The sequence below is a fragment of the Apteryx mantelli genome, chromosome 9 (assembly GCF_036417845.1).
Source record: "Apteryx mantelli isolate bAptMan1 chromosome 9, bAptMan1.hap1, whole genome shotgun sequence".
Taxonomy (NCBI): domain Eukaryota; kingdom Metazoa; phylum Chordata; class Aves; order Apterygiformes; family Apterygidae; genus Apteryx; species Apteryx mantelli.
Window position 1 is genome coordinate 2015693 of NC_089986.1, and position 54001 is coordinate 2069693.

Consider the following 54001-nt stretch of genomic DNA (forward strand, 5'->3'; position numbering starts at 1 on the left):
CTCATGCCAATCATAAATAATATTTTTGTTGGAAATTAACATAATGGGAAAGTCCTCAAGACAATTCATGGAAAATCCCACTACATTTCAGCAGTCATCCTCACCAAAATGACCCTGGGCTGGTTAGTCACTGGTAGCGGAGGTGGAGACATCCACTGAAGTGCTTGTCACCTCCTAGCTATTAATGATTTTCACTGCTGTGGGCCACATACCTTAACACTGCAGTACTTACTGTGTATTTTCTAGATGAAAATTTACTATTTAAGTATTTAAAAAAAAAAAAATCTTCACGTGCAGCACATGGGTTTTGGCTTTATACATTTACCGAGTGAATTATTTTCCCAGTAACAAACTTGTTCCTTTTTTCACCTCTGGGGGTACAACTCAGTGTTCTCTTTTCCTCTTTCTCATCTATTTGGGAATCCAACAGTGTATTACTACAAACATTATATTAATCCCCCCCCCCTTTTTTTTTATTAAAAAGGAGAAGGCATTGTCTCAGAGAAAAAGCTAAAAGTCAGCTTGTTCTCAGACTCTGTCAGAGGACAACGGGATGCCAAGCATTAACCTAGCTTTAGGCTAACTTTCAGCATCTCACATATGAAACCGGGCACATCTGGTAGCGAGCATTGCGAAAATCACACTTTTTTGTGAAGAAGTCCACAGAATAGACTTGCGTTTTGTTTAAAAAAAAAAACAAAACACTTTTGTTTCAGGCTGTCAATTCTGCACCTCTTTTTCTCCAAAAAATTCTGGCACATAATATGCTTCAGGCCTTAGTAACTGTCAATACAAAAAAAAAAACCTAAGGTAAGATGAAAAGCTGTTAATAAAAGACTCAGTGAACTGACAGTAATCACAGAAGAAAGGGCTGCTTCAATTTACTTTTCTCTAGATGGAAGATTTCCTGAAAAATACCTGCAGCTAGTCTTCATCTCTACAAATACTGACAAGTAAAATGAGCATCAGCACTGTCTATTTGTGTGTGTGAATTTAACTACTGTATAGTTTTGGTAGAAGCTATGGGGGGAGAAAAACAAAACAAAACAAAACAACAATGACTAGCAAAACAGCAATCTTCAAGTCCAGTTGCTTACAGAATGGTGAACTTGGCATTATCTTTGATTATGAGTTTATAAAAGTATGTTAGAATTGTTTTATACATGCTAAATATTTATATTTAGTGTCATATTTAAGTTTATATGGTCCTGTATGCTACTGTCTAACTTCTGTAGTAATGAATTTTCTATTCAGGACTTTAAAATCCTAACAGCTGTTTAAAAAAAAATATATATATATATAAATATATCCTTTGTAATAAGTGACAGGTCAAGGGAAGTACAATTATGCAAGGCAAGCAGCAGTAATATGGAAAATATTCCTTTAATAACTAATAAGCAGGAACAATAAAGAAAAATCCACCTATATTGAGGGAGGAGACTCAGGATAAGTTGGAGAGTGTTAAATGACTGAACAGAAAACTAATTTTCACTGGCAGCTCTAAAGTGTACCAAAACCAATGGAATTTTCATGATGCAAACAAATCAACAGTATTACCTTTACAGGAAAGCAAATTACACAGTGGAATTGAAGATTGGAGGAAAAAAAAAAACCTTGATCCCAATAAGATGCTGAAGAGAGAAATATGTAATAGTCCACAGGCACTGGGTAATGTAGGTACTATTTTTTGACACTGTCATGGATTTGTCAGAATTAGCATGCTGCTGACTGTAGTTTAGGATTAACATCAAGAACAGTGGAAAATTCTTGATCAGGCTTTGGCAAATGCTGACAAATATGGGTGTTTTAATGCCTCAGGTAGGCATTGTTGTATTACTCTTCTGCCCTCAGCAATGGCTTAGTAAGAAAATTCTTTTTAACAGCGTTATCAAAACAGAACACCTCAAAAACAATATCAGAAATACAGTTCTTTGCCTTTCCTGCTGGGGTCACAAGATCATTTGAATCCGGCCCTCATCTGTGCCTCTCGCGTACTAGCCCTAGGACCCACCAGTGATACAAGTCAGACTAGGAAACTAATCAAGCTGAAAAGTTACCTGACTACCTAGAACAGTGAAACGTTATTTCAACTTGTTAGGGAAAGTTTACAAGCTCAGCATACTTGAAGCCAAGCCAGATACATTTCTAGGGCACTTTAAGACTGCAGCCTCTTGAATCTTTGTTTTTCTGTATTTTACCTGAAGATGAATCTTATTAGAGTATAAAGATTAGCATAGTAATTCTTACTTTAAATCTGATTATAGGCTCACTCTTTCTTTTTTAGGATACCAGATCTGTAATGGCAATATCAATAACTTTTATAATACAACTATATTAATACTAGTACAACTTATCATTTAACATGTGGATCATCTGCTTCACTGATAGCATGAAAAAAGCAAAAGGATTGTATGATAAACCTGCTTAAAAATAAAACAGCTAAAATGACTTGCCTATTAGTTAGGCTGTGCCAGGAAACCTGGCTGTTAAGACTTCAGAGATGAATGAAAAAAAAAGAGAAAGAAAAGAAAAAAAACTACTTTCAAACCAATTCCAAACCATTTTCCTAGGACACTTGTTTAGGTTCTGTCCATGGTCATAAGTTGCTTAAGAATGAGGAGTTGTTCCAGGAAAACTGTATATATGCTGACTTGAGGAGACTCTTCTCTTATGAGTTGACAAACCTACACACACAGCCTGCCCATGAAAATCCCCATTTTCAGAAATTCAGAATGGAAATACAAAGAATTAATTAACAGAAAAGCCTCCTTTTTATTAAAACTTTTCAAGTTACAATGATAAATGGTGGATTGTCACTTTTTAAGATCAGTGAGTTCGGCTCTTGTAACAGTCACCAAATTCTGTTAATGGTTTCGAGCACAGCTGTTCCGTGCCACCGTGTAGCACTCCGTTACGGTCTGCTGGGCTTGTCAGATAATCTGCAGTACCAGCACACCTATGAAGTGCTTCAGAAAAGTTATGTTCAGTAACTGCTCACATGCCATCTTCTTTCTTTGCTAATAACAAATTTGATTCATTCAATTATTGAACAATACCTTGTAAAGATACCAAAAGTAAATATAATTCACTCATTTTCTTTTCAAACCCTCTCCCCCAGAACCCTCAAGCAGTCACATTATAAAAAAAAGTAGTCCAATTCCACCCTTAAACTTTTGTAAGGAAATTTAACCCTCCCACAGAAATAAACTGTTTTTTTTTGTTTTTTTTGTCTACTTGGATCCTGTAGATAGCAGGGCAATCAGTCCTGACGAAGCGCTTATAGAAAGAATATAGTTTCTGTAGGGAAAAAGTTAAGGATATAAACTTTTAAGGTACCACAACCAACCTTCTTTTGGACAAAACATTTAGCAGAGGATGTTTGAACAAAAAAAGGGATTGAAACTATTTTCCTTTATATGAGTTTTAAAATAGGCATTGCAACACCATAGCCTTGATTCTAAGCTGTATTTCAGGCTATTAGCAAGATGCTGAATTTACAAGTGTACTTAACTTTACAATTAAGACACTTATGAAGTTTAGTCTGTGCATTTAAAAGAAGTTATAAATATTGTTAAATACAGCAGATTTTTCATTAATATATGCAGCACTTATTGGCAGTATTTATTTACTTAAGTAAAAGAAATTATTTTACTTGTGAACTTCCTGAAACTAAACAATTCTGTAATGTAACAGCATGTGGCAACTAACCCTAATGCAGTGTTTCTGCATGACTGTGAACTGCCTCCTTATTGCACAAACCATTACATTTGAAATGGCAGTGCCATAAGAATTTCTGTAGATCGTTCAGGTGATACCCTTAAAACATCTAGTGTCAGATGATAACAAATCGTTTATGTGAGTTGGAGATTTTTTTGGTATTCTCTATTTGTATGTTCAAATGTTTCCAAGTGGAGGCATTACAATGACCTGCGTATATCTAAAGAGTAATCTCACAACCCAGATCGCAAACACAGCTACAAATGACAACAAATAGGAATAGGATTTTAGTTGTTTCAAGTGCACTAATAAAGGATACACAGTTGGGTTGAAGTTCTTCAACACAAAGAATGAAGCAATGATGACCAAGACGAGAAAGAGGGTATTGTTGTAAAAGATGGAAAAAGTTGTTGCTTCATAATCTGCAACTTCATTTTTCTTCCACAGAATTCTGTGTACAAGTAGAGACATTATTTCACACATTTCTAACTTAATGTATAGGCTGACACACACAACATTATGAAGAGACTGACACCTAATATAATAAACTACTAGCTGCTGCTCTTGTCATAGCCAACTTCTAAAAGACAGAGCACAGCAACAACTAACAGTCAGCTCGTTAGTTAGAGATAAAACCTTATATACACTATGCACTTACATATTTAACTGTCTTGTGTTTGTTTTACCATTACGCATGTCAAACTTAGCCCTCTATAAATAACACTTCTTTTTGTGACTTCATATTTGTTAGATAGCCTGGCACTTAAAAGAGCTTTTTTTTCCAAACAGCTAACAGTTCAATTCTTAGTGTCTTGTACAGTCAAAAGGGGCATCTAATCTAATACTGAGTGCTTCCTGATATACTCATCAGGAATAACTTGGATATTAATATAAGAGCTATTAAACTGGAAGTTTGCATATGCAATTTTGCCAGTTATAACCATTCGGAGTGACAAGTACTACCTGGCAGAATATGGAAATGCTCTTGTGAAGGAACTGGCACTCCACTACACAAAATACATTGCAACCTTTGGAAACCCCTGAACTAGTCTGTCCTTAAAAAAAGGAACTTTTGTTATTTCTAAAGACAGCTATGATGCTTACTCTTCAGACAGCTATAAGAAGGCCCGTATGAGAAGGTGTTTTGCTTTGCGGTTCAAGGACAGGGTTGTTGCCTTATGAGCCCTTATTGATAAAGGTTTCAAAGTCTGACCTTTCATTGATAACTCACCTCAAAAAAGCTTTATAGATGAACAAAGAGCTGATAGCACAGCTTCTTCTTACTGGAATATGTAGACAAAACAGACGAAGAGACAGTCTCTAAAATCCTATCTGCAGCTTGAAGATACTAGGTGGTATTACAAGCAAAAGAAGGAAAGAAGGAAACAAAGAGGATTACCTTTCATCCTTCTCCTTACGAGACATCTTCCTGTTGTCTGCCTCAGAAAGCTTGCGAGTAACTTCTTTGGAAACAGCATCTTCTCTTTTCTGTGCTACTCTGTAAGAAACACCATTTATGTTAAAGGTAAAAAAATGAAAAAAAATTTGGATTATAGTAAATTGTATTTATAATGAAGAATAAAATAGCCAAGATATTGAACAGATTTGCCAAAAGACGGTGAGTAATAGTCAAATTACTAAAAACATAGTCAAATGTAGTTTCTGGCAATAGCCACTGAAAATACAGGTGGTTTTGCTATTTCACCGTGCTCCTAATTGACAAGACCAGTTGATTCTGTAACTGCAAGAAAGATGACAGAAACCAATTATAAAAGAGATGCTGATAACAAACAGAAAAGTCTGTCAATTACTTGAACCAAATGCCCTCTCCCCTGCCCCGACTCCAAATTTAACAATCTCAAGGTAATAGGCAACAGTTTTAAGAAAAGCCAGTAATTGCTCTGTCCATACTGAGCACAAACACTTTCATATTGGCAGCCATTTATCTTGCTGAAGAGACTCTTTCAAAAGCAGGACATCTAATTTTTAATTGTGTTGCTTCTTAAACTGCTGTCAAGGTCTTTCAAGAGAAGTGCGCTCAAGAAGTAAAGCTGATCGTTTAACATTTGAGTTGTAACTTTCCCATTAAAGCAATTCAAGAACTAATACAATGGAATATCAAAACATCAAAACACAGCAAAATGCAGGATGAAGTAGCTTATCTCTTACAACTTCTATATAAAACAAAGTAGTTCTTCATTGTACTATTTCAGATATTTTTACTCATCAAAAAATCTTGTAAGTGCTTTTTTCATCAGTTTCTTTAATAGTTAAGTCATACTTCAAATAGTCAGCAAACTTACTTGTGTTTGAGAACAAACTTGACATTCTTATATGCAAAAGCTACTAGATAGGTACTGATGAGGGTCATTACACTATACAGGACTGCAGACTGAACAAGATCCATATGCCATATCCTCCAATAGAGCCCTTAAAAGAAGAAGAAGAAGAAAAAAAGGCATTAAGAGTGATTTCTCTCTTCAAGCAAAATGTCTCCCCAGGAGTCCTACGTAGCTTATTAGCTCTAATTCAGCACCAGCTCTGCTGGACCAAAGCCAGCTCCTGCAAAGTCACCTGCGTGTCTCCAAGCTGCATTACAAAATGCCTTCAGAAAGAAAAATCTGCAATACTTTTGGTTTATGTGGGCTTTATGAGACTATCTCAAATTCAACTCAGAAGCACCAAAACAGCACAGCATAAAATTGCCAGTTGACTGTACATAGGTTTGATGTTGGCACATCGATATTTAGCCTGCAGCCCATTCATCTTTGCACATCACAGAATAACCACCGAATCCCCTGCTCCAAGAAGTGCCAACTTCAAAGCTGAATCTAACACGGTACAGACACAGCCAACCTAATTCAGCATAGGTCCAGCTCAAGGCAAGGTCCAACAGCCTAGATGCCCTGGGCTGTGGTCGAGGCCTCTGCGCCGCTGTCCCGCCACGTCGCCAGGGTGCCTAGAGGGGCATCCGACCGCCAGCGATGTGCAAGGAGCCCGAGGGCGGCCTTTTTCTGGGCTGTGGGGGCCGCTGCTCTCCTCAGGGTCTCCCCAATTCTCTCGGGAGGGGGAGAGGGGAGCATCTCCCTGCTGCCCCTCGCAGGCTGTCACCCCCCGCTCCCCAAGGGCTCCCTCCTGCCCCCCCCTCAGCGCCTGTCGCTCCCCTCAGGGGCTCCCCCTCCCCCCCCCAGGGGCTGTCACCCCCCCCCAGGGGCTGTCCCCCCCTCAGGGGCTGTCGCTCCCCTCAGGGGCTGTCGCTCCCCTCAGGGGCTGTTCTCCCACCTCAGGGCCTGTCGCCCCCTCAGGAGCCGTCACCCCCCTCAGGCTTCCCCCTGCCACCCGCTGCCCCTCGGGCCCCCGCCGCTCACAGATGGGGATGGCGGAGACGATGAAGGCGTTGCCGAAGAAGAGCGCGGAGGACTTGGCCGAGAGGTTGCGGCTGAAGTCCTGCAGGAGCAGGTCCTCCTCGGACTGCTGCCGCCCGCCGGGGCCGCCCTTGGGAGCCATGGCGAGGCGAGGCGCCGTCAGCACTGCGCGATGGGGGGGAAGGAGGGGGGGAGGGAGGGGCCGCCGCGCACGAGTGCTTCCGGGGTCGCGCGCCCGCTGCCAGGCCCGGCCGCGGCGCTGAGCGCCGCTGCGGTGGGGGGGGGGGGAGGCCGCCGGGGAACACTTCCGGGTCGCGGCCGGCCGACGTGGAGCGCGCGGGGGAGGGGGCGGCGCGTGGCGGGAAGGCGCCGCCCACTCCGGCGCGCGCGCGGCCGTTGTGGCCGTTATGACCGTTAGGGTCGTTGCGCTCTTCCCCCCTCCCCCCACCTTCCCGCTGCGGCCCCGGCCCCGGCAGGGCGTCCCGGGTGCGCCGCGCCCCTCGCCCGCCCCGATGTGGCGCCGCGGAGCCCGCCCGCTCCCCAGCGGCCGCGGGCGTGTGGTGGCGGCCGCCCGCGGCGGGGTGGCGGGCCCGGGGCCGGGCCCGGGGCCGGGGAGGGGGCCGCCGCCGCCGCCCGGCGCCGTTTCTGTGCGGTTTCCGCCGTGAGCCAGCGCGCAGGAGTCAGCCGGCGTGCGGGACCGGGTGTCGCGGCTTGTGAGGCAAGTGAGTATCTGGGTCGCTCTCAGGGAGACCGGAGAACATATTCCCCGAGCAGCTTCTGCTTGCGAGTGCCGCCTTTCCGTGGCTAGAGCTGTAACGTATTTACAGTGTGTGCTTGTATGTAAGCAGCTGCCCAGGTTTGACTTGGGGAAGGAGTGAAAAGCGCTGTAGGAAATGCGTTTACTTCCCATTATGTTATTTGTTGCCTGGGGAAAAAAACTACAGTTCCCAGAGAACTGCTGCAGTTTTTGTCATGTATGTACATTGTTTTATTTTTTTAAACATTCAGGTCTACTTATTGTACTGTTTAAAAGCATTTCTTTATTATTTTAACTTTTGGGTCTTTTACCCACACCGAAGAGTAAGTATTCTGTGATCTCTACCCCCATACACACACCTTTGAGCTTGTAAAGCCATAGAGAGTCATCTGCAGTGCTTTTTTTAATGACCCGTCTATAGTTCAGTGAAAACTGTGTTGGTGGCCCACAAAAATTTGGGAGATTAATTGTACTCTCTTGGTTAAAAGCTTGTAGAGACTACTTACACGATGCAGCTTTAGGGATGTTTTCCTTATGGTCTAGAGTGTCTTTAGTGTGAGGGACCATAGTACTCCTTGTCCACTCGAACAGCTCTTTTTTCCTTGCTATTTTTATCTATAACATTCCTGAGGAAACTTTATTTAAGTTACAACTTAATAAAGTTATAGCTTTTAAAATTTTAATTAAACTAGTCCCTCCTGCTTAATTCCTCCAATTACTAATATTCTTCATGTGCAAGAGAAGATAGGAGGTGCACCACCATAATGGGGAGATGCTAGCTGGAAATGAAATTAAAGTTATATAATCAGAACTCACCATTCATTATGATTGAAGAGAAGTCTGTGAAGCATTTAAGTGCAGTAGAAGTCTGCTGAGCAACCTTTTGATAAATATCCAAGATAAAACTGAGGATGGATTTTTATGATTCAAAGAGTATTGAACATACTACACTAACAGAGTAACATTGCTAATGTCATGCTACCTACAGGCAACTGAGGAAGTGCTGCTTCTGCTAATGCGACTTTGCTTTTTGGCTTGGAATATGTCTACAGCAGGGTTTCCCAAACTGGGTTTGCTGACATATCAGCCAATTAGGTGACCTGTAGTAGCTCTGGGTACCAGCGGAAACAGCAAAGTGCACTGATCGCAGTAGTGGCTGCTGCCAGCTCTGTTCAGCCATGCTTATATACAGAGGGCATGACTGCAGCTCCATACTTCCCACAGCCTGGGAACCAACCCTATTCCTTCATCTATAACCTTTCTCTTCACCACATGGTTAGTGGTACCTGCCTACGTTCAGGCATTTACCTATCCGCTCGTGTCAGTGCAGGGGCAGTCAGGATCTCCTGGGGTAGGTCACATAGAAGTGAGTACATAGAAGGTATTCCGCTGTTTGGAAACATGTGGCCTATATAATTCATAATCAGCAAGTGGTGGTGTTTCTCCCTGTATCTGCATTTAACCAGTTTCTATAGCTTTCCTTTGTCTAGGTCTTAATTTTAGGCATTGTCCTCAGTAGATGCTTTTAATGCTGTTCAGTATTCATTTGTGATGTCTCCCACACCTAATCAGATTATAACATTTTCAAGCTGTATTTTCTCTATCTGTGGTTTCTAAATATTGCTGTGGTGGTCTATAAATGGAATAATTTTATGAAATTTGTTAAGAATAGGAATTTAGACTTTTTAAATGAAATCTTTTCCTTCTGCAGAAAGTATTGAGGTTATCAGAGATGTTTTAGTGGATTAATATTTCAAGGTCTATAAGTATCTAAAGATGTGCGTGTATACTTTGCTGCGCTTCTAAACATGCCTAACTTCTACTGATTTATTTCCTTTGGATGAATATCTGTTACGTGAAATGTCTGAGTACCTTTGAAAATCTTCCTTTTAATGTCCACCTTCTGTATGAACTGCATCTTTGGGTTATACTGAACTGTTTTGAAATAGCTTAAGCAGCAGTTTTTGAATTCCTCTGGCAGGCAAATGCTGTTTGTCCACTAGATGGCATTCTAAAACTTATATTGAGGATGCTACTCAAGCAAGAATGAACATAATTTCTTGTTTTCTTTGTGAAACTCATTAAAACTAAATATTTAGTGTGTAGTGTAGTTACTATTTACGTACTTGATCAATGTTACTAGTCATAAGAATTTTCTTATTAGAGAACATTTTTTGAATTGCCTAAAGTAGTTGAAGACTACTGGAAAAATGAAATATAAGATTGTTTTAAGATTCTGATACAAGCATGGACTGTGTTCTTAGATTTCTCCCTTTCACTTGTCTAGGTTAATTTGTGTTGTGGTGGAATGCAAGTAAGTCTAATTTTTTTATTCTTGGTTTGGGTTTACTTCGGAAGGATAGTATCATTTCAGAGCAAAAACTGCCTGTTGACCATACGTGTCTCAGTTGAGATAATGTATGGCATTGTTTCGAGCCATCAAATGATGAAAGATTTTCTTGACAAAACAAATGGTCATTTTGCTTTTTTAATAATCTTGGCACTGGCAAACTGTAGCTTTAAGCGGAACGTTTCATACAATGAAACTTGCTGAAGCTTCATATTAACTTTAAATATGTCATATTTGCTTCACAGGAAATAAATTGGAACACAGATTTCTGTCAAAACAGTTAAAGTTTTTGTTAAGTGCCTAAATCTGCATGGTGCTGACTGCATTTCGTCTGAATCTTCATTCAGAAGCCATTGGGAACATAAGGCACTCAGCTCATTGTGTTGCTTATGTGCACAAAAAATTAAGTGTTTAGAAGATTCTCATGTCTGCAAAAGTCTAGTCATCCAGAGCACATCCGCTGCTAAGAAACATGCAACTTCCTAGGATCTGCTTATCCTTTTCCAAATGTTTTTTGTTCGTTTTCTGATTGTACGTAAGTGTTAGGTTTAGAATTGGGCACTTTTGCACTGACTGGAAGAAACCAAAATCCTGTTTATAAGACACGGGTTAAAAATAATTCACTTTTGGGATTATTCCTAAAGTGAAATATTGTGTGTGCTTACTCTTCCATCTTGTGCTCTCTTCCTCAAAAACATGTTTGTGTTGGAAACTAACACCTTTTTTCCGTATGAAAAATTGTGATTTTAATTGTGATAAGTGACTTAAGACTCTTACCAGCAAGCATGTGACAGAAGTTTAATGTATTTATTTATGTAAAACTTACATGTATCTTCTTTCCATAATGCCAGCAAGCTGTAAAAAAACCTCCAGCCTCTTAAAGATAGGCAGACCTATAGTGTAAATGTATAATGCTTTGTCCCTCGGGCATATTTTCATCACAATCAGAAGAACAATGCCTTCTTGACCTGAGAGTAAAAATTCTTTTAATAATACAAACATTAATGCCGCTATCTTTGCTGTTTATGAAGTATGTTTCTTACTAAAACACAGGAAATGGTAAATATTCTGGAAATACATGGATTTTATTTACTGCTCTGACTCTTTCTCTAAATCTCTGAGCTGGACCTGTGAGACATAATGAGGGCTGTGGCATTTCCCAGTGGAATTTGTTTTGTCTATTCTATTGTTGCTGCTTATCTGTGTGAAGTGTAGACTAAAAGGCGTGTTTATGTTGAATTGGAAAATAGAAGCTCTGGGGCATGTGATTTACAGTAAATGTCTGCTCTTTAGTGAAGTTACATTTGTCATCTTCTGTGCTAATATGAATCTTCATGTCCCATGGTCTAGGAATGTTCGTCATTAACATGAGTGTCTTTTAAAAAAAAAAAAAAAATTAGGTATTTACTGGATTCTAATAGTGTGCATGCTTAGGTAGTATGAGAAAATAGGCATGGAGGCAGCAGCACTAATGAGTCCATAATTTATTATTAGGGTTTTGGGGTTTTTTTTGTTTGGTTAATTGGTGCCCTTTCTTCCTTTAGGTGTGGAGATCCTGAAAGAAGTAGAATAAATGATATTCTAGTGTGCAGAAGGGAAAGTTCTAGGGAGACAGCACAGAGAGGGTGCAACCTCAGGTGGGTCAAGAACAGAACCAAAAAGCTATTGTTGTGACTCTCTTCATCACCTTAACAGCTCTAGGAATTGGTGCCCTAGGACTGAAGAGCTGCCATAGTCCTGTAGCTCTGGTAGCAAATAACCATACAGTGATACGGAGTTGTTCCATGGCTACGTTAAGATTCCTTTTCCCTCTCATGTCTCCAACAGGCCAGTGCATAAACAACTAGGATATAACTGAGGTCTGGACTGTGTGGGGGGTAAAAGGATTTGAGCATTCATGTAGTGTACATCAGAGATCATTTAGCTGTGCTTATATAGCTAACATTCTTCAATGTTGTGTTTGCTCTTGGAATTTAAACTTTCTGAACGGCTGTCTTTAGAAAACCAGATAACCCAGTACAGATCTGAGCAATAGTCTTTGGGCCTATAACTAATATAAATGAAAGCAGATTTTTCAAAGTGTTATTTAAATTCTGTTTCTCAAAGGGAGATAAGTCTGCATTCTATCAAATTCATGTATTCTAGAATCTTGTATAACAGTCCTTTCAAACTACGTATGTTCTGTTTCTTCATATTGCACAAAGTGACCTTTCTGACAGTTTCAGATTACATTTGCCCTGCTATGCCTACCTAAACCCTTAGAAATGCACAGAGATTGTTTGTGAGTAACAGACTACTGTAAATATTACTTCTCAAGCATATTGAAAATTCTGTGTCATTTTGAGCCATGGTTCGTACTTGGCACAGCGCTTCTCAAAAGATTAAAAACTCTTACAGCTTGATAGTTCATACTGTCCTTTTAATCCAATTCTGGGGCTCTTGATACTGTTTTTTAGCTTGCAAAACCTGTGGAGAAAACTCCCTTGAATTTAATAAATTATGTATGAACAGACCAAATAGGACTGTTTTTGCTGTCATCTAGCAGTAATATTAGGATGTTCCAGTATTTCTTATTGTTCCGAGAATTGTTCTGTCTTTAATTACTGTGGTAGCTGACATCTTGTTTAACAGAAGAATTCTTAAAAACAGACAAAATATGTCTTCTTCGGGCTTATCACATTCCAACAATAGCAGTTGTATCAGAAAGAAATACTGCCTGGCAAACATCCTCTCTGAGTCCCACAGAAAATCATGTTTATGATTAAATGCATATCACCCCACTGGTGGTTATAGCTATCTCCATGAAGTTGTACAATTTATGTTCATAAAAGTAAAGTAGAACATTGTGAGCTGTGTGGAATTACAGTGCACACCCTTAAGATCTCTAACATAACAGATGTTCTCAACATGGACTTTGATAAACCCTTGCTGTTCTTTGCTTTTATAACATTAGGTTGTCAGAGTAAATCTTCAGAGATACATGTAAGAGATACCTGATATTTAAAAAATTATGTTTATTTCAGCCAGTTACAGATTGTAAGCCAGCAATGTGTCCAGCTGTCTTTTAGAACAGAATAGTCTAATTTCTTTGATGTTGTCTCCAAATGCTTGCACATGTTTATGCAATAGTATCAGTGTCATATTCTGTTACGCTCTGGGAGGGAAAAAGTGCATATTTTCTCTTTTTAAGTTAGTCTAAAAATCATACTGTGTCTTCAGCCTCGAGTCACTGTTTACCTTGGATTTGATGTTTTAATGTGGAGTTGATGCATTCGTGCAGTCTCCTGCATCTCTTTCAGCTCCTTATCTATATTCTAGTGCAATATGTGTTTTAGTTTAAATTGTACCAGAGCCAGAGGAATGATCTCATTCATATGAAAAAAACTTTCCTCCCACCTCCCGCATATACAACTGCTTCTGAACCTATATCCAAAGCTAAAGCATAAACCTGGCTAATCTTGCAGCCCTGAATTTTACTGCCTGGTTATCAGCCATTCTGTTTTGGTTTGCTTCTCTAAAAGGGATTTTCTTAGGCAAAGAAGCAATATTTCTTATTTGCTTTCGATAATCATTTCACTGCCAAGTGTTCCAGGGTGATCACTTCCTTTTTCCCTTCTTTAATTGTTTTAGCAAACCATTTCAGTGCTATGATGCTATGCAATTTTAATTTGCTGCTATGTATCTGCAAAGCTGTGTATCCTCTGTTGTTTTAATGTAACTAATTCACCAAAATTAAGAACATTTATTTGTAGTGTTGATACAGGCTAAAAGGTCTGTGATTAAGACTTAGTCTTTCAGCTGTTTATTGTAATTCTTGGGGAGAATCATGTATTTTCCTCATTCTGGCTAGAAGAAACGTGGATAAATTTTTCTGTGCTTCTTATCTGCCTCCTACTAACACTTCTGTTAATTGGGAGCTAACTTCTAAAGTCTTGAAAATTGCTAAATTTCACATCTACATCTAAATCTAAATTCAAACCAACTTTGTCAGTGTCATTCATTCCTGTGTCAATGGACTAGACTTTGTCCAGGAATGAGGTTATAGCAGAGCAAAAGCTTCACTATAGATAAGACTGAAAAAACTTTGTTTGAAATTAAACGCTTCTAATATTCTGAAATCTCCATGTTTATTTGGATTGTCCTGAAATTTGTCATGCAGTAAAGGATGTAAATGTGTTGTTTTGAATTTTGGATGAGCTGATTGGGGTTTGTTGAAATACAAAAGAAAAAGCTTCTTTGTATAAACATGCATAAAGCTCATAATCTGAACAGATTCTGCTATCCCTGTGTCAACTAGGTGGATGAGAAGCTTCTGAACTTTTATCTCTGTGTGCAATAATTCTTTGAAGCTTTCTGTGAGATCTAAGGTTTAAAATTGGAGATGTAGTTTGGTTGTATTATTTTTCAGCCAAATCTGTTCCTCAGTCTGGTTTAGAACGTGGCCTCATAAACAGCAGAACTGTCGCAACTGAAGGGGCGGACTGTAGGGAGGTAAGGAATGGTACTGTCTTAAAGCAGTGTGGTTTCCAGACAGTTTTAAGGTTGTAACTTTCTTATCACCTGGGTATGAATTTCAAAGGAATTAGACTCTGTAAGGGGAGGAGAGTGTGAAATGGGAAGACAGTTACAATAGTCATTGAGGTGAACAGAGTAGATGAAGTCAAACAGTGCTGCGCTCTTTTACCTTCTGAGAACATTGTATTGAGATGAATGGATCACTACACCCACCTTTACTCTAATTCCTAAAAACTGAAATTGGCTTAGCTGGATTTCTGTGGTACTTGTTGTATCTTAAGGGAACTTTGCTTAGCATACGTGACCCACTTTTGATGTCAGTTGAGAAAGGTGTTCTTGAAATGGTCTCATCTGCTCAAATTTCCTCCTTTAGCATTTTTAAAGTTTTGTTTGATATGTTCTTCTGTCTGTAGACCAAATGAATGAAATAACATCTGCAAATAGATTCTCAATGGGCTTACTTGCTCAGCATTTATCCCAGTTATTGACCACACCACTGGGAAACAATACCAAATGCAATATTTGGAAAATAACTAACCTCTACAGTTGAGAATGAATGTAATGTTCAAAATTTAGGGCATCTGTTACTCTAACATCACAGTCTGGTTCCCATGTGGCTTTGGGACCTGGATGTATCCTGCAGATAATCCAAATGAAAGCTTTGGATAACAGGAAATACAAAATTATGGTATTTCATTCCATCTGTTTGCATATCTTACAATTTTATTCTGGTCAAACATAAAATCCACTGTTTTGGGTCATATGGAGGTTTGTGCAGAATGACATAGCGCACGTATGTTTTTCAGCCAGAGGTGATCTTAGGAGGGGCCATTGGGGAGGTGTGACTTTTACCTGTTCAGAAGGACTCTTCTACACTTGCTAGGTGGCACACCCACAGCTTTGTGGTGTTGCTGTAACCTTTCTCAGGTTAGATCGGACTGACCTTTTATGACACGTTATGGGGCGAAAGTAAGTCTGGGAGCTGCATCATCAATGGAGAGATTGAGGAAGTAGAATGAATGAGCCTTTAATACAGGTAAACGTGACAAGCTGTGTTTTACGTATAGGAAGAGAATTGGTAGGCAGTAGGATAGCTAAATGAGCTAAGGGTGCGAGTGGGGCAGTGTTTGGTTAGAGGTGAAACACAGGCACAGGGTCCAGGCTTGCCATAGGCTACATAACAAAATCTGTAACCATCCATTTAATTGCTGCCTGTTATTACACATATGCACAGAGAATGCCAGGCAATCAGAGACAGTCCTGTTAAGTGCAAATAGTCATTTTTTGTCTCTTTAATAGCATGTAGATTGTGAGCAGTTCAAATGTAGTCCCTGCATTAGGGATATATCGAGTGATCTGCAGTGGGATTATGCTGGCCCAGTTCCACAGTCTGAACTCCTGTTAGTGGGAGGAAGTCAGCCAGATGGGATTTCTGAGTCTGAAATGTGTGTCATCCTGGCACCCACCCACATATTGCCGCTCTGTCCTTTAACAGTGTAGGAGGATCTCAAGGTGGCTGGTATCACCTTCCACCTCTCTGGGTGTTTCCCATTCTTTCAGCCCCCTGAGTTTGGCAAAAGTCTTTTGAATCTTATCCACAGGAAAATTTTAGCGTTATAATGTGTAGTCGGAAGAGCTGGCCACCCATGTGCTAATGGCTCTTAAAATGCTAGTATCTGAGGAAAGAAAGATGAACTAGAAACTAAAGGATTATGTGAAGAATGCTTGGATGAGGAGGGAATAAAAGGGGATATTTGACTACTTTATCTTTTGAATGGTTATTTGTAATTGTATATAACACAGACAAGGTGTATAATTTTTACTAGCCTTGTAATTCTCAAACATTTGAACTCATGTTAATACCTATGTCACTGTAACAGTCTATATAGAATGAAGAGAAGCGCATAGGAATCATATCCAGCCAACACACGACTTTAGATAACAGTTGAACTGAGGTGTAGTTAGTAAGATTTCCTATTATCTCTCTCCCTTTTTTTTTTTTTTTTTTTTGTATTTGATACTAATACTGAGATTTGGGGTGATCCTGTACAAGTCAGATGGGGTACAGCAGTGCTACGGGCATCCCTTTCTAGCTGGAACAGAATGCTACCCAGCCTGGCCCTTGTAGGACTCCTGTCACTGGGAAGGAAGATCAGGTATGGAGTGTCTGCAGATGTGCTCTACAGCAGCTGTTTTGGATCCAGGGAGTGTGCTGCTGAGCTAGACTTGAGGAATTCAGCAGGACCCAGGTGAACGACAAAGAGCCAGTCAGGAGTCTGCAGTGTTCTAGTTCTTCTCCACATTGGATCTACTGAGCTTAACATAAAATCTGTGTAATGGGAAGGTAATTCAAAACTTCTGTATGAGAGTTGTATGGAACTGATCCTAGCAGCAGTGTAGCTACATACTTGGGGTGATTTTGAGCTTGGTGCAGATCTGAGCTAGCTTTGAGTAGAATCAATTCAGGTTCATTTATTTCACAGCATATGCATATAGATTGGAGATTAATCCATTGACAGATTACTGAGTATTAGCTTTGTGTTTTCTAGCTAGTCAGTCATGTCTAGACTTAACCTGGATATATGTTAAAGGAAACTTCTCCAAGTTATGTTCTTTTCTAATTTAAAAGACCTTAGGAAATGTGTCAGAAAAAAGCTTCATGAACAGAATTGATATAGCAAGGCAGTATCCTGTACCCTTCTGGAATGCTGAATTCAGCAGCACTCAAGTTTCTGAATTCTAGAAAATGAAGTATTTATGGTGTACTCCCACACAATAGGTTCTTCCCTCAAGAAATATATCTTTCAAATGCATATTCTTATTCTAGAATGTACAGCACGGCATCTCTCCTACTCATAGTGACTTAAGTCTCTTTCAGACAAAGAGCATCTGCTGAATATAGCAATCCTTTTACCGTTTTCTGTATATTATCTCACACTGCTTTAATTTATGTACTCTGCAACTTGTCGACTGTATCCAGCTGCTCACAATATCCATGACAGTGAGGCTTCAGGATCCAAAACTGGGACAATCTATACCTTGCAGTACTGAGGAAAGATGTGCAAGATTTCAAAGCAATGTGTACACCCCTTCTGATTGGTGATTAGGGAAAAAGAAGGCCTCATCCCTTTTTCTTCCAGATGTTTTTATATTATTTATCAGCAGTAGAACTTTACCATGCTGCTACAGCTGATGAAACTACAGCTAGCACACTGGATGCATTTGGTATGCTTGTGAATAATTTCCATTGATTATTACCGTTTTCAGGAGGCCCAGTTAAGTCTGAGGGTTTGAATATTGACGATATATCCTGAGTTCAGATTCTGTGTTCTTCATGTACTGACTCTTAGAAGAAAAACGTTTTGCTGAATTTAGTGATGAATCTCTTTTGTTCATTTACTTCATTTTTAATTTAAGATTTGGATGCTGCTGTTTTCCTCCCTTCCCTTGGAATCACACAGAGCTTGGGAGGAGGAGTCAGATTTTTAATACCTCCCCATTTTATGTTGTAAGGCTTGACCCTTTTAAAGGGATGTGTGCAGAAGATCTTCATGCCCCTTCAACTTTTCAAGGTTGCTGCATGTCTTCCGTTACCCAATAAAGCATGGATTCTACAAAGCTCTAATAAAGGTTTGCTCCAGTGAGCAGGTGTTAGCAGTTTTTGTCAGATGTAAAATACTGTAATGCTGTTACCTTCCATGTGTCCCTTTAGAATTTTTTGGTGTTTATGTTTGAAGAATGGCCATTTTTTGCATGTGGATAGTAAACTACCTACATATTTTAGATGGAACCAGGTCTGTTAATTTTAGACCTGTTTTAGTGTTATTTGGCCAACACTGAATTATAAAGGAATGTTCCTCTCCTGTTTAAATAGGAGTCAGCCTAAAGGAGAAGAAACAAAGCACTGCCACTCATACATTAGTTCCTGCCTTGTGGCAGGACCCATCTGTTCCAGAATCGGCGTTTCAGAACCAACCTTCACAAAAACTCAAAAGTCAAAACCAGAGTATTGTATGAATCAGTTTGTATAAAGGCTTATGAAGCTAAAAATGTGTTGTAACGTAGCTTGGCCTTACCTAAATTGATATGTGGCATGCTTGCCACAAGATTGCCACAAGAGGGTGCACCAGTTCAGCAAAATCTTGTCAAAACCAAATGACTGTCCCCATTGCATGCATGTTTTTCTGTCAGTTTATGTAGTAATTCATGTATCTAATTCAACTTAAAATCGGATAGACACCTTTAGTCAGGTTAATGTGCAAGAGCGTCTGTCCAGTCCAGTAAACAGATGCGTGAATGGATACACGATACTTTGTGGGTAGGCAAGTCGTGGATGTTTCTACCGTGAACTAGAGGCAGTATTTCCAGGGGGCCTGTTCACACTGGTGAAAGACTGTCTTTAGACTCCAATCACAAAATGCTATTCAAATCTTTTTTTAAGCGTACTGAAGCCTGCTACTTGTTCCTTACGTATGTCTGCAAATGTTCAATACATGTAATTCAGGAATATGTATTTTTTTGTGTGTTCTGCTGTTTTGAAACATCATTAATTTGCCTCTCAAACTGGCGCAACTCTAACTGGTACAACAGCAGAAGAAAACTGCATCTAGAAAGGTAAGTTCTTAAATGATTGTTGACTTGAGTATGACTAATAGTATTTTTTCTTTTTTGTGATAAAATTATTACTTGTTTCATAATATAGTAAGGAACTGTTATTAAAGCTTAAGCATAAGTTGTGTAATGTTACTGTACTGATATGCTAAAAGCATTAGAATGTTTTGCAGGATGTATAGGCCAAAGTTCTAGGTCCATCACTCTAAGGCAGCAGTCCTAGAATAGTAAAATATCTGTGTATAAATGATTAACCATAACAGATTTTCCAGGAAAAGGGCCTGCTTTTGAATCATGCATTCCCAATACATGAATCATAAGTCACTTGGAGATAATCTTACATGACAGCAAACTGCTGATATTCATATATGCAATGTATGTTTTTTTTTTCCTGTGAAATGGTGGTTTCACTGAACTTTCAAGGCTTTATTAAATAATAGAAACAGAATGGTGATGTTCTAAGAACTTTTAATTATTAGCATGAGATATTAAAGGAAGGTGAATACGAGTTAAAGGAGAATATGACTTTTGATGTCACTAGCTGTAAATTTAGAAGTTGGGTCTGGATTCAAAGTTTCATGTACTGATCCTAATTGGAGTTATTCTGGTTTTGATGCTTCTTTGGAACTGTTTAGAAGAGAATAATGTTAAGCTTATATTGAAGAACAGCACCACACAGTGAATACGTGTCCTTTAATTTGCAAGAATAATTTACCTAGACTTTTATCTTAAAGCAAATAAAGTAGTCTTTTTTTCTTTCCATTTAGCAGTGCTAGATGGGTAAGCAGGTGAGGTTTTTTTTCTCATTTTTCACTTGCTTGTGGATAGTACCAGAAGAATAATCTGGGTTTATATTTTTTTCAGAACCACTGTGTCTGTAGATCATTGCTGTCCTCCAAAGAGCCAAATACATCTACCAGTCAGATATGCAATACTGTTTAGTTAGCTAAGATTTCTGGCTACATCTGTCAGCAACAGGGGACAAGAAGGAATAATAACTACGACTGTTATTTACTTAGTGATCACCTTGGTTCTAAGCTAATGGCATTTTCAGAAACAATTCTTCAGTGTGGCAACGTGTGGAAGTCAGCCAATTTAAAAACATGGGTACGCTACCCAGATACCCCCTCCCCAGGGTCCCGGCCTGCTCTGTGGGCTGTGACATGAAGTGTTTGCCACTACCAGGAGGTCCTTCTGACCTAAAGCCATGTGTGCCAGCAGAGCCAGTCTGGTCAATTTGCAGCATTTCTAGTGGGGGAAGACTTTAATTATTAGAAAATTTCACCTCATCATGTTTGGATCTTGCAATTTCTCCTCTCCCAACCTAAAACATAGATTAAAAGATTTATCCCACTAGATGTCACTGCAACAAAGGCTACCGAAATACATTTAATAAACCTTCATTGCCCTCCTCTCTGTAGATTTCATTTTTGAAAATGTCTTTTATTTTTCCCTTTCCTATGAACATGTTAAGCACTTTTTATTTCTTTAAAATAAAATGAAAAAGATTACTAGGCCTAGGATTAAGAGGGTAGATAGAAACATACTCAAAAAGTCAAAAGTATCAGTATTTTATTTATACAGCTTGTAAGGGGGGGGGAAGAAATCTCTATACATCAACAAACTCAACCTGTTATATTTATTATGATGACAAATGAACTATTGTAAAATTACACAATTCCTGCAAAATCTATTAAGTATAGAAGAGTCAGCACATCTCGAAAGCAGGTTGAACCGAAATATCAGAGATTCTCTTTTTCCAGCTCTCAACTTTTTTAAAATGCTTCCATCATTGACATTCCTTTTCCCTTGGTACTTATATAACCTGACTTGCTGGTACATTTTCATGTCAGAACAAGGGTATGGGGTTTTTTGTTTGTTTTTGTTTTGAAGGTGATATTAGTACTTGTCATCAAGCATTGGTATGGAAAAGGACCATCTCTGATCAATTTGTAAAGCATTACAATAAAAATTAGCTCCACATATAAATTATTGAGTTGCATATTGATTTGCATATTGGTTTCCATATAATAAGTTTGCATCTTTTGTTCAGTACTGTAGAACATTAACAGATTATGGTTGTTTTTATTGCTAAATTGATGTCAGAAGTTCAGTATTTTTACTACAATAAAGGAATTAGGACTTTGTAGTCTGTATTTCCTACTGCAGATAATGGTAATGATTGAGTAGTTCAATTAAGAACAAAAATTCTTTCATTCATTTTTCTTATTTTCAGCATTCATGCATGCTGCAACACAACAAAGAAAGAGGTATATACAATTGTATGCTGTCTTTTACTTTGAAGTGCTAGATGGTTGCTCCAGTGTATCGGGGCTGTAGTATGAGTCAAGAGACCTATGTCCTCTTCCCATTGTCAGTGACTTGGTTTTTGACCTTGGATAAGACTCACTTCGTATTTTTGTTTGACATTTACAGCAGACAATTACAATTATGTAATATAAATGGAAAAGACCTGAAATCATACATTTCAGTATTTTATAGTAAGTACTGATTTCTTCACCTGTATGTAGTGGAAAATCCAGTGCTGTAAAATTTTTTTTGTTTGTTTGTTTTTAATGTAAGATATTATGTAGTGATTAAATTGGAGAACTGACAGAGAAGTTCTTGGAGGAAACTTTGGTACCACTGAAGTCAACCTGATTATCTTTATCTGCTGTATAAAGTGAAGTAGGTTGCTTATACTCTGCATGCCTAAGATGCATTAGGGACAATAGTACTGAGATTACTCACAAGACTTGTATTTTTTTTATTATTTTTTAATACCTTGAAATCCATGGATAAAAGACACCACCTAAATGCAACTATATTACAAGTAATCTCAAAATTAGTTAACTTTATAAAATATAAATTTCTGTAGAATGAGTTTTGGTCATGTAAGTTCTGTGTTGAGTAGCAAAGATCATGGAATAACAGAAGTGGTTTTGTGAGGACTAAATTAGCATTGCATAAATGAAATTTATTTACAGTCTTGAAGTACTGACTGTTCTGCATGCTGATCTTGAATCACCTTTTCTGGAAAGGCTGTCTTAGATACTATAGAAAGGTATGTGCCACATAACACCCAGATTCAAAGCCTTTTCTTCTCAGAAGCTTCAAAGTTCACCTGTCCCATAATTGAGAAAATAAACTTAAACACCTTAAGAGTTTTGGATAGATGACCGAATTAGATACTGCAGTTGAGAAAGATATACAGAGTCTGTGAGATACGCTTGGGATTGAATAGCTTCAGAGGAAAGGAGAACAAACAGCCTGTCTTTTCTGTGCCTTGTTTCACAGTATCCTTCCAAGTTCCATCTACATTTGTTGACTTCATTTTGGTATAAAACATCAGAAAAGGAAAAATAACTTTTCTGTAGTGTGATGTGTCTTAAGAAATCAGTTTTCATTTTGCAAATATTCAGATACAAAAGGAAGTCTTGCTTTTATCACTAGGAAGAATGTGCTGGATCCTCAACACCTTTCTTTTTTGTTTTTTTTTCTAATGTGCACGTTTGAAGTTAAGCCCCTTCTTTCCTCACTGAATAAGTGAAGTGCACATACTGATTATTCCATTATTTGCAAGTCAGAATTGTAAATTACTGCATTCACTCTGATGCAGTTTACCATCTGAAAGAAATAATTAAAGCTCTTTCTCTAGCTTAAGATTTAAACAAGTATTTAAAAATGAGATCATGCTTTCCCGGTGGTCAGAATTTCTTTATATGTATGTGTGGGGTAGCCTCCAAAATTGCTGTATGATCTGATGGTGTGTCATGATGCATTTCCTTTAATTATACATTTGTTTTGAGAAAGATGGTTATTCTAGGCCTTGTTCTTTCCTCGGTTACATTCCCACAACCTCACTGAAGTGGGAGGTGTGCATATCTTGCTGGGTAGTTGAACCATATGTGTTACTTATTTATATCTCACACATGAAATAAGTCATTACAAACAGATCATTTCTATGCTGGCAATTTTAAAATAAATGCAAGTGTATATACAGTTCTTTCTCACTGAATGAGGATATGACAAGTTACCAGTCACTGTGCTTTGTAAAGCTCTTGTTCTCTTGAGTCAAGGTAGAGGGTGAGGTTGTGCCTGTCTGATGTTTCAGACACTCAAGAGTTCCGTTAACACTTATTGACCATTATGATGAAAATTTGTTTTCAGCTCCTCTAGATACGCGCTCCTTCTTTACTCAGCCTATATTGTGTCATTCCATATGAAGTCAGCTCCAACTGCATGAAGATAAACTTTGTACATTTTTTGTAGCAGTGGCATATTTTCTTTGCATTAGAAATCCAGCTGCACAACATTTTCAAAATGCACTTGTAAGGCTACTTATGTCATCTTAAAATGACAGTTTTGTTCCAGATGCCTGTATTCTCTGTATACCTAATTTCATAAAATCACTGAGCATTTATAGACGTACAGAATGAAATACTGACTTTTTTTTAAAAAAAAATAAAGCACACAACAATATAGCGAGTGTTCCATCAACATAAATTTTAGCTTTTGAAGTCCTTTACCTCCTTATAACTTATTTGGGGGAGTTAGTGATGCAGATGCATTTAATTCTGGTGTTGTCAAGCCCGTTTGAATTGATGGTCTCATTCTGTTGAGATTTACTACAGAAATATAAAGCATGTGATTCACCAGAGAAACATCCCAAGCAATCGCACTAGCAGCTGAACTAATGCATCATGTTCTCATACATGCACAGCATACAGCCAAAAGATGACAGCATGCTAATGGCTTTTGGACAAAAGCAAAGTTAAATATGTTCTTAACAAACTTCACCTATAAAAGTTATTGTTTGCATAAATAGTAACTTACTATAATCCATTAGAGTTACTGTACTTCATGCTTTCCTTTTCGGAGTGTCACAGGCATTAACTAGTTAATGCTATAGGCTAAAATCTGTCATCCCTGTGCAAGAAGGGGTCTGAGCTCATGCTGTGTAGATAGAGAAAATGAGTTACATTGAGTTTGTTCCAAGACAGGCTTCAATTCTGCTCTGATATAAATTATTTCTGAGTCATTAAGTAGTATTCTTTGAGTAATTTATAATGTGAAATTTAGTAACTTGGGAAGTTAAGGAGAACATTACCTTTGTCTTTAGGGAGGACTGTTTATTCCAGTATGCTCTGTGACTTAAGTTGAGAAGACTGACATAATGTTAAACTTGCCTGGTTCTCAGTGGCTCCCTCCCTCATGTGCAAGCACACGCATCTGAACACAATGTAATTGTCCTATAACTGGTTTTTGGCTGGGGAAGTTCTCCTTGCAGCCCCTTGTTGATAGGAGGTTGGGGCTTGCAAGGTTTATGGAATTGAAGCGAAATACTTAGTGGTAACAAATCAAATGCAAAGGAATCTCTGTCATCCCTTTACTGCTAGAAATTATCTAGTTACTAAGCTTTCAATATTCCTTTGCTTGTGTTACTTTAATAATTTTTAAATGCTGGTTCCATACAGGGACTTCAGAAACATAAAAGAACATAAATCGTTTTCGTGGATATTTAAAAAAACCCCTCATGCACTACATAAGGAAGGCAACCCAATAGCTTGAAAGATATTTATCTTCCCGCCGCTTCTTTCCAAAACGTGTAACGCGGAACGCTGTGCGGAGCAGCTCCGCCGGCGCTCGCTGCAGCGCGCGTAAATGGGGCCGGTGGTGCGGCAGCTCCGCGCTGCCCGCGCCCGCTGTGCCGGGCCGGAGCGGAGCGGAGCGGAGCGGCCGCTGGGGGCCGCGGGCGGGCTGCCGGGCTGAAGCTGCGAGCGGGCGGGCTCCCGCAGCGCGGCGGGGGCGGGCCGCCCTTCCCGGCACGGGCGGCGCGCAGCAGATGCGCCGCCGCTGCCGCCGCCGCCGCGGAGCTCCTCCCCGAGCCGAGCAGCTGCCTGGCGAGCGCTTGCAGGAAGCGATATTTAAAACAGCTACGCTAACATGCGAGGAGCAGAGGGATCTGGCGGGGCGCAGCGCTGCCGCCGAGGCGGGATGGGCGGTTTGTCACGTAGCGATCGGCGGGCAGGAAGGCGGTGAGCTGCGCGCTGCGGAGAGCGGCGAGAGGAAGGCTGTGCCCGCCCGCCGCGCCGGGGCCGAGCTTCCCGGCCTGCCTGCCTGCGCCGCCGCTCTGCTGCTGGCTTCCCGGGTAGCCCGAAAGGCGGCTTGAGAGGTGACCTGGGAGAGGTGACCTGAGGTTCGCACAGTTTCCAGGTGAAAATGCTAGAGTGACTGTAAGCGTCCGACTGGAGCAGCCAGTGCAATTTTTTTTTTTTTTTTTTTTTTTGCTTTTCCCCACCAGAATGTTAATCTCGTTTTCAAGGTATCGCTAAATTGAGTCAAAATGCAAAAATCTCGCTCTAGGTAACAGCTGGCTGGTTTCGGCGTGTGCGTGTCGGGGGTGGCGGTGGCAGAAAGAGTTTGGGTTGCAGGGCAAAGCTTGGTGGGGAAGCTCGGCTGTTTGCGTTAGCGATTGCAGTGTTTGCCGTGCCTCGGAGGCACCGGGGGGCAAGAGGACCTGCCTGCTTGCACGGGTCTTGAAGGATACGTAAAGTTGCGAGGTGGTTAGTCCGTCAGGGTTTCTTGTTTGTTTTTTGGTTTATTTTGTTGTTGTTGTTGTTGGGCTTGGGTGGTTTTTTTTTCGTTTTTGGGGGGGATATTATTTGTTTTTAAGTTGTAGGTCCATTAGGTTTGCTTTCTTCGGGAAAGCAGGAGGAGGTGTGGTTCGTGCGAGATGGCTAGTACTTAGGGACTGAAATCACAAACCGAGAGATCTTCTGCTGTTGAAACATAATGTGCAAGTGTGGTATTGTTCTGTGTGATTGTTAGTGTTGTTTCTAAATAATATTGATTGATTTGGGATATTAAAATGCTCCAATAGAAATGCCAACAAATTCTGATATTTATTCCCACTGCTTTCTATGTTTTAGAGATGTTGGAAGATTAACTCCATATGATAAAGCAGTTCTTTAAAAACAACAGCAAACTTTGAACAATAATGAAATGAGCAATAACAATATTGAAACAGCATTAAAGATATAGCTGAAAATGACCATGAGTCACTTACTTGGCTCCTGGGCACGGTGGGACTCCTTGAACCCAGGGTGATCCTCATATATATCACATATGCTGTTAGACCTAAGCACAGTGAAGTGAAGCATCTGATTCCTTTTGCAGTTGAGGATTTAAGACCTTTGAAATTGCTTGAAGTTTTAAGGTACTGATGGTGGCTTAGACAGAGAGCTGCCTGATACGCCTGTGGAAGAATAATAGAGATTCCAGCAATTTTGGAATTTGTTTTTAGGTGGCAAACAAATATGTTGGTTGTTTTTAATATAACCTAAAAATAGAAAACCAAAGAGGTACAACTTCTTTTCTTTTTCCTGGTGGTGCTGATAATGCTCTTTCGCAGGGTAGCATGAAAACCTTATAAATGAATGTTCCAAAATAAAAAAGATTCAATGAGGAATTTTGAAGAACAAATTTTTAAGCATTAAATTACTGCTAATTTTTTATCTCAGTCTTCTGAGAATTTGCTTCAAATGAGAAGTTACTTTGCTTGGAATGTGTATTTTCAGGAAGTAATACTTAATGTGCTCCGCTCTAAGCTTTGAGGCTGTATGTGAAGAGTCTGAAGAGTGTTTAATTAAATGTAATCAAATATTACAAAATTCTTGATTAAAAGGTATACACCTTGCTTTCTGGTGACCTACTAGACGTATTCTTTATTTTAATTTAGTAAATTTATTTTTCCCCATTTTAGTGACTGACTTCTCTGTATTCCGAAGTAACTAACGCCACGTTATGTTCTTCACTGCTCAGTTTAATTCTTTCAGTTTAATTTACAAGAGGCAAATGAGCTCGGTGTGTCGCAGAAGGGTGACTGAGTGCAGTATATGCCTGTGAGTCAGACTGTGAGAGAGTGTGGGGGCATGTGAGAATGTCTGTGTATGAAGTGGGAGTGTCTGGACGCATATGAGACTGTGAGTGTCAAATGTGTAGTAGGAGGAACAGGGTGTAAGTGCTTGAACTACTGTGTTTATAAAACCAAGGATTAAATCCTTGCCCCTGTTGAAGTCAATATGAAGTTTGCCACTCATTTATGTGAAACCGGCAGTTCTCTAATAATGCTACTGGGGGAAGTGTGAGATTACATGAGAGAAGATATATATGAATAGAATAAGAATGTATAGGTCTATCCATTTGTCTGGTGGGAGGAAGAAATGGTGCATGAGTGTTTTGAAGTGTGGTGGGAACATTCAGGGCTATATGTCTGCTAATGCTTCTGTTTTCAGGTCTGTGTGTGAGGGACAAAACCAAACAATGCAGTGCTTACTTTTGTGGAATATGATGAACCAAAGCGCTGTTTAATAATAAACATCATCACAGGCAGGAGGGCATCAGTTCCATCCCCCCTTCCTGCCCCCCCCAGGGACTGTTTGTGCGTGCCTGAGTGTCTCTGAGACTTCATGTGTGAGAAGACGATGAGTGTGTGTTTGGGATTAATTAGCTTGAGTTTAGCTGGGTTCATGCTTTACGTGCCTAGGGGCTACCCACAGTCACAGAGAGGGGAGGAGTTTGCTGTTGCTGGCTTGAAATTCTCTCCAGGGGTGATCTTGTTCGTGTCAACCATGAGCAATTAGAGAGATTAACTGTCTTGTTTTCCTTTCTGCCCTAGACTGATTCTTGTGAGGCTCTGGGACATTTGAAAGTGATTTGGAGAGAGCAAAGTCTGTGTCTGATGGACACCGAACCAAAGCCAGCGTGTGTCATGCAGCAGGCTCACTGCCCAGGAATGAAGTGCCCTCCCTCAGAGGACTTTCCTCCTCAGGTAAGATTGTCTGAAAAAATCCCCCCGGTGAAGCCTTGCTTCAAGAAGAAGCAGCAAGTGCAGAAGAGACTGGGCACAGAAACTCTCCGGGCTTTGCGGCCAATCTTTACCAGTTTGCTGGGAGCTGGAACTCTGGATAGAGTCTTTGTGCCCCGAGGCCAAGGTGGTGGTGATAGTGATTTATGTGAACCTGCTGTGAAAAAGGCTCTGGAACTCGGTTCTTCGTGCCCCCAACCAGAAAGTAATGTGACTGTGCTGATGCCAACAGCTCCAGATGTACAAAGTCAACTGCCGGTAGCTCATCCTTCTTCTGGGCATCCTGAGCAGGAGGTTCAGTCAGGAGAGCAAGGCTTCTCATCAGAAACTACTACTGGAACTGCTGCTAATAGTAGTAATGAATCATTCCAGGATCATCCTTTGCATGCACCTTCTAATGATGCTGCAGCTTGTCCGTTGTTCCCAGACAAGATTCTAGAAAGCTATACATCTGGCTTATTCCAAGAGAACAGCTGTCCAATGCAATACATTTTGAACCCAAGTGATAAATTCAGTGCTGGGATATTCCAGGATAAAAGTGAAGAAGCTTCTCTTGATCTGGTATTTGAACTCTTGAACCAACTGCAATATCACACCCATCAGGAAGATGGAGTAGAAATCTGTGTGGATTTTCTGCAGGGCACTTGTGTTTATGGCAGTGATTGTCCCAAACATCACACAGTGTTGCCATATCACTGGCAAGTGAGAAGGACAACAACTCAGAGTTGGCAAAGCGTGACCAATGATTCCCAGGAACATCTGGAAAGACTCTACTGCAACCCTGACAATGACAGGATCAAAGTGAAATATCGGTAGGTAACTGAATTTACTCCCTTACTAGCAAAGCCAAGAGTGCTTAGCCAAGAAGTACTTACGAAATATTCTTTTTCTGATATGTTATATACAAGTATTTTCCAAACCCTTTGGTGATGTTACCTGAATAATATATAACAAGTTTGCCACAGACAGAAAATTCTTGCACACCCATTAAGACTACTGCTAAATATCTGGAAGGTATTATTTGCAGCAGAAGGACTTGAAGCATGTGAAAGGAGAAAACTTCAATTCTGTAAAACTGAGAGAGTCATCAGAGACTGTTGTGCAACACTGTACTTGTTCTTGACATTCCTAATTAGTCTTGTCTCTATATTTGAAAAGCGGCAGGATGAATGAACCTTTGCAGTGCTTGAAACAGGAATGATACAGCAGTGCTTTCTGCCGTTGTCAATCCGGATTGACTGTATGCGTTGCAAGCACAATTTTCATAATTATATTCTAAGCAACTAAAGTTAGGTGCTGTGTTCACTTTCATATGGTTGATAATTTATGGTGATGTTTCAGCTAATTGACTATGAGCAACCTGAGCAACACCTTCCAAAATGCTGATCTACTGTTTAAGTAGTTTCACCTAAAAATGTTAAACTGTACATTAGAAGTCATTGTTTCCTCTACGTAGTAGTGTTTTCTAGTTTCAGAAAATGAGTAGACAAGCATCTTTCAAGTTTCCCTGATTAGGTTCTCAGTTTGGACTAGATTCTGCACACTGAGATCTAAAACAAAACTCCTTTCAACTTTTATAGTTCAGGTTCCATTTTGAGTAGTAATGGAGAGTGACAGTGTTGACAAGATCGTCAGATCTATGTAGTCCGTGTTCTTGTGAGTGCAGGGTACAGACTCTCAGTTTTCTGAGTACCGAATACTTTCTTTTTCTGGAGGAAATATGTAATACAGATTTCTCATATTTTTTCTGCCCTTCCGTATTCTGTAAGCCTCTGGTGCAACTAATTCTAGCAGTAGTCAGGTTCAAAACAACAGTTCCATAGTTGTATAGGAAAAACTTCAAATTTTTCTTTGGCATCTGAATCTTTTTGGATTTTTCATTGCCCCTTCTTCCTTCCACTTTCTGAAGAAGTATATCCCTTCTTCCTTAATGCTTTAGGGCAGAATTATTTTATTTTCATTTATTATGCTGTGATTTCCTATTAGGCATCAGAGACCTAATCTAATGGTTGGGGTCAGTGCAAGTCTTCAGATTGACCTAACTGGATGTTGGATTAGGCCCTAAAACTCAAGTTTTATCAACCTACAGATTCCCATGTGGAGTTCATCCTTTTTGTTGAAGATAATAATACCAGAATATAGATACCCCACACTGAAAATGAAGTAGGAAATAAAATAGATTATGCAATATAGGGAATAATCATATTCTATAGAATTGCCTTGGAAAAATATGCCAATCTCTCTAAAAAATAAAAAAACCATATTTTACAGCAGAGAGACTTCCATTTTTTCCAGGTATTTTAAAAGATTTATGAAAATAGAAATAGCAAATGTTCAAAGGAATAAGACAAGCCCATGCAAGTAATTAAAATCTGAGCTCTGTGCAAGTGAGCAAACAGTTCTTTTTATTTTTCAAGCATATATCACAGAATCCATTGCTACGCCCATGATCTATCTGTTCTAAATTATGGAGTCAAGCATGATTAAAAAGAAACAATGCTTCATAACTGCTTAATCATCCTATCTCCATATTGTAATAAAACTGGCTGAATAGTGCTGTCTGCCTTTACACTTATTTTGCAGATTTCCAGTCTGGTGAGTATTTTGGCATCTTGGTACACTGAGTTTCTGTCTGTCTGAACTGGTTGGGAAGAAACTTATCAGGATTATTGTCAGACACGTTACATTCTGTTACCGTGAATAAAGTCAGAGAGGCAGTATGATCCCAGAAAATCCGGGAGCGCTGGGTCAGAACTCTACTGCTTGTTCCGTAGTCAGTTTGAAACTGTGCTTTTGAAGTAGAGACAGATTCTTTGAATACAAACTAGCATTCCTCTGGTTAAGTTGAACTAGCTATCCAGTGGATGTTTGCCTGACTCTTTTTTCAGGCAAAAGTAGTTTATTGAGACTAAAAATTATTTTAAACATCAGTATTTTCTAACTGAATTTCTGTATCGAGGTGCTGATTCTGCAGCCTCAAATGACATTGTGAAGATATTTGCATTAATCAGTGCTACAAAATCATGCCCGAATACAAAGGTTGGATGTTTGCTATAAATTTATAGAAACCTCTACTCTTCCTGTGGTTATGTAAAAAATTACTGTGGAATTATAAATCGGCAAATTTTGTAACTCTCGTATGTATTTCTTCCCTTGAAAGACCATCAGGTTTCTAGATGAGTATCAATAAGAACCTAGAAATGAAACTTTTTTTTTAAGGCTAGAGCTTCTGATTTCAAACAGTGAATCTGATATTCCTTAAAACTTAGACTTAACATGGCTTTAAATAAGGTCTTGAAATGGAGGAGATGTTTTACTGTGTGTCATAGCGAGTTTTCTTTTACACAACATCTTACATCGTAAGAACCTTCTAAACCTTTAGATGTGGACTACTTGGACTCTGTAGGAGCCTTCATGGAGTTTACTTGTGGTCACTGCAACCTGGCTTTCCGTATATTCCAAGGCGATGTTGTGTCTCCTGGCAACAAGATGCAGATAGCAGCGTGTTGAACCTTGCTGAGAGACTCACAAACATGCTAGAGCAGCTCAGTGTTCACATGGTTACCGCATTATTTGGCTAAAGCTATTAATCTCTTGTGGTCAGACTAGCTTTGCAGGCCTATCTATACAGATTGCATACAACAAGGAAATGTCTGTTCAGCAGTTTGCATGTCCAAGAAGGACCGAGCAGAAGCCAGCCTGACTAGTAACCAGTGGGTGGGAGTTGTTTATTCTCCTTTGTTTTGAATGCAGTTTATGTGGCATAACAACTCATTATTGCAGTCTGTATCCATAATATCATCACTGTGCCTGCTTCAGGAAAGCTGGGCTGTTCAAGAAAGTGTTGGGCCACTGGTCAATTGGAGAATAAGCTCTAAATCCAAATATGATTTTCTTCAGGTAGATATTTATATAAATCTTGCCTCACATCAATGTTATTTAGATGAGTAGTGTAACATAAACATTCAGCTGGTGTTTTTCACCTAAGGGAACATGATCTTAAAGTAGGAAAAGTAGTAAAGCTCGTTTAATTCCTTCTTTGTAATAAGGCCGTCTTGGATAATCAGTTATTGCAGTTTGTCCTTAAATTGAATATATAGATTAATGATAAATTATTTATATTTTTCCTTTCTTAAATCTATGAAGTATTTATAGACAAATATCAAGATCTCTAAACAAAGAGGGGATATGAACTTAAGCAGGTTAAAATACTTACGAGCGCTCAGTTTCCTTCATACGTGTGAGGAGAGGCCCTGGAGAATTTCCAGATTTCAGCTAAGTATTTGAGAGACCAATGCCAAGTACTGCTTTCCAGCATGAGAGTACCCAAGCTGTCATATTTTAAGATGCCCTTTAGTAAGGGGAAATACTTGGCTGCAGAACTGAGCAGGTTTCCCCCCCCACACACCTGTCCAATCATGCCTTTGTTGCTTTTCAAAATAATACACATCATTACTTATTACATTAAGATTTGATTAAAACAACTGTGCGGTTCCTGGCCCATCGGATCCCTCCTTTGGCTGAAGATTGCAGCCCCTCTCTTGACAAAGAGAGGTGTCCTTGTGTGCAGCGGCAATTGCAGCATCTGTTCTACTGCATGTACCTCAGCATATCCCAGCTCGCATGAAACAGTAGCATCTCATAGTTATTTTAATTTTTTATGTAGCAGCACTCTATAAAAATAAAGAAATATCCCTGTATAAAGTGTAGTAGTTCAAACTATGATCTTTTTTAGTCAAGTTCTCTGAAATCTGAAGCTGATGTGATTGTTCAGTTCCTTTTACCCCCACCTACATCTGTGTCTGTGCTAAATAACACATGAATCCTAACATACAATTTCAGTCAAATTTGTCAGAAAAATAAAAGTCTCAAGTGTAGTTAAATTTCCGTAAGTTTTATGAAATTGTTTGGTAGCTAGAACAGAAAGGCCGCAACACTTGCCCCCACTCAGGGAAAAGTAGGTGGAACTCGAATGGCATCTGTTCTGCTTGGCTGCGGTTGACTAGCTGGTCAGTATATATGCATGGTTCTTGGACCAAGTCAAAGTAAATCCTGTCTCTTACCGAATGGAGTTATCAACAAGTGTACAGAGGAACCGGGGAAGAGAAGGAAAGTAAGGACAAAAATAAATCCGCAGGAAACTACTTTTCCTTGCTTCTGGTGTTCATAGGATAATTTGTTTCTCTGGTGCTGTTAGAATGTGCTTACATAATTTAAAAATCGTACAGAGCCCAGTGGAATCATTTCACTCATTCAGGGACTTCTGACTGAGGTCTGACCGATTGAATAGTTAAATTTACAAAGTTATCTTTCTGATCTGCACAGCTGCCACAGTGTATGAGATAACTCATGTTATTGATAACACCGGAGATGAGAAAACAGCTGAAAAGTAGTCTAGTGATTTGTGTGTGGTGTTTGTTGAATATACACAGCTGAATAGTTTAACTTCTTTTTAATTCCTTGCTAGAAGGAATGCAATACAGAGACACTAAATAAAAAGCACATGAAGTGATTTTAGAAGTACATGCCTTGTGCTTTATAAGAGTACATTTCAATGGATTCATATTTGCCCTGCTTTATGGTACCATTTACATATGAAATAAAACGAATTGGCTTCTGGCTATACGAATCTAGGGGAAGTTACAAGTGTTAGGTGAAGCTGTCATAGGAGTTAGTAGCAATCACTTGTATATACCTTTTCTTGTTTCACGTCAGTAAACAGATGACAGTTTTGGAAACAGCTGTCACCTGGCTTCAGGTTGAGGTCAGTCTGTTCTGTGTGTACTTATGTTAATAAAACAGTCCTTTCTAAAACAAAGATTTATAATTGTTTAAAACAGATTGCCCAGACAGGTAATCCAGCAATCACAGTATTGTAGCATTGTCTGCCTGCCCAGCTCATTAAGGATGAGGAACAGAAAGAGTCTGTTACAATTGTTTGCTTAGCAAGAGCAGTGATCCTGGACTTCCTTCTCAGTTAGTACTCATATTTGTTGAAATCGGTTGGAATTTGATTTGAGTAATAATTGCAAAATTTGCTACTTGTAGTCAGATGTTCCAAAGAAGATAACTTTGTTTGGGAAGCCCCATTTGGAGGATGTGACTTGAAACATCCAGCTGGGACATTCAGAAATGGAAACATCCAGAACTGGTGGTCATTAGTGAATGTTAGACTTGACTTGTATATGATCGTGCTATGTAAAGTATTGATTAAATTGATGCAGTTTCATTATTTGTCATAAATCTCGGAGGTATTTTTCAGTAATTAAGTCCTGAAACTGGACTGAATTCCAAAAAAATGAAACAGGCATTTATATTTTTTTGAAAAATGAGGCTTTAGCCTCCTAAGTCACTTAAGTGCTTTAGAATATGTTCCTCATTGCAGCTTTTTAAAAATGAATCTCTTGAGCAGTTTGAAAACCCTGTCCTTTATCAGCTCTATTGCTTGTCACTGAGTTGTGCATGTGCTGTCTCTAGAATATCTGCCGCAGATTCCTGACCCCGCAGAAAATGAAGGAAAAAAAAAAGTTTTTCTGTTCATTACATTTTCAAATGAAGAGGTTACACTTCTAAGATGGTGGAAAAGTCACTGAAGTGATAGTCAGAAACTCTTTTCCTTTTGCTAATATATATATAGCACTTAGTGTGTTTCATTACGGTGTCTTCCAAACACTAAAATAAGTGTTCACTTTTAAATTTTCGTAGGGAGTCAAATGGGTTAGTTGATCCTGGTGTCCTGGAGCAGCAGCAAACTCAGCTTATCAGTTTATGGCTACTTCGTGTGGCTGCAATGATATAAAAATTAAAACAAACAAAAACCCTCTACGAAACATACCCTCATCTGGTGCGGGTAGGAGACCTTTGAAACTTTGAAACCAGCAGTGTACCTCAGACAAGGACATCCATGTTTATCCTCTAGTACAAATAGAAGGTGCAACTTGGATTCGAATTATGAAATATGGTACATGCAGTAATCCTTGGAAGATTTGAATGTGTTTGAAGTCCTCATTGCTACAGATTTTGTAAGAACTTAATAGTAGTTCACGACAAAGGACAATTTTAACGCAGTACCTTATGTCCAAAAGTGGCCCACAGTGGGTTTCTTGGGAAGAGTGTAAGAACAGAACAAACATGCACTGATACTTCCCTGGTACGCTCTCCTGTCTTCCAGCAATCTCTGCCTCTGTGACCTCCTGATCCAGAGATGGTATCTTTGTGTGTATTTTTTTTTTCTGCCGAAAAAAGATCTCAGCCAGACTTTCATTTAAGCTGTCTGTATATATCAGGACCAATATCCCAATAGTTGTTTCAGAATTACAAATATGCAGTTGAGGCTAGACCCTCTCACTGTGTGAAAATTATAGAACATAGCTTTTCAAGCACCCCCATTCATCATTTTTTTAAAGGCAGAAAACCCCCTGATTTTCAACTTTGTTTTGTAAAATATAGGATAAGCAGTAAAACTACTATACTGATAGAAAAAAGTTTTTCTGATGATGGAACATTTAGCTGTGGATGTAAATCTTTCTGTAGCATCTTTATCTTTTCTGAATCTTTCTTACTGTATATGATCTGCGTGGCTTACAATCATAGCTGAGAGAAGCAGTATGACATGGGGGGGGGGACAAATTAAGTAAAATACCAAACTAATTTCCTGTCCTTTCACCTGCCATCCCTCTCTTCAGTTTAAGAATGATGAGATGCTGATAAGATCAAGACTGTAGATCCTATTTACTGGCCTGTGTTCTCATTCTTGCCGTGATGCAAAGAGTGCTGCTGTGAGGGAAGGATACTGTTTCTCTTTCACACTCCTTATAGCAGCTATCTAGGATTTGATTATATTTTTATTGCTAAGTTATGAAAAACTTTTTGAAGAAGGAATGTCACTTCACTCAGTATTAACCAGGTGCTTGCTTATTATTGCTTCCTATGGAGTCAGTATTTGTTTCACTAGGAGAAAATTTGGGCTGCTCTTGTCTCAGATCTGATGTTCCTATTTCAAACTACCAGTACCTTTGCTTGGAAAGAGAGATCTTATTAAGACAATATACCTTAAGTGAAATAGTTTCAGACAGCTCTGATTTTGAACACCTCTGGAATTATAAACCCCTATGATGACCCAAAGCTGTACTACAGCCAACAACTCCAAACTGTTTGCCCCAAATAAGATGAAATGTTACCAATTTTCAGTCACCAGAAAGTGTAAATGCCTATTTTTTTTTATCTCTTATGGTAACGGAATTTGATTTAACTCATCTTGCAAACTTAAGCATGGGAGTTCTTCATACCTGTTTGCATCTTTTAAGTTCATCTGTTCTCTTGAGTGGTTTTTAGATTATTGCTATTTCAGAGAGGAACTGGTTTAGTCATAGAGAGAAAATCAACAGTTTCATCATCTAAGTAGTGTTTAGCTCTCAATCTTGCTTTGCATCACAGCTGTTCTGATGGGAACTGAGTTTCATTTCCTGTACAGACCTTTGTTGATCGGTGTGCTGCTTTTTTTTCTTTCTTTTTTTTTTTTCCTGAACTCTGTGGTAAGATTCATGACATGTAACTGAACTTAGGAGAAGAGTTTGAAACCACATGCATTTTCATAGCATTTACAAAAAATATTTTTCCTGATCATCTATTTGTACGTAAGATATACAGAACGTTTGTATTATTAAATGGAAAGAGCATAGAGGAATCGCACATTAAATTTAAGTTCTTAAGAAGAATGCAAGGAAGAATGAGTCCAGATCATCCTTATTTTAGCAGGCCACATTCATCTAACAAAAGACCTCAATGTTGTGACTTGCTGGTATGGGTACTTACCTAGTTCAGTGTCCTGAAGGAGTTATTCCATTGTGCTATTTCTTATAATAAGGGTACAGAAAAAAAGTAGCTTATTCTGGGGACCAGGCTCTGTTTTTGAGAACGTCTGTGAAATTTTACTTTGAATTGCTGCTGTCAAGGTGTACAGGATTTGGTTTTCCTTGTATGTTTGCTTTATTCTTAATAGGGTTCAATATGTTCATTCGTTTAATGAAAATAATTCCATTGAACTGCTTTATATAATAAACAGAGATCTTTATTTGTTTAGTCATTGAAGAGAAATTCTTAAGAAATCTCTGTTCCCATCTCTGTCATAGGTTCTCAGTGCGACTTTGGAGAAGCTATTTAAGTCTCTCTCTGCCTCTGTCTTTCCGGGGTAGAATGGAGGTAGTGACTGTCTACTTCAGAAGCAGGATGAGGCAAAGTTTTACGGTGTTTGCAGAGAGCTTTAGTGTTTTCAGCTGGAGGGTGCTGTAGAAAAAAAGCATTGTTTTTCTTACTAGTTTTAAACTATACTGAAGGCTGTTCCTGCTGCATGATGCAAAGATACGATGGAAATAACACTTTGCCCCACCAAGGTATTTGAATAAATTTCCTGCTTTCCCAAACATCTGACAAACTTTAGTTTTCATCATCTTCTTTTCCACTGTTCTCCAGACACTGATGCTTCCAGATATAGACTTCATAGACTACAAGGAACAACACTAGAGAACTTTTTGTCTCCTTTACCTTACTACAAACTGCCTTAGAAAAGTATAGAGAGCATTGGACTCCATTCCGTGGAGCTCATCTTTTGGAGGCAATTCAGAGGAATGGTTGGGATGGGTCTGTTTCATCTCTGCTCACAAGAAAAGATTTTCACTCCTGTTTTTGTATGCATTTCTTGTGCCGCTGTCATTGTCACAGCGTTCAGGTGTTTCATCACCATTGTATGTGAGCATCAACTTGTGGTTCATTTAGCTGTGCAATTGCATGACCATTATGGGCTACTTGTTCTCTCATGTTCCCTTCAGGGAACAGAACAGCATTCTTATTTTTCTTGAATCCTAAATTTGGGGTCTTTGTCCCATATTTAGGCCTTGGGCAGTTGAGAGGTACCTTTGTCACATTTGCTCCCATCAATGGTATCTTAAAGTTGAAATCACAAATTTAATCATGCAATCACCTGTTGTAGTCACAATTCATTTCTTTTCATGGCTTTGCATTATATAAGCTTGCAATAGGCTTTTTAATATGCAGAGGACATGCTTTAACTGAAGAGCTATTATTAAACAACTTGCTGAATATCTTTTAGCATTTCTGAGCATGAATGCATGAATGCCTGTACATGTTATAATTTAAAAAGATGAATACTTATGAATTGTATGAATGTAGAAATAAATCATTAAAGAATGTAAATAAACATTGAAGTAATGTACATTTTACATAAGTCAAGGTTTTTAAAGAAAGAGTATCTTTATTCCCAATGATAGGAAAAAAAATCACACATAGGGTGGGCACAAAGTCTGGTTTTCAGATGTAGTCACTCACATGCATTTGTCTAAAATTCTTCAGCTCTATAAAACAATGCAGTGTTATTCCAAATGATGTTAGGTAGAAAATGCGTCTGGAGTTTTAAGTGCTATAGTCGAAGTATTCAGGGAAAAACTAAAATACTGTTGAGTAGATTTCAGAATGTTTAGGTAATTTGGTCACCCAATTTTCCATAAAAATTATTGGAAAGTAGATTCTAAGCCCTTCACTAACTTGGAAAATAGAAATACTATTTTTTTAAAGCTTTTTAGTTTAGCAGAAGTTTTAGTTTCAGGAAGATTCTGCTGTGTTATATTCTGAAAGAAATTGCTGAGCCTTTTCCTATGCACAGCTATGGGAAATGGATAGAGGATGCCATACCAATTTTTGTATGGTATGTGACTCAGAAAGATCTTGACCACATTTTTTTTCTTCAAGACATAATTGAAAAGAATGGCTTTGGTTTCTAATCAGGAATTCTTACTATCAGAGAAACTTTTAAGTAAGCACCAGGTAGTAACTGCACAGAACTGGCGTCCCCATCTTTTAACTGCGGTGATACATTAGTATTTTACCCAAGTTGCAAGAAAGCCTTAGATGCGTGGGAGTCTCGAGAGGACCTTTGTTCTATTTGTGTAACAGGCAGCCACCAAAGGTGGGTTGCTTAGAGAAACACTGTGACCTTTACAGTCAGATAAATTGATCCTTTCCATTTCGAAAGGAGAAAACAGGAACATTCAATGTATTGTATTCAAATTCTTTAAATTCAGGCTGTACATACGCTTTCAAGAATGTTTGAAGGGGTAATAATCCACTCTTGCTGCTCGATGCCTGTGTTCTTATTGCAGTGAATTGTCAACATGTGTCACTGAACAGTGGCCATTCGTCCTCAGTTTGCTTAAAGGGGAGATGGATCTGATAAAGAAGAGGCAGAAAGCAGTGAGCTACAGAAACATTAAAAAAACAACAACAAAAAAAACCCAAACAACCAATCACCAGACAGAATTGTTGCATTTTTAGTAGTGAAAGAAATAATTTGGCAAGTTCAATACAAGTTTTGCTGAAAAAATGTTTAGCTTTCAGCAAAACTATTTTCAGTGTAAGCTAGCATTAGCTACCAAAATTGTAAATCTTGAATAGAGTCTTACAAGATGCACAGGTGCAAATTCAGCTGTGGATGGATTTTATTTAATGTAGGAAAAAAAATATTGCAACTTGTTTTACTGAAATTGTATGTAAACTTTTCCTACTCTGGAAAAGAATAAATTGATTTTTTTCTCATTATAGCACTACCAGAAGAAAGCTACATGTAAAACCCTACAGTTCCCCACTAGTACTGCAATTAGAAAATGTGTGCACTCAAATATGCATCCATTAAGCCAGATTTTTAGGAGTTTTATACTGAAGATCTGCTTGCTCTGCAGTAAAAGCACTAGGAAAAGCAGTCTCATAGTGTGTTCATCTCAAAAAATGTTTTTCCTTCACGCAGTTCCCTCATATAGCATTATTTTGATTCTCATTGCTCTGCTACATAGTTACATCTGCATGCAGGATTCTGTATTTTAACACAGTTAAGTACATGTTAGAAATATCCAAGTCATGTATCAGAAGCCAGCCACTTTTCAAGTACTTGTGAAGTTTCTTTTGCAGTATTCAAAATTTTAAGGACTTTTTTCTTAACTTCTTAGGCTCTTAACCAGTATGTGATTACTTTTAAAAGGGCTCAGCATGCTAGTGGTTATTTTTATTATGTATAGAGTATAGGGAGGGATATTTCAATTTTCAGATTCCCTTTACTTTACACTGCATTAATAGAGCTACTGCAAACATTTTTCATCATCTGTTTCACCATACCACATGCAACACACAATTATAATAACATTAACTAAAACTCTGGGTTACACCTTTAAAAGAAAACAATTCACATATAAAAAAGGTTTTGTATTTCATTTCAGTTTCTCAGAGATCAAAGTTTTTGGAGTAGATGGAACCCTGTTATGGTATTTGACTTGAAAATAGAATGAAGTGACAATGAATGCTCAGATTGCGCGTGGTTTGTATTAAGAATTACCATCTTCCTTCTTGTTTCGTAAAATATACAGCATGGTGTGTGGGGGATTCTTGATTCAGGACTTGGATTGCTAGGTGAAACAAAAAGAACCCAGAATCAGTGATTCCAACTCTTCACTCCAGAAGAATAATATGAAACAATATCAATCTCTCAAAACTTGCTTTTCTCAAAAATGGTAATTTTATTAGGCCCTGAAATTCAGAATGATCAGAGCATGTATGCTTTGATAAGAAAAAGCAAATGCTTTTAAAACAGCATTAAAATATATTCATGAAGAGATTCACTCCAAATAACATGCTTATGGTGTTGTCTGCAGATACTTCAGATAATAATACAGCTTGGTATTTCAGAGAGATGATTTCCTCATGATTTCACACATTGTTTTCAAATAATGTAGATTGTAGTCTGCTGTTATGGAACAAAATGACTACATACCAGTAAGGTGGGGTGATTTTGCTATTATTTTTCACTGCAGAAAGTGTGTGTATTTTATTTTAAGCCCTACATTTAATTTTAGTGTTTTCATACTGGTCATTTATTTTGGTTAGCGCTGGTTTACTTTTGAATAAATCTGTCTTTTATCACTTGTATCTGACCTTTGTCTTGTTCGTCCTATTGTTATGGAAAATACAGACTATTACCATTAAATAAGACTGGCTGCAGAGAAGCGTTTTCTTGAGTAGCATGGGTGTCTGCACCATTCATTGATGAAATGTACTGTGGAATGTCAGCCTTAATTAGTATATCAAACTTCTTGTGGGTAGGATGCAGCATTGGTGAGAAGACATGAGTTATTAGACTACACCTCCTACTCGGAATAGTTGTTTTGTTTCCGTACTTGTATTCCGACCGTAATGATTTTGTATGCCATTGACGCAAGCAGGGAACAAACTGTTAAACTTTCTACAGATTTTGTGCTATAGTGTGTCATCTTGACAAATTTTCATCTTAATTAGTGTTGTTATATGACAGTTTTTAGAGAACCATGTTCATTGAACTGGCAAGATGGTCCTTTTGGATGGTAACTTGCCAGTATAAAGGGGAAGAAAACTGACTGCTTGGAGCCATTCTTACTGCATGCAGGTTTGTTCCTGCAGAGACCAAAAGTTCTCAGTCATGTCCCTGAAACGAACTGGCCAGAACTCATCCTGCTTTTCACTTGGTGTTTGGGCTTTGGTGGAGATGAACGAAGAATGTTTTGGGGGTGTTTTTTCCCAAGATTTTAAAAAGTAACTCTTGTATTTGCATTTTTAAGACATTTGATGTAACTTTTGAGACTACTCTTTCTTTTAAGTCTATATTAAAGCTTATTGAAAACAAAGAGAGCAATCTAAAGTTCCCTCAGATAACATTGGATCAATTCCCCTGACTGTGAGTCCACAAGAACAGGCCACGTTGTCCTTTCCTGTATGTCAGGAAAGTGATTAATACTTCAAAATGTGGTTAGCACTTCACAGATCCAAATGCAATTAAATGATAATAGATACTAAGAACAACTAAGCACCTGCAACTCCTATTGAGAAATGAAGGATAGTTGCAGCTGATCATCATGTTTTAAAGTCTGAACTCTTCATTAGTTTTCTGTTAAAATGCTGTAATAAAACTCTTCAGTGATTGTAGCAGCGACAGTGTGAAATAGCTAGCAAAATTGCAGCTATTCTCAAGCAAATCAGTATTCATAAAGTCCTACAGATGTTTAAAATAGCTGTCACTTGATGTGGCAAATTTCATATACAGTACTTCAATGTTTATGATATCAATGTACCAAAGTTTTTAAAATAAACTATAGATTTCAAGTATCAGCTTTATTTCTGCTTAGTGTTAAGAATTCAAAGAAAATATTTTATATAGTTTCAAAAGCTGTATTTCCAGTTGTCAGAAGATTAGCTGCTAATGAAAACCAGTAAGCTGATGACTTGTAAATAATCTGTAAAAGTAGAAAACTAATTATGTAAACAGCATTATTTTGAAAATATGTTAATCCTAGTTATTCTAAAAATTGGCTTTTATAAGGTATGAATGTATTACTTTCTTTTAATTTCTTGTTTTAAAGTCTTGTTTGCTAGTAAACCAGGGACTTGAGATTGTCTAATGATAAGCATAGTTTTAGAACTCCATGCTTTACTTAAAGAATTTTTTAATTTGACTTGTGTCTCTTATCACAGACTAATAAAACAACATTAGAAACTGTTTGCTGAACTATTCTAAAGTCACTGTTAAACGTGACTTCTTTGTAAAGGAAAAAAGGAAGCACACTTTTATTTTCTTCTTTAGATAAAGGATATAATCTCCGAGTCTTAATCTGTAGCACCAGTTTATGTCATGTCCTTTTGAGATGCCAGTCACTTTACATGAAGTTGCCTATTAGCGTTGATTTTGCAGTGGTGATACAGTTAGCTGGAAAACAAGCCAATATTCCTCAGCCTAAGCTCCATAATAATGAAATCACTTTTTCTTTTCATATTATGCCAGTTCTCTTCTGTTGCATGTGATGAAAGATAAATGAACTCTCTGGTGGATAGGCAGCAGATGCTCCTCATCTGAAGACATTTACATTTTCTTTTCTTCCCTGAAGCACTAACTTTCGCAAGGATAACCTTTTGAATAGTATGTGGCTACTTCATCAAATATGGTTGTGTGATGTATTCATTTAGATAGTGCGCTGAAAATGTCAAGGATATGTATATTAATTTTTCAACAGTTCATCCATAGTGAATTAATATCACTGGACTAGGAAGACTGGTTTTTGTTGTTGTTTCTCTGTGCCATAGACCATGTTTTTTCACCATTGTCTATAGAAACCTCTTAAGAGTTAGTCTGCCCTGACTATCTTGTATGTGTTTAGTGCAGAGAATTTCCACTTTGCAGTGAAGAGCAGGACGGTCTTTGAGAAGGGGGTGGAAGCACTGCTGCCCTGTCATGCATATGACTGTTGGTGTTCTCTGAGCTTTGATACAGTGATTGGACCCTACACCCTCTTCTCCATAAAAAGCATAAGCAGAGTTAGGCTCCAGGCTCCACTGCTCTCCACGTTGACAAGTCAAAGAAGGGGAAAGAGGTCTTCAGTGTCCTACTCTAAGTACTTGGGCCTGTGTGCCCAGTTCAGGCTCATGGAACATCTTTATGGTTATTGGGGTTGTGTGACATGAGGCTCAGGATGCCTCTGAGGAGGTCTAAACTAACTGTAGTTCTGAATGTCTGTTTTGATATCTCTGGATGTTTTTTGAGTGAATTACAAAAGGTGAGAATTCTTTATTTTTCTTGTTCTTTCCAGGGGACATGAATTTTGGGTGGATTTGAATGTTATGAAATTATATGAAACTGTTGAGTTTGACCAAATGCGGAGGCTGTCCACACCTTCTTGCCCTAGCTCCAGCTCCAACTACTACACAGTCTGGAAATACTTCTGCAGGGACCACTTTGGTTGGAGAGAATACTCTGAGGTATTTAACACATTCCAGACTCATGCTTTTGGGTTATAATGCAAAACTGCACTAGCATTTTATCCTCAGGTGGTCTGAATATTACTTGGTCTCTGCTTAAAAAAAAAGTAATAGCTCTGTAAGATATAATATGTCCTTTATTTGGGACCACTGCTTTTCACTGACAGGGAGATGGATAGTTTTCTGCCCAAATGGGAGTCTAATCTATAACAGACCAAAGATTTTGTCTCGAAGTTATTTAAATTCACCCAACACCTTATGACCATGAAGAGCTCAGCCTACAGCCAAATTACCACATGTTCTGTTGCAAAGGGTAGATGTAGAAAGCCTCTGGAGAACAGAGGTTTGGGAGTGATTTTAAAATATTAATCCAACTTTTAGGAACATACTGTGCTGTATCATCTAGGAAGTAGAGGCTGAGTGACTAACACTAGCAAGCTGAAGGTAGGGTTTAAGTATTTTCGATGTGACCATCTACCATCCTTGCATAGTTTTCTGGTCAACACCCATTCGTTTCAGTTTAGTCATCTGGGGTGGAGTATGGAATTTTAACTGATGGACTCAATCATGCAGTCTGGGCACCCAAACTGAGTTAATGTGAATCTATTCTGCTGCAGGGGGGAAATTGTCTAGAATTCTTCTTAAGCGTTCCCTGCCATTCAGAAGGAATGCCTGTTCAGGAGAGACAGCCCTCTTTTTCTGTTCGTGTGAAAGATGGCTGAGCACAGTCTGAACCTGTAGGATTACATTTATTTTTGTCTTGAAGAGAAATAAAAATGGCTGTATCTGACCGGTTTTACGGAACAATCCAGTGTTTCAGTATCATTTAAAGATGCTAAACCTCCAACATGTCTCCAAACAGTGATTTCAAAATGCCCTGGTACTCAGAAAGTGGAATTAATTGCTTCCAATAAAACTGTGGACTATTTGTAAAATAGGTTTGGTAATATTTTTACATTTTCAGTCTGTTTTCCTCTAAAGTCTTAAACATTTAGGAAAGTTACTTAAATAGAGTTATTTCTGAGGAAGATAGTTGAGCACTTCAGTATTGAACATGGTTTGCAGAAAAAGCAATAGAATCAGAGCTATGCCCTGCTGGACTGCTCCATGAATTATCCTTGGTAACATTTGAGGCATAGAAGGTGACTCAAATTTGAGAGGAAACTGGCCCATGTCAGCTTCAAGAAAGTCATTTCTAATCCCTAGAAATCTGGTTTTAAGACAAGGGAGACAGCTTTCTGCAAGCTTCTTAACGCTGACATTTAGCTTTTTATTTTTTAGCTTATTTATCTGTCCCCCAAAGATATTACAAAGTAGGATGTGAACATCCAGAGTCATTTGCTGTCTCATAGACCATGTTATACAATCACCTTTAATAAATGGGTCAATCTCTATCCTAAAAGTAGTTACAGATTTTGGTCCTCGCTGCTCCAGTTGAAAGGTAGTTCCAGAACTTCCATACACTAATAAGTGGGATCCTTTTCCTAAATACCTGTGTTAAATCTGTTCATCTGGCAAACCTGTTTCTTTTTGAATATGTAATTTATGTTGTGCATGTTTTTGTTTTCTTAATATTTCTCAAAACAGCCTGTTGTAAGACTGATAGAAGAAGCCAGCTGTCGGGGTCTGAAAGAGGTTCGGTTTGTTACCTGGCATAATCAGTATATCTTAAATATCAAAGATGGATTCCAACAAAATGCATGCTTCAGAAGAGAAATCAAGAGGAGACCCCTTCTTCGTTCATGCATTGTGCTGATGCCATTTTTACAGTATGTATCCCAGCAAAATGAAAACTTCGAATTTCAAATGTTCCTTCATGTTGGTCTGTCCGTTAGAATTGTATTCCTTAAGATGTGGCAAGGAAATAGGTATCATTGTCTAGAAAAATCAGAAGATATAATAAAAAAAACCCTCTAAGTCATATTCATTTCATGTAACTATAACTATTTGCAAATTTTGTATTTAACCATATGTTCTTTTTTCCAGATCAGTAGTTACTTGTCTGCAAATATGGGTCCTAATTCAGGAATTCCTGTATAGAGAGAGGTTCTGTGAGCATATGTTCAGTTCCAGTAAAAAGAAATGGGATATAAGTGGTTGAAATTTTCCTCAATCAAAATCATGGAGTTACTCCTTGGAAAAATTCCAGAATATTTGAACAGTTCAGCAATAGATTACTAAATGTATAGAAGTGACAGCTTTGCCCAACCCCATCTTTAGGTAGCCTCCTATAAAATGAAACGCTGTTACTGTTGATTAACACTTCGCAATACTGTTGAACATTTTCAGTGAAGTAAAGAATAAATTTCAGAATATACTTAAAGCTGTTCTCTCTGGTTGTCTTATACAAATTGTAGATTTCCTTAGTCACAAACTAGAAATGTTCAGTGAGAAATAATGTTAGTTACTTTCACAGAAATAGTAAAAATATTCAGCATCAGTTCTAAAGTGACTCTTGACATAAATAATGGATATCAGCCTAGCAATGAATTCAAAACAGCTTGCAGATCAGAGCTCACGTTATGGTCCAGGAATGTCTTTAAGGCTTATTTCTGCTCTTCTGTGATCCATACAGCAGGACAGAAGTCTAAAGAAAGGTGAAAGCTGATAATCATGAGTCCTTCTCTCCCAAAGGCAGAAATGCATTTGTATAGAATATAACAGGGGCTGATACACAGTGGGCAGACTTTCTGTAAGTTCCTTAGGATCAATGTGAAGAAACAGCTTCCAGTCAGTTCTGGCCTCACACTTAGGACTGGACATGACAAAGTGATGCTTTGGCATTCCCAATACTTTGAGGTCAGATTTTGCCCAAAAATGGAAAATGGGACTGAACTCTATGTCAGAAAGTCTCACTGAAAATTAACAAAGCAAATCTCTATCTAGAAAGTCTTGACCACAAAATGGAGTTGACTTTATAATGAATGTAGTCTGAATTTTAGCTTGTTTCTTAAAAACTGTGTATATATACTGTACTAAAAAACAAATATCCTGTTGTGCATAGCCTTGTCAGTAGCACAGATTTGGTAGAATATGTGAGGAGCCTTGTAATCCATTCTCCTTTGAAGTCCTCCTACTGCAAACTGGGCAGTCCTGTTTGGAAGAACATCCTGTATGCCACTCTCAACAGCTGTTGTAGTTGCTCAGTTACTTTAAAGATGTCAGTCTTAAGCCATCATTTAGTGTATGCTGCAGCTATGGGAAGCAAAGTTGGCTAAATCCTGCCCTAACTGCTACTAGAAGTCAATACCTTCAAAAATTGTCACTCAGGGTCAACAGCATGCGCAGAGTGATGTGACTTCTGGATGTCTTGCTTCTGCCGGTGTAGTTTAGGGCACTCTCACTTTGCTGCTAGATGGCACTGGTCATAAGTAACCTTTAACAAAGGAGGCTTTCCACTCTCCATGTGTTCTGATACAAGCTAGAACTGTTGAGACAGAAGGAGGAAGTGGAATCTTATCCCCAAAGTCAAAGGAGGACAAGGGTGAGAGGCCTGCAGCCTCAAAGGAAAGCTTACTAGGTGAGAACTTGAGATCTCCATGGGTTTGAACCAAGCATCAGAACTTCTGAAATATTCCCTAAGTCTGTGTTTGCATAAAATAAAGCTTATGCCATTACAGTCCTTCTGTTTTGGGGCGCTTTTCCATTCCCAGTTGAACACCTTATCTGAAGATCCATGACCTCCAAGGCTTTCACAGTTCTGGCAGCTACTCACTTACCACTCTTCAGGAGAAACATAATCTGAGGAACTCCTTACCACTAGGCTCTGTTTGTTATTTGAAGGTTATAATTTACCTTTTGGGTCTCGGAACATCAGAAATACAGATGTACTTTGTTTGTAAAACTGTTGTCCAGCTTTCTGCATCTCACCCTCTTCAGTGATCACCAGGCCATCAGCTGTAGGTCCCATAAAAATGAATGTTCAAAAACATTTTATAATTTTCAAGATCAGTTAAAGCATTCCATTGTTTTTATTTGTCATCGCAACTGGGGGTGAACATATTCACCCATCAAAGGCAAAGTGAGGAAAGTGTTGCATTGTAGTCATTTTTGATTAGAACTCATAAAATGCCATTTTTGTGATCTCACCAGCACAGCTGGAAACATTATTGTTAGAGTCCAGTAGTTAGGAACATATTGTCCCGTTAGCAAAGGGGTGGAAGTCATTAGTCATTAAACTGGCAGCTTGGCATGCTGGGCCAATCAAAGGAGATTTAGCTGCTGCATTAGGGCTCGAATGCTCATTAGCTTGCTGAATTGTTACAGCATCTAACTGTGAGGTGAAAGTGAATTTGGTCAGAGCCTCAAAACAAGTTGTTGTTAGAAATATTTTTAGCTACGGTCTTACAGGAGGAAAACCAAAAATTAGTAAAGAAATACTGGGAGGATGCACATGAAAAGAGCAAGCACGAACTTTCTGGTTATAGCAGTTCTGATTCTGATCTTAGTGAAAAATAAAAATTTAAGGTATTTTCCTGATGCTTGCTAACAGCGACTGTTTTACTACAGTTTAAGTCTATGATTTTGAGAGATGCTAAACTCATGTAACTCTAGCTAACTTTAGTGGACCATTGAGTGTTCTACACCCATAAGGGTTTGACCATAACTATTTAAAACAGCTATAAAATCTATAAATTAAGTTCTGAAATTTCTGTTGTTCTTCAGTAAACCTCATTCTTATTTTCCTTATACAAAGACCTTGTAATTCTCACTTAAAAATCCAGCAGTTCTTAGCAGGGGACAACAGAGTATTTTAAAAACTGTTAAGATTTTGCAATAAGGTATGGGAGTGGTCTTTAAAAAGTCAGTATTGGCCCGCACTTATCACATAGTTACACCTGAGGTTTCCTCCCCTCCCCCAAATCAGATATAAAATTACAAATGAATACTTGAAATAGAAACAGTGGTTAATGTGTGGTAGCTGACAAGTGTTGACTTTTTAATGGCTCCCTCTGTATAATAGATCCTGACAATTAATTTAAACTAGTCAGAATAAATGAACAAAGTGCACCTAGGGATGCAATGTTTTTTATTGTGTTCTCTTACTAATCCGTAACTTTTGCTGATGTGCACTTCGTCATTACTGTGAATGAGTAAAGTTCTACAGTAATATTGTTACCCATTGACTTTAGGAGGAAAAAAACATAATAAATAAAACCACATTATAACATTGTAGCTGCTATTTCAATAATGATTATTAGAAAAATCCATATTCTGGGTTTCTTTTAAACTATTAATAAACATAGATGAATTTTGAGTTCAGTTAAATCAATGCAAATCAATTGAGGTCTCCTTTTAGTTTTGTACAGCAGGTGAAAGCCCTGTGAACAAAATTTTAAAGAGTATTTGTGCTCTGAAGAGTATAAGTGGTGTTACAGTTTACTCTCTCTGATCCAAAGCAAATGTCTCAATTTAAAAATACCTTTTTTTTTTTCACAACTTTTTTCTAGACCTGAAAAGCTCAACCTGCAGTCAGAAAATCACATGAAATTATTTCTGGTTCACACAAAAAATCACACAAGGTTCTTTCAGGCTCACATATCACCAGCACTAAAGATTCTGAAAAGAGACCTTAACTGATATTTCTGTAGTTCAGGTGTGAACAGCAATAGATTTGTTATCTATCTATAGTTACACTGGCTCTGCAGAGAAAGCAGGTTTAACAAGCAAGGAGAATCAGAAGTTCCTCTGCAATTGTTTCTCAGTATACCTTAAGGACAGATTGGTTGAGTAAGGAAGTACCAATTTTGCATAGCTGTTCAGATAGAATCATGTTTGAACAGAAGAAGGTTGATTCTAGAAGATTGGCTCTGTAGAAAATTTGCCTTTTGCAAAACTTTGAGATTTTATATAACCCCTAGTAAACTTACTTTCTGCAAAGATAGAGGGTCAAGTTTGCCTGTCATTCCTATGTGCTAAATCCAATTGCATATACTCAGGGAGGCAGGATTTGGCCTTGGAGTTGTCAAAACTCAGCTTGCCTAAGATGCCTACACAAGTATTCTCTTTCCTCATTTTCTCCTGATCAGAACAGACTTTCTCCCTACATTTTGGTTTTGATATGTTAGCAGAATAAAAGTGACTTGAGAAATTTAATGAACATGGTTAAGATCAGCTGTGCCCCGCACAGAGAAGATTTGCACTTGCATCTTTCAAGTCAGGCAGTGGATATCAGTGACTTCATGATCTTTCCTGAGCAGAGTAGAATTGTCTACTTCTGATTGTACTTTACACATTCTCTTTCATTATTGGTTTGTCCTGGAGTCAGGAGCAGCTTTTTTATAAGAATATTTTGGTAAAATAATCATCTGGTGAAATTTGAGATAGTTCCATTTATTCTTGCAACTTAAAGGGACCTTCACCAGCTTGCAGGAGCTGAAGATCTGTGTACTTGAAGTTTGAAAACCACAGCCTGAATCTGCAAGCTTTACATGTTCAAAGTATTTTTATTGACGTAACAGGGACAATTCCAGTAAGTAAGGATTATTCAGTTGAGTAAGGCTTGCTTGTTCAGATTTTAATCAGGTGAACATAAGCCATGGATTCCATACTCTTTATCTAAATTTAGCAGGTATTGCATGTAACGGTTCAAAAGCCTGAAACATTCCACAAAGGTTTAGTTATATTAAGAATGAAATCTTGCCAGCTCCACAATCAGTGTTCAGATCAACTTGATTTTACTATAGTCAGTTCTCCTCTTCCTGGCAGACATTCTGCTTTTCTGCCATGGCTGTTACAGGCAGCAGCTATCCTCCTTCTCCCTCTTCTGACTGCTTACCTGGCAGCATTCCCAAAAAGGAGCGGCTGGTCTATCACATGGAAATAAGCAACTGCAAATGCAAATCTACGTATGGCCTGTGCAAATGAAAATAAGAGAGTGTTCCTCAGAATGACACTAGGTAGTACTAAAAACATATTATGTCTTCTTATACATAATGTAGCAAAATATATGCAACTTTTGCCTGTAAAGTGTTATTAATTAGGGTCATTCATTATTTATACTGTACAAGAAGGTGTGTATGTTTCTACTCCTTGTATGGTATTCTAAGCAAATGAGGTCAAATGTTGACAAATTAATATTCTTTTCTTACGCTGTATGTGTTATGCTATATGTTAAAACCATTAATAGGTCGTAGCTAATTTGTAAAATAGTTGTATATGGTAGCATTCAGCCTGCACTCTAGTTGTATAACCACCACTCCTGCCACCAGCCCAGAATGTGAATAATGATGATGATGATAGTAGGCTTTTAGGTCACCACCAGTCAGTACAATTTCTGTAAGTGGAACTGCATCCATGAAAGCCAAAATGTTGTTATTAATTTTAATGAATGTAGGAGCTATTAAAATAGAAGAAATAGTTGGCATGTTCTTTTTAAACAAGCATTAAAGATATGTAAATTGTTACAGAACTAAAGAGCAGCAATTGCTTAAGATATGTTGATGACTAAATAAACGTAATTTGAAGGTCTTCTGTTTGTGAACGTTTAAGTAGAAACTCTTTCTCCTTCCCAAACTAGGACTTTAGGTGGCAATTCTCCAGTACCCTCTCCACCAACTGAACCAGTTGCTTCACAAGTCTTATCTCCAACTGCTGTTACCTCTCCAAACTTCTACCCTGAGACTTGGGTTAGTATGGATCCATCTCAGGACTTCATCCAAGTGCCTGTTTCAAAGGAAGATAAAAGCTATAGAACCATTTATAATCTGTTTCACAAGACTGTGCCAGAGACCAAATACAAAATTTTGAAAATTCTGAGAGTGCAAAACCAGTTTCTTTGGGAGAAATATAAAAGGTAAGATAATGCAAATATCATTTTTTTACAATAGTGGGGAGGCACTGTAAAATTAATGATTTTGGCTGTAAAATATAAATTGATCATTAAGCTGAATACGTAAACTCCGGATTTTCTGAAGAAAAGCAGTCTTCAGTTGAATAACTTTGAAAAATAAATATTGCTGATTGCATGTCCAGAAATCTCCTAACAGGTTTTATGTGCTATTAATACATTTATAAAATACATTTTCACAGAAACTTCAAAGTAAATCTAGAGTGTCTAGTTGAAAAATATAAGGATGTTCTTTCCGTTCACTTTCAAGCCAACCGAGGAGGAACCATCTTCATCAAATGAGGCCTATTTTAAAAATAGCCATTGGTGTCTTGGTTCCCCAGAACATGGCAACCCAGGGTCTGACAGTGCTCCAGCAAAGCTGAAATTCTGTGTCAATCAGTTCCATCCGAACCCAAGATGATGTGTTTGAAAGTTATCATCCATTGGTCATTTAGTAATTGATATGAAATTAGATTTGTGGATTCTCTGTCCCTTCTCAAGAAATGCAAAATCTCAGGAGAAACCAAAGGATGGGTTGTGTGAGCACAGAGACTTACAGTATCAATTCTTACAGTATTAATGCCGCTATAGAGAACCTTCATCCCCCCTGTCTGACAGTAATATCTCTGTAGGGTCTCTTCTGAAGCCACAGTAGGATTTAATCCTTGCACAGACATTGTTTTTGCTCTTAAGAGGAGTTCCTTCCACATTCAAGGTGACATCCAAAGATAAGCAGGCACTTTTCAAGCTTCTTTGCCTCTGCTGCTATACAGATGACAGAACTCCAGCCTCCAGCAGTAACATTGTTCAGGACCTTTCAAAAATATGAAATGCACACAAAAACTTTATTTTAAAACAGAAGACCCATCCTGTTATACATGCAGAAATATTCTCATGTCTCTCTTACAGCTCTAGTATTCCAGAAGATAATACTGATACTTTGTACTTTAAGAACTGCAGTGAAAATTCATTTTCATGTGCAGAACTACAGTGAATATTCATCTATGCTTCTCATTTTCTATTCCAGGAAAAAGGAATATATGTCTAAAAAAATGACTGGGCTTGACAGAGTAATGAATGAAAGGCATTTGTTCCACGGCACCTCCCAGGACGTAGTGGATGGAATCTGCAAGCACAACTTTGACCCACGTGTCTGTGGGAAGCATGCTACCATGTTTGGACAAGGCAGTTACTTTGCCAGAAAGGCAAGCTATTCTCATAACTTTTCCAAAAGGTCACCCAAAGGAGTTCATTACATGTTTTTGGCTAAAGTACTGACAGGAAGATACACAGTGGGCAATCACACCATGAGGAGACCTCCACCTGTGAACCCTGGCAGCATTACTAGTGACCTCTATGACTCTTGTGTGGACAATTACTTTGAGCCTCAGATTTTTGTCATTTTCAATGATGATCAGAGCTACCCTTATTTTATTATCCAATATGAAGAAGTTAGCAACACTGTCTCTATTTGAAAATCTGTGCTGCTAAATTATTCATTTTAATAAACTCTATTATCTGACATTTGTAGCAGTTTTTGTGGAAAAAATTTGGACATTGTAGAACTGATTAAAATTACTTGATTGGAAGGAAGGAAATCTCAAAATACAAAAAAGAAGATCTGAAGTGACCAATTGTGCACTTGCTGTTTGATTATGTATGTGCAAATTGTAAATATCTTTCCGTTGTTTGTAGTTGAAAATCTCTGCCTTTTGTTATAAAACACTGTTTATTTATGTTAGTAAATATTCATGCTTAAAAATGTTTGTGCATATAATTTCAATTGTTATGTGTATATTACAGTGGCGAGAAAATTGTTTGTGCCCTGATCTTGAAATCTGATGAATAGCCATTTCTAAATAATCAGAAACAGATAAATTTTGCCCCAAGAATATTAAATAAGAGATTCTTCCAACCATTAGTTTTTATTAATTTATTTAGAGAGCTAAGCAAAATTTACATGCAGACAGATGGAGGGAGATCACAAAACTAACATTCTGCTCGTACTTCAGATTATTAAACACAACAGTACAAATAAATGCATCATTTTCTGACATCAGTCCTAAATAAAATTAGGAAAAGGTTAGTATGGAATACAGTCCATGAGGGTTTAAAGCAGTATGGCTTCACAGCAGCTTATGGCTCA

At 38.4% G+C, this 54001-nt stretch overlaps 2 protein-coding genes across 4 annotated transcripts; one reads left to right on the forward strand and one right to left on the reverse strand.

Moving 5' to 3' along the window:
* Nucleotides 1–2748: 2748 nt before the first annotated feature.
* On the reverse strand, nucleotides 2749–7278 carry SSR3 (signal sequence receptor subunit 3). The gene is made up of 5 exons (XM_013957995.2): nucleotides 7086–7278; nucleotides 6021–6147; nucleotides 5117–5215; nucleotides 4037–4168; nucleotides 2749–3297 (listed from the first exon to the last, which is right to left on the reverse strand). The coding sequence occupies exons 1-5, from the start codon at nucleotides 7222–7224 to the stop codon at nucleotides 3231–3233; spliced, it is 564 nt and encodes a 187-aa protein (XP_013813449.2). The 5' UTR covers nucleotides 7225–7278; the 3' UTR covers nucleotides 2749–3230.
* A 464-nt stretch (nucleotides 7279–7742) lies between these two features.
* Nucleotides 7743–53617, forward strand: TIPARP (TCDD inducible poly(ADP-ribose) polymerase). 3 transcript variants are annotated; one of them, XM_013958016.2, is made up of 6 exons: nucleotides 7743–7804; nucleotides 27996–28996; nucleotides 43856–44024; nucleotides 45612–45793; nucleotides 51544–51819; nucleotides 52883–53617. In XM_013958016.2, the coding sequence occupies exons 2-6, from the start codon at nucleotides 28059–28061 to the stop codon at nucleotides 53328–53330; spliced, it is 2013 nt and encodes a 670-aa protein (XP_013813470.1). In that variant the 5' UTR covers nucleotides 7743–7804; nucleotides 27996–28058; the 3' UTR covers nucleotides 53331–53617. The 3 variants fall into 3 exon arrangements, with proteins under 3 accessions (XP_013813470.1, XP_013813480.1, XP_013813461.1); XM_013958026.2 differs by lacking the exon at nucleotides 7743–7804 and adding an exon at nucleotides 25193–25531 and having other exon boundaries at nucleotides 52056–52965; XM_013958007.2 differs by lacking the exon at nucleotides 7743–7804 and adding an exon at nucleotides 25202–25531.
* The last annotated feature ends 384 nt before the right edge of the window (nucleotides 53618–54001 follow it).

What these genes read in the sequence shown, in the direction of transcription:
- TIPARP (XM_013958016.2), top strand. Translation starts at nt 28,059, where the DNA reads ATGGACACCGAACCAAAGCCAGCGTGTGTCATGCAGCAGGCTCACTGC. An exon ending in AGGATCAAAGTGAAATATCG is followed by an intron (nt 28,997 to 43,855) that starts GTAGGTAACTGA and finishes TGTTCTTTCCAG; the next exon opens with GGGACATGAATTTTGGGTGG. An exon ending in GTTGGAGAGAATACTCTGAG is followed by an intron (nt 44,025 to 45,611) that starts GTATTTAACACA and finishes TTCTCAAAACAG; the next exon opens with CCTGTTGTAAGACTGATAGA.
- SSR3 (XM_013957995.2), bottom strand. Translation starts at nt 7,224, where the DNA reads ATGGCTCCCAAGGGCGGCCCCGGCGGGCGGCAGCAGTCCGAGGAGGAC. An exon ending in CGTCTCCGCCATCCCCATCT is followed by an intron (nt 6,148 to 7,085) that starts GTGAGCGGCGGG and finishes TCTTCTTTTAAG; the next exon opens with GGCTCTATTGGAGGATATGG. An exon ending in AAGTTTGTTCTCAAACACAA is followed by an intron (nt 5,216 to 6,020) that starts GTAAGTTTGCTG and finishes TGTTTCTTACAG; the next exon opens with AGTAGCACAGAAAAGAGAAG.